Source organism: Pyrus communis, chromosome 5 (genome assembly GCF_963583255.1).
Source record: "Pyrus communis chromosome 5, drPyrComm1.1, whole genome shotgun sequence".
Lineage (NCBI taxonomy): Eukaryota > Viridiplantae > Streptophyta > Magnoliopsida > Rosales > Rosaceae > Pyrus > Pyrus communis.
In genome coordinates, this window is record NC_084807.1 from 17,177,252 (window position 1) to 17,239,530 (window position 62,279).

Below are 62,279 nucleotides of genomic sequence, written 5' to 3' on the forward strand. Positions count from 1 at the left end.
ATATGGTATGCCGGTGAATACTCGAGTGTGCTAGTGTATTCTATTTTCAGGATGTATATTTTTTATTTTTAGGAAATATGCATATGTCCTTCCCTGCAATGCAGTTCAACAATCAAACCGTCTATATTTTAGCTCCTTCTTCAAGACCCTAAACTCTGTGGTCATCTAAAAATGTGCAAAAACAAAAAAAACAAAAAAACAGTCACAATTTGGTAAAATAGAAACGACAGTGCAGATAATTAAACAGCTAAGCTGTTGTTGATAATCCTTGCACAATAAGCTAAAAACTGAATGGTTCCCATCATTGGATTACAACCTAGAAAAGGATGTCCTTATTTTTGCTTATACTGGAAAATGTTTCCTAGTATAATATTTAAACTGGTCTGACTAGTTATACCCAACTAGTTAATTGTGAATTGTTTGTAACATAATAGATATGCAACACTTATAGGGTAAGTGGCTTCTTTTGTATTGACAAATTGTAAGACAATGTTTACCTTCAGATAAAAATAGATATATTGATATAATCTCCATTTATGTTTGATAGTCTTTCTATCTGGTGCCATGGTTGCTATATTCAGATATTGGTTAAACCGATAAACAACATAATTATCTTCATATTTTTTTCCTTTTGACATTAAACCATGTTCCCACTTGTAGAAGAATCAGAGGATGCATCCAAGCATGTACGATGATAGTTTTGGCTCTGCTTACAATCTTAGAGAGAGGCTAAGGTTGGAGAAGAAGCTTCTTTCAGGAGGGAGAACGTCACAATCAGGAGCCTGTTCAGAGTCATCCTCGGCCAGTGACTTGGACAAAAATAGTCCTGGCATGGCAGGGATGGAGGATCAGTTGCGAGGAACCAGTGATTATTCTCCAAGCCATATTCTTCTGGGGTCAAATTATCAAGCTCAGTTGCCAGAATGGACTGGTAAGGCTTCTGAAAGTGAATCAAAGTGGTTGGGGTCCAGGATTTGGCCATTGGAAAAACCAGAGCACAGATATCTCATTGAGAGAGATCCTATTGGAAAGGGAAGACAAGAGTCTTGTGGATGCCAAGTGCCAGGTTCTATAGAATGCGTCAGATTTCACATTTCTGAGAAACGGCTAAGAGTTAAGCGAGAATTGGGGGCAGCTTTCTACCACTGGCAATTCAATCAGATGGGCGAGGAAGTTGGACTCCCTTGGACAGAAGCAGAAGGAAAGAAGTTCGAGGCCATAGTAAAGTCAAATCCTTCATCTCTTGGATTGCGTTTTTGGGATGAGATATATAAGTCTTTTACTAAGAAGAGTAGGAGACAATTGGTTAGCTACTATTTCAATGTCTTTCTCTTGCAGCGTAGAGGATACCAGAACAGGTTTACTCCAAACAACATTGATAGTGATGATGAAGATTTAGAGTCGGAATCAATGACTAACGATTTTGGGAATGAAGAACACATGTCATCAAAATCAATATTAAAATCCCCACATAAGCCACATGCAAAACACAGATAGCTATTGGAAGGGCACTTTTTGGGGAGATTGTGAAGCCTGGTATGTTTGGGGAATGTTTCCTTAATGTGCCAGGAAAGAGGCATCAGGGCCTTTGAAATATAAAATTATGAGGTATAAAGATATCCATTTCCAGAAGTGATTTTGAAGCTTTTTAATGATGAACACGGGCTTGGAAGCGCAGCTGTGGCGATTCAGAGCAGCAATGATGCTCTCTAAGTCTTGTTCGTTTACTCCACCTTCTGAGATGCAGGTTTTTCATATTTTTTTTATGGACGTTTCTTTTAGGTTTTTGACAGCAAAAGCTGATTGAAAAAGAAGCCTTTGGGAATGAATACAGGGAACAGCGAAAGTGGTTAGATGTAGTCTTGTAGATCCTAAACAGTGGTCTCAGTCACAGAACTTGTAATTGCAATTGCGGTGGTCTAAGAAATTGGTTAATTGAATGGATTTTGCTCTCAGGCATTTTTGTTTTGGTTTATGCATTTGTCTGTTGATTGATCTTTTGATTATGTATGTGGTTGTCATTGCCTTCTTGTTGGATAGGCGGATCAATGCTTTTACTTGGTAACCTTGTTGGTACCTGGGTATGCATCTTGGTGCATGCAGGAATGTCTTGTTAAAGATGCTGCGATTTTTGACCTCTGATGCATCGTGATTTGTGAGTTGCACTTGCTCTGTTGATTTCTCTCCGGATCCTTTTTAAAAGGATTCTGGGAATCCATGAATTGTGTTTGTTTATTGTACATTGTGCAGTCAACTTTTGTCGGGTACTGTTTGTGTTTAATTTTAAATAAAAAGATTTAAAATGATTTATGACCGTACGATGAACGGACACGATTCACGGATCTCCGCGTTCCTTACAAAGAGGATCCGGATTCTTCTGTTGCATCCCATCTGTGTGTTTTTAGCACCTTTTCAACTTGTTTATTCAACGAACACCACAACCAAACATCACATAGTCCACATTAGAGGAATAGAAGAAAAAGAAGAAAACAACACACGCAACTTGTCGAGGGCAGCCAGCCATCTTGATTTCATGTATTAATATGGATAATTATTGTCTTATAGATCCAATGAATCAAAGGTTAGGCACCGTTAATTATTTAGTATTATGGTTTGGTAGTATTTTTATTTATTTGTAAGTGAGATGTTTTAGATTCGAATCTCGTGGATGGCGAAATCGATACCAAATTAAGTTGTCTATTGTGTGGCTTAATCGAACTTCTCCTCACTTAACGTAAAATATATCGTTGTAAAAAAATAAAAATGGTTAGGCATTGTTTGTGTACTCCTTGATGTAGAATAGATATTTCATTTTGACATCGAACAGAGAAGTCGAGCAAGCATGAAGATGTTTGCACTCTCGGTTATTTCCCCAAGGCGGAAGACTATTTTTTGCGATGTCGCTATACTAATAGTTAATTGATACTGATCCGAAGTTTGATTTAGGCTTGCATAAAAATCTGAAGCCCTTAAATAAAATAATGAACCTAATTGCTCAATACTATTTTCTTCCATCGTAATGATTGGTCACTATACGCTTTAAGGAGGGATTTGGATCCTCTCCTCGAAGGGTCCGAATCCTGCTAATCAAGGAATACGGACCATTAGATCAAAATCTAACGGTTACAAACAGAGAGATCTTCTAAAAGTTATAATAATTGTAGTCGTTGGATTTTGATTCAACGGTTCGTATTCCTTGGTTAGCAGGATTCAAACCCTCTGCTCAGGAGAGGATCCAAATCCTTTAAAGAGCACTTTGAAATGTAGAAGCAAGCAACTTGAAAGCTGTCCTTATTATGTAGGCGGGTTTATTGGGTAAAGTGGAAACTAAAATTTTAAATTTAATTTGTAAAATAAGTATGGTAATTAATGTTTAAGTAATAATTTAATTATCAACAATTACGTCATTTGGTTGTAAATTTAGTTTAAAAAATTGATCTCTTTAGTATTATCCTGATTTAAATTTAATTATTTATTCATTCTATAAGCTTGTTTTACCATTTATGATACGTCACATTTCACTTGTTGAGCAGTGGCTTGATTGGGACCAGGAGATTGGACCATGTGACAATAACTTGTTCCACTTTATCTTTCATGCTTAGATTTTAAGTTTTAGGACATTGGCGTGCCATGTTCTGTGATTAAGAAATGAACATAAAAGTTTTGCTATGCCATGATCAATTGTTCAAGCAATTATATTGAGTTGTGCGTGTGAGTGTGAGTGCGGATTCTGACGCTCAATTAGTAAGATTTTTGAAAAATCAGCGGTCAGAAATCGCTGACGCGTAAAACGTTGCCAAAACTTGCCCCAGGCAGGGTTTGGTTGGGCAAAGAGGAAAGGGTGAGTTTGGTTCTCTATGTCAAAATCCATCGTTTAATGTAAAGGAAGCCCCGTGAACTCCAAGATTGTGCTTCACCCACTTGCCAAGATATGCTTTAGGTGCCCTTTAAACTTATTTGACCCCACATCATCCTCTTCCCTTGCCTTACGGATCATATCTAAGAAAATGGGTGTTATATTCTGTGTCTAAATAAAATTGTAAATTTCATTTTTAGTAGTTTTTTTTTTCAATAAAAAGGAGACCAGTTTGTGACTTCGTCATGACAGTCAATCATTTTAGGGGCCGAAAAGACTCACAAATGCATTTTAGCCTTCTCCTGGCCACCATCGTGTGATTCACCAGTGCCAGAAATCGAACCTAAGATGTTCCGTGTGAAATACAAGCCTAGAATTAGTCCCCAACCACTAAGCCACCTCGTGGTGGTTTCATTTTTGGCAGTTTGATATATATATATATATATATATATATATATATATATATATATATATATATATGAATCAAATAGGCAAACATTTTGTTCTATGAAATAATGAAATTTCATCATTATAATAAAATAGGCAATTGTTTCGGATTAAATTAAATTTTTACAAGAATAATCTATGAATCAAGATTTTACAAAACAGACGATTCAGATCATTAAAGTCCGTCATGTAATATATATATATATATATATATATATATATATATATATGTTATATAGTTAAAGTGTTCATGTGACCAAGCCAAAATTAGAATTAAAATGTTTAAAAGTAACAATTTTGGTAATATAAAATACATGACAGCAGAAAATTAAACCCTAAGTTAGAGATTTAAGTTAAAAACTCATCATAATGTTAAGGAAAAACAAATCACTCGTCCCAACCATTAAGTTTCTTTGTTCACGTAGAATGTAAGAAGTGCCTCGTATCAAAACATCATCTTTATTTATGATATCAAAGCAGATTAATCAATGCACGATATTAAAGATTAATTGTGACACAATGATCATTCATTTTTCTTTTTTTTTTAAAAGAAAGACAATTGATGACATAATGATCAGTCACGAATAGACATATTTATGATTTGTCATTTTTTTAATTTATAACCTTGAAAAGGACAAGAATTGATGTCATGAGGAATTTGGAAGGACGTGTTGAGTAATGTTTAATTAATCTGTTTGAATTGGCAATTACGTGTGGTTGGGAAGAGTAATTTTATATGAAAACTATTGAAAATTGGTCTGAAATTTTTTAGTTTTAACGATAAGGATAAAATAAATAATAAAGTGAATAGTATTATGATTGACTTTTTGATGTAAAAATGTAATTTTTCGTTAAAATGAACAGTATCATAAGTTTTTCGTTAGAATTCTCAAATTTTATAAGGATGAATAGAATTGTTTGACAAAGAAGGAATCTTTCGAGAAAGTGCAACCAATGTAAAACGATCAGTATAAAAATTTAAAAAGTGGGTCCTGCAAGAAAATTTCAGCCATCATTTTTATTTGATTATCTTCTACTTTTCACTTATTGTTTGTCTAAACCGTTTTCTAGTTCTCTCAGTTTGCAAGAAACTCCTCTCTCTCTCTCTCTCTCTCTCTCTCTCTCTCTCTCTCTCACATAACTCATAGCACAGAAGAACACAGAAATTGACTTGCCCCCAACACCATGTCTTCCCCAAGCAAACGCAGAGAGATGGACTTGATGAAACTGTGAATTTTCTGATTATATAGTTCTTAATCCATAATTTTTTTTAATATTCTGTGTTTTTCTCAGATTAATATTGTTTTGTCTTAATTTTCCATTTTGTCTTCTTTTTCCTGTGTTCTATCAGGATGATGAGTGATTACAAGGTAGAAATGATCAATGATGGAATGCATGAGTTCTATGTGGATTTCCATGGACCCACTGACAGTATACCTTCAAAACCCTTGAGTTCTTTTTTTCTTCTAATTTTTAGAGCTTCTCCATGATTTTTTTTTCTTGTATTTTTGTGCTAATTTTGATTATTTCTTGATTGAGCTAATTTTGAGTTGTAGATTCTTGATTGGAAATCTGGAAGAAATTTCTTCCAGTCACTTAATGATCAAAAAGAAATAAACTTGCTCTATGTTATAAATGTGTTTGATTTGATAACAAGTTTTAATGGAATTGGTTGTTTGGTCATTGCTCTAATTGGATTTGATAATTTCGTGGATATCATGGATTGTGGCAGGTATTTATCAGGGAGGTGTGTGGAGGATAAGAGTTGAGCTACCAGATGCTTATCCCTATAAATCTCCCTCAATAGGCTTTGTCAATAAGATGTACCACCCAAATGTTGATGAGATGTGAGTACTAAACTAACCATCATAAATTCCTACTATTCTGAATTGTGTTGCGCCGTCGATTAAACGACAAGAGGAATCTAATTTCAGGTCTGGCTCAGTTTGTTTAGATGTTATCAATCAGACGTGGAGCCCCATGTTTGGTAAACACATTTAACCAGCCTTACTTTTTATCCAAGTTTTATTGTTGAAATTATTGGTCTTACATCTGCCTGTGTTTCCAGATCTGGTAAACGTTTTTGAAGTGTTCTTGCCACAGCTTCTCCTGTATCCCAATCCGTCTGACCCTTTAAACGGAGAGGCTGCAGCTTTGATGATGCGTGACCGACCTGCTTATGAACAAAGAGTTAAAGGTATTTTTTAGGTTCTTGTCTCGCTAAAGCTTTGACTTCAGTGTATCCTTGTCAAGATTACTAGGTTAGTGCTAATTAGTGTTAAACCTTTTGTTTGCGGGGTATAAACCTCAGAGTCTCTTATTCATACAGTGTCAACTGAAGTGTTATGTTTGAGAAGTAAACTTAAGACAAAAACAGAATAGTTATCAAACGGTCCCTGGATTTCTGCATTTATGTTCTTTGCGTTTTATTTCTTGATCGATTATTCTTTGCGTTTTATTTGACTGGTGAAATATGGATCTTGTGGAATTTGAACAGAAATTTACTTGAATCCTGAAGTGGATTGGATTTGGGCAAGCTAAATCTCAATCGGCTCCGAGTTTAAGTCCAATTCAAATCACATTCTTCTTTTAACTATTGGATTCGGCTATGTCAATGTGCAAGTATCGATACTTCATACGTAGATTAGATCCTGTTGATATATACACAGCTGTTGCATTGAATTCCTGTAACTTTGGACGTGACTGCTATTGCTCAATCATACAGAATTCTGTCTGAAGTATGCCAAGGCTGAGGATATAGGAGCTGCCCCGGAAGAAGAATCAAGCGACGAGGAAATGAGTGATGCTGAATCTGATTCTTGCGACGATCAAGTTGCAGGACAAGCCGATCCATAGGGATTTCAGGTCCCTTGTTTTATAACCGTTTGTATCTCTGTACATGATGTTGTAGCCTTTTCTTAATTCATCCCAACTCCAAACAAGACTGGATATTGGGAAGGGAAAGAAAATTTCCCAGCTTGTATCAGTTTCCTTTGCCCTTGTGAATGTATGTACCATTTGTGTTCATGCATCAATCGTTCGTTTGCTTTATTTATCTGGTGTCTCGAATCAATGTTCTTAAACATGTTAGTCCAGAATCTGCACGCGCATTCTCTAACTTCAGCCGGCGAAATCCGGACGACTTCCAGACTCCATGGCATGGGTACGCTCACTCTAGTGTCCCATGCTTATGATATCATGTCATAATATATCAATTCATTGGCACGAATCGCCACAATGACTGAATCATGAAATCTTCAAGATTTGGTACCAAGGGAATGTCATAATTTACAAAGGTCTGCTCTCCTCTCCTCTATCAGAGGGAGGGTAGGACCTGCGAGCCACGCAAGTTTTAAGAAACAACTACTGAGAATTTTACGAAAAAAAGGTGATGGTAAACCAAGACCTACACTGCATGAACAGTCTGGCTAACTGCGCTTATGCCACTAAATCTATGAACAAGATGGAGAAGAAGAAAAGGAGCGACGTCGTCTTCCAGCACATCATCTGTCAATCCTTATGCGGAGTCATAAATGGCTCGGGCGTCTCTTTCCAGAATCTGTCCTTAACCTCTTCACGGGATTGGCCCAACCGACCGACCCTCCACCCTTGTTCGTCGGCTGACCAGGCTGGTTAGCCCACCCTTGCGAATGGGGGTTCTGTTTTGGAACTGAATTTGGACCTGGACTTCTAATACTGCGACCCACGCTTGGGGGTGAAACAGGGCCAGCAGATCCAGTCCTGGTCTTCACCACGGACTTCTCCCTGTCTTTTCTCTTCTTCTTGCAGATAACCAGATCCCCTGGATGAGCAAGCGGTGGAGAATCATCCTGGTGATAGTGGTCCCGACTGTTACCACTTCCACTCCCAAGTCTTGATTCCTTCTGGAGCATATGGCTTCGCACCCTTGTGTCTTCGCCGTTGAAAATTGGTGCACGTTGTTGTGGCTTCTGTTGGGGGGTTGAGTCAGGCTCCACCTCATTTATCAGTTTGTGTCTCTTGCTTAGGCCAACAGTCGCTGCCCTAGGGGACGGAGCATTGCTGGTTAAAACTGGGCTAGTAAATGAGAGTGCACTTCTGGCTTCTCGAAAATCAGTCTCCGCAAAAGCTATTTTCAAGATATCAAAGAAAAGATCATGTACTTTCCTGGCTTCAGTTCTTACCTGTGCATCATTGTTAAACCCGAGGCTGTCAGTTCAATTTATTGGAAGACTGCAGACCATAAGTACATAAATGCATCTACTAACAGCAAAGTAAGGAAATCTGTCACTTGCACATACAATTGAAAAATACAGGCATTCATAAACTATCAAAAGTTTAGGGTTTTTGTGGCCCTCAACCTTTACACACTTTAACACACTTTGGCTACGACACTATCAACAGGTTACTTTTCTGTAGCCATGTTTTAACCAAATCCAGTTTTCTGGATGTTGTACAAGATGTATGTTTTAGCATACAGAGACGAGTGACAATAGTTAAAAAAAAAAAATAAGGTAATTAAGACAGAATGGAAATGCAGTGAATCAGTATACCAATGAACAAAGGCAGAACATCAAAACTTGAGCAACTTACCTCATAGTTAAACCCATAAAACTGCATTCCATTTTTCAACATAGACTGCACATCGGACACAAGCTCCATTACTCCAGTATACTCCAACCTCTCTATCCGCTGATCAATCTTTCGTAAATCCAAGAGATTATTTCCAGATCCACTTGCGTAACTAGAATTTTCAATGCGCTTCCACAAATCTGTTAGTAAAGGTACTATCTGAGGACCTTCCTTGTCTATTCTCCTTTGGAACTTGCTAATTACATTCTTGCACTGCAAATGTAGCAATATTAGTTAGACTTCAACAAAGAATTGCAAGAGAAAAACCATACCCAAAACAAAATAAACAAAGAATAAAGGCCAACACGTGTTTACATTTACACGCCACACCACATCTACCAGTATAATTATATACTGATGTTTCAGACGTACTGCATAAACAGGAAGCAGGCACCTTATGACATATTATATATCTGTGTGTGCGCGCGTGTGCAAGTACAAGTGCAAGCAGCAGATAAGGGCAGCATTTATCACCTCAAAAATCAGAACACAACAGTAATTTCAAACAGAATATAGGAGACAAGTGCATACCTTTCTCTGGACGATCTCAGACATTTTTGTGCCATAAACAGAAGTTCCACTTGTATTCCCAACTTTTCCATCCCAATTTTCTCTGTGGGGTTCAGCAGCATCTTCCGCAGGATCAGACATGACATTTGATCTGCCAGATTTAGGTGAAACATGCACTTTGGACATATTAGAGCCTCTCCTAGGCAAAATTCGCTTAGTTTTTGAAGATGAATCACTTTGGTCGTGCTTTACAGCATGGGGCTCTCCATATGTTTTGATTTCAGCATCAGCCCTTGACTGTGCTTGAGATTTATGGTCCACATGAAATGGCAACAGAGATGAATCTCCCCGTTGAAGAGATGGCGTCTCACTACCAGACTTCTCCTCTGGCCTCTCTATGGTATGACGAGGGCGAACCCGAAGGCTACGCTTCCTCTTGATCTTGGGTTGCAAAACCTGTTCATCTTCACCTTCATCACGGTCATGATTCGAACTTCCAGATTGTTGGTGGTCCAAATGGTCCACGTGAGAATCACCCGATACGACAATCTCACCTTCCTCTACATCATCTTGCTGGAAAACACCAAGAGACTTTAGTGAAATAGCACACACAAACAACCCAACTATAAAGAATCAATACAGAGAGATAAGACATACCATCCTCTTTGAAGCAGATCCCGGCCTACCATCTAAGGCAGACAGGGACCCAAATTTCTGAGAAGAAACGGGAGACACTGTCTGCATCAATCTCCGACTGTCTGAGGATGATCCTGAGGAACCAGCTTCTTCTAGTATGTGGTTGTTTCTAACTCTTTCTGAATCCTTGGGATATTCGTATCCACCATCACATTCAAGGACATCCTCTTCCACTTGTTCCTTAATAATTGGTGTTGCCTCAACAGCACCACTATATTCATCATCCTCTAACTCTTCAACTTCTCCCTCTTCTTCATTCTCATCAGAACTTGCTTCAAAGTATTCGCCATTGTCATCATCTAACTCCTTGTAGCTAGGATGATTTTTCTTGGGCCGCCCCCTTTTTCTTTCAGTTTTCGGAGATGAACCAGAGCCCATTTCAGTGGACTCCAAACCAGCATTGCCACCCAACAAAGTGGTCTTAGATGGTCTTTTTGATAAACTGGCAATCACAGCATTTACTTCTTTTGTACTGGTTCGAAGCCATTTGGGGAGCTGGTTGTACCTTGTCATTTCTTCAATCCAGTCAAGTTCTTCGTCCATCTGATCAAACAATTCAACTTCTTCTTCACTTCTAGCAATCATGCGATTTACCTCCTGTAATGAGGGAACATCATGAAGAGTTTCTTGGTACCTTTCTTCATCATGCAGTAAGGTTTCCAGAGTCATACGTCTCTCTTCATGAGTTGTTCTCTGGTCAAAACGCCCAGCATTGATAACCTCATCAGCCATGTCAATCTTGTACTGTTGAATATTGTTTCTTATGAGGCTCTCAATCGATCCGATATACCGGTCCTTACCAGCAAGGTCATCCTCTGAATCAACTGTACCTCCACTTCGTAGTTCATCCTCTTTCTGATGGCTAGCCATTTTGTCAACAACTGCTTCCAAATAGATGACCTTGACCTCTCTCTTCTGTCCAATGCGATGGGCTCTAGCAACTGCCTGCTCTTCATTTTTAGGGTTTGGATCAGGATCATATATGACAACTGTATCAGCAGACTGGAGATTAAGACCCCGACCCGCAGCACGAATACTAAGTAAGAAGATAAAGCAGTCTGAACCAGGTCTGTTGAAATCCACTATAGCTGACTCACGGTCTTCTAAACTGGTTGTTCCATCAATCCTTCTGAAGACAAGATGACGCCACTGCAAGTATTCTTCCAAAATATCAAGGAGTTTTGTCATGGTACTGAAAAGAAGTACTCGATGCCCTGTTTTTTGAAGTTTAACAAGGATCCTGTCCAGGATCCATAATTTCCCACAGGATCTTACAAGGAAATCCTTGGAAAAATCATTGAAGAACGGGTAATTGAGCAGCGGATGATTGCAAGTTTTTCGCAGTTCCATACATCTATTATTTAATGTTTTGTACACTTTGGGCTGGTATTGTGGATTTTTTTGAATCCTTAGCTTCTCTTCTTCAGGATCCACTCGAATAGTGCCTGTTGATTTGATCCAGTCATATACAGCACTTTGAATGGCTGACATTCTACACCTCAAAACGATGGAGATCTGCAAACAAGCATCATTGTTAGAAATCAACCACAGTAAGAAATGATTACTAAGGATAATCACTAAAGCATACCTTAGACGGGAGTGCACCTTCCACATCTTCAACACGCCGCCTAAGCATAAAAGGCTCTAAAATTTGATGAAGTCGGTGAATGATGATAACTTTCTTTTCAGTTTCAAGCCAGTCATCTTCTGCATTTGGTGTAGGGGCTTCCTTTTGAAAGGGTTTTGAAAACCAGTCATGAAATGCTTTCCGATTATCAAATACTTCTGGAAGAAGCAGATTTAAAAGTGACCAGAGTTCCTTTAAATCATTCTGTAATTGAAAAGTTATTCCCACATCAGCTCAATTCAAAATAATAAAACAATAAAACAAGGATAAAAACATACACATAAGCAACCAAATGATCAAACAGATCATTAATCTCATTCATGACTGATACTGCTAATTTATTTTGAACAGAATAACATTTCTAAGTTCAATGAATTAGGTTCTCTATTTTAACTTCATAGTATATTGGTTTTTCATACCTTGTTTTTTCAAATAAAATAAGAATAAATCGCATGCTTCCATTTATGAATAGACACATTAATCAAAAAGGCTATCAAATCAAATCAGCAGCTAAATATTTTCAGCCATAACTTAGTTAGGTCTATCTATCAAAATAAAGCACATATTATGTTTGCATGTACAGAAAATTGCATCCTCATCAAGCATTTCTTGACTTCTTAAAAAGGAAGTTAAATAATGTACGTATACGAGTGTTGTGACCTCTCTTAACGAACCTGCAATGGTGTTCCTGTCAAAAGCAAGCGCCTTTGGCAACGATACCTATCAAGATCACGTGCTAGAACCGATTCCCTGTCTTTCATCCTTTGTGCTTCATCAATTATTATATACTTCCAATCAATTTTTGAGAGTTTAGACCGATCATACATAATGAACTCATAAGTTGTCACGAGGACATTAAACTTCAAGGCACAAACCTCCTACATACCAAATAGCAAAAGGAAGGTTAACATGGTTCTAGAATTCAAACATTTAAGTAGATAAAAAAAATTGGTGAATCGTACTTGAGAAAACAATTTTGCCCGTTGATCCTTCCCACCAACATAATAAATGCATGACACGGATGGAAGCCAGGTATGCAACTCACTCTGTACAGGGAACTCAGTTAGGCATCATGGCAAATGGTAAGCAATGTAGATATCTTTGTAGAAGTAGAACAGCAAATAAACTAACCTTCCAATTTACCAAGACAGCATTTGGAACAATTATGAGATGCGGCCCATAGTTCCCCTTGAACTCCATTAAATATGCAATCAATGCCATTACCTGCATGAGGATTATAGATCATTTAGGTAAACTCAGAGACTGCAAATGGAAACATGAGACTCACTCCCCCACATATGGCCAATACAAATATATGATATATCAACCCCAAAAGCTGTGCACCATAATAAGATTTGGCTTTTCATGTCTGAAGCAAGGCACTGAACAGAAGAGAAACTTACCTGTACTGTTTTCCCAAGACCCATTTCATCTGCTAATATTCCATTTAATTTGTTGTTATACAGAGAAAGCATCCATTGCAACCCAACCTGCGGAATCAAACAGACAGTCAAAAAAAGGTCTAGTATGCTACAAAAGCAATGGCGACTCAAGGCAAAACGTAAATAGTAACAATTCTTAATTGCAGAAACCTACAAGTTGATAGTCTCTTAAGTTTCCAGTCCGTAACATCGAGGGTTGCCTTATGACCCTTTCATTCACAGCATGTGCAAGACTATAATACCTGAAAATATTCATGAAGAATGAGAAACAAATAGTAGATATTGATTATACATATGAAAGTACATTCACAACACATAAGAGAGTTCTTTAAAATAAAAGTTTTTGAAACAAATGGATAGTGCAATATGAGTAGTACAAAATTAAGAAATATGAGAGATAGATATGGTAAGTTACTAGGCCACTTTAAAAAGCAAGCACAAGCAAAAAAATACATCTCAAGAGCCACCTGCAATTCAAATTCTCTGTTATCAAGCAAAGCCAACGATAAACTTACTTGTTAACAGATGAACTGTCTCTAGGTGCATTCATCTCAATAAATCGATTTCTAATCATTACTTCCTCTCCTGCACAAGCCGCTGCCGTCCTAACTTCTTCCTCTGAGAGACCCTATTTGTAGACACAGATTCCAACATGGATAAGTAACAGAGAACAGGATCAGCATGGTTTACCACAAGAAGAAAAACTTCGTGGAGAACACTAGCAACCTTTGCACTAACCTTTGCATTTAAACCTTTTCACTTTGACAAATGCCACGTCATTTTTTTTCACAAAAATCAAGATTTTTAATGCTTTTGCTTTTGGCTGGGAATTAAAGATGGAAAACAAGAAATATAATTTCAAAGACATTACATGTCTTCATTACTTGTGTAAAAATGACACCTGGCATTTGTTAATGTGAGAAGATCCAGATGCAAAGGTTAGTGCGAAGGTTGCTATCATTTCTCAAACTTTGTACCCATATAGGAACAGGGTTCTATTAAAAGATCATGTGAAAATAAAAATTCAAGAATGATAAAAATAAAAAGTCCAGTGGGGAGAATGAGGGAGACCAAACCTGTAAACGTGCAGCAGCTGCAGCAGCATTTGCTGCCTCTTCCACTTCTTGCTGATTCTTAGCTGCTGTTATTTTACTTCCAAGTTTATGAAGATATTCCTCAGTCTGACTCAGGAAAGATGATAAAACAGCATATCTCTCTGCTGCATCCCCTGGGATACTAGTCTGCTGTTCCAGCAACATTTCCCTGTACCTTTCAACATCATTATTCTTCAGTGCTTCCATCCTTTTATTCCTATGATCATCCTTTCTCTTCGAAAATTCCCTCAACATTCTCTCATGATACTTGGCAACTCCCCTGTTACGTGCAGTCCGTGCATCGCGAATGGCCCAGTGAGCTTCTAGAAGCTTCTTACGCCATTGGAAAATAGATTTCAGTTGCTTCTCTCTCATTGCTTTCTGAGAGGCCTGCACTTGCCTAGACAGCTCCATCCGCTGACGTTCGCAAAGCCGAATAAACTTCCGATAAGGCCTGTCAGGCATTGCCATTATTTCCTGCTGATGTTGATCAATTTCATCTCTTAAGCGTGCCTGTAAATCTGAAAGTCGAAGCTTTTTTTCTTCAATTTGCAACCGCAAGACAAGATCGGGCCTAATCCGTTTCCTTTCCAAATTTACTGCCAAAAGACCACCAATCTTCTTGATATTTTCTGTCCTCTTCTTGTTAAGAACTTCCACACCTTCCTCAAAAACAAGATCTTTGACGTCATATGCCAATGTTAGATTATTGTTGTTGTTGTTGTTATTGTTTACCATCACCCCTGAACCTAAAGAGTCATGTTTCCTAGTGAAAAAGGGGAAATCAAAAAGAGGTCCATGATACTTTCTAGCAGAGCTAACATCTTTTGGCAGTGGTACAGTGCTTGCTTGTGCAGGCTTTTTAACTTGCATGACATCAGATACAGCGACCTGTGTGACCTGTGATGCAACAGACTTCCCCCTATCAACTTTAATCTCACTTCTAGCAGAAGCTTTTTGAATACCACGTTCAACTTCATGGTCTGACTTTACAGAAGATAAAGTCGAATGCTGCTCTTCTTTTCCAGAAGACACCAAAGGAGTAGGTTCCTTCACCACAGCAAGCGCTCCTTGCACATGGACTGTTGATACAATTGCTTTCTCTTCTCCGGCAAAAGCTTCCTCTTTTGCACCGTTCTGTGCATTCATTGATGCCACAGCCTGTGAATCTTTCTCATTGGACTCCATATGACGCACATGATCTTCTAAAGTTTTCCCAGAAGATTTATCATGAATATTTCCTCCTCCAGGAAGCAATTGCTGCTGTGGCTGCATCTCAAGAGGTGGTGGAGCAATAGCCCGTAGAAGTTCTTGAGGGAGTGTGCCTTCACCTTTCTATCAATCAATGGGAAATGGAAGTAAGCAACACATTCATTAATCAACTCTAAAGCATCTGGAGACAAACTAAACATACAATTGAAAATGCAAAAAGGAAGGGAGAAAAACAGAGAATAATGCACCTTGAGTCGCCTAAATGCTAGTATTTGTGCTTTAAGAACATGCAGCTGCTGTTTAGTGAACCCATGGCGTTGCTGTCCCATCTGAGTAGCCAGTCCACCTTGTGACTGGCTCTTGTTGCCAGAAACCCCATCATTAGGAACTACAGCTTGTGGAGAAGATCCACTCAACTGTCGATGGTATTGCATCTGCAAAGTTTCTGGATTGTTTTGTGAATTTTTTACATGAAAAGAGTGATCCACCCCCTGGCTTGTGTTTGCAGATGACACTGTGGGATGGGTAGAAGTCATTCCATTTCCAATAGGATTTGACTGCCTAGGTGGCATCTGGTTTTCTCTGCCATGAACAGAAAACTGCTGCATAGGGCCGTTACTATTGTTAAATATGCTACTATTTGAACCTGAACCAAACGGGTTAGCCGCAACTGTCTGCTTTGCTTTTGCAGAGCTAGACTGTCCAGATACATCACTTGATGTATTAGCACGAGGAGAACTCTCAATTGCTACTGGAGGAGAAGTAACCTGTTGCTTTGACACTGGAACAGGTGAGGATTGTGCCCCCATGTTGCTTTCATTAGCTTTTTGTTGAGCAGAAATCCTCGACTGCAACAGTGGAATGAGCTGTGACATTATGTTGGCATTTCCAGGCTGTGAAAGATCAATGTTGTGCTCAAGTGCAAATGCTTGCAACTGATTAACCAACGCAATCTGGTTATTTGGCATGGTTTGGCCACTTGGCTGAGACTGTGGTGCCAACATTGGCCTTAACATGTTTCCGGGCATGAATTGACCCATGCCTGATGGTTGGGCTGAAGGCTTCGAGTCACTCCTTTGGTCAGAGACTGATGGCTGTCCTTGGCCCACCTGCTTTTCTCCACGAATAAAGTGTTCCGTCAAATTCTTAGAAGACGATGCTAGTGCCTGACTAGGTGCCTGATTAGACATGACTTCCTGCATTTTCATATTTCCCAATCGCATGTCCTGATCCTTTCCAGATGGCGGCCCCAACAATCCCAATTTAGCTTGCTGCTGAGGTTGCATTGTCAAACCTGACTTCTGCTGGGCAGCCTGAAAAGCATACTGAAGATATGCTTGATGAACTGGATTTACCGCTTGCTGGTCAACACCTTGACTACGACTCTGTCCATCCTGGGAGCCATGTTGTTGAGCCAAATCAATGAACTTCCTAGATTGTTGAGGCATTTGACTGGAGCCGCCCCCTCCCAAAACTCCTTGCAGACCAGCAGCTTGATATGCTAAAAGAGCTTCATTCCCTTCAGGTTTTCTTAAAAATTGTTGTTGGTGTAATGGCTGCATGAACAATAAATTATGCAAACCTTAGTCACATTATCAGTTCATACAAGAACCTGCTTACAGTAGTGACAGGGCCAAAAATCGAAATAACAAATATCCCCCAATACCGTTCACATAACTTCAATTCAATGATAAAGAACTAGGCAAGTCTAGCAGATGATTGATATCTTTTAAGTTAAAACAAAGACTTGAACAAATTCCCGGAACCTGAAAAGATTTCCATTACAAATGTGATCCTACCAATGCACCAGAACAATGACTGTACATATCAGATTCAAAGTTCTGGAAGCCATGCCATTTGTACTTAGTGCTAGCTGTACCCGCCATAGAGCTAGTCATGTAAAACTAATAACCAAAAAGTTAAAATAAAGGAAAATGTCCACCATAACAACATAACATGACCAAAAGAACCCAAGGCTCATCCTAAAAGAAAGATATAGGAAAAAAGGCTTCTCTTAGCTTAGTTAAAAAGGTGGACTAAGCAAATTAAACCACATGGTTCCTCTTTTAAACATAAAAATCAAACTTATCATAAACTTTAAGAGCAGTAAAGCAGATGAAACAAATACGAGCTGGACAGGGTCATCCATAATTGAACACCATATATAAGGAATGGATGACAGTAAAACAAAACCAGAAGCAGACGCCACCTCGTCGTCATTAAACTCTTCTGAATTTAATGGAAGCAAAAGTCCATTTCAAGTTACAGTTAAGCAGCTAAAAGTGCAAAGCCGCAATCAGTTCCCATTACAACCTACCTAGTTTGACTCCTCGAAACCCTAAACAGCTCTAATTTAAGAAATCATGTAAGCAAACCAGCTAACTTACCATACCCACAACACACAGATGCATCAAAAACAACATTTCACTGCCTCCCATTTGGAACAACACTCCCAATTAGAAACCCAAATAATGCAACAATCATTAACCAGGCCAAAAATGACAAAATTAATAATGACCCATCTGCAGAAACACTCCAAACTCCAAAACCCACATTCCAATTCAACTAAATTCTCACCAAAAAAAACAAAATTTCCAGCCACACATATCAATCGTTACCTGTCTAGACCCCAATTGCTGCTGCTGCTGTTGTTGCTGCTGCTGATGTTGTTGATGCTGCACCGAATCAAAACCCAGTTGCGGCGTCGACACGGCCGAGGACGATGAAGACGGTGAAGCAGCCGATGACGTCGATCCGGCACGGCCAGCCGGGCCCACTCCCCGGCCGGGCCCGCCTCCTCCTCCGCCACCAGATTGCATGCAGCTCAACCCAAATTCACACGCATCCAACAAAAACCCAAATCACCAAAAATAAGAAATTGGAAAAAAATGAAAAACCCAAAAAGGCTCAAAACCCAAGAAAATCAAATCCCTCCAAAATAAAATTCCAACTGAAACCCTATCAGGGCCCTCGGATCCCAACGTTCAAAAAAACCCCCCGAGCTCAAAGCTCTCTCTCTAGAAAACTCTCTCCCTACAAAAACCCAAAAAATTAACGCGAAATTTTCTCAGTGGGGGCTACAGACCGACGGATCCTAGAGAATCGAAGTTGACGGGTGGAATCGGCGACTCACCTCACTCCTCTTCCAATTTTTGGCGTCAAACCCTAGCGATTTTATTTTCCTTTTTTTTTTGAAAGTTTTATTTAAAACTCATTTTTCTTTGTTTTTTGGATTTAATTCTTTACTATTTCACTCCTCTCTCTTATTTCGTGCTCATAGCTTTTGGTGGTGGAAGCACTTCTCTGCTTTATATGGGTCTTTTCTAACTGTGCGGGGTTTCGTCCGGTTGACTGCCGTTAGGTATTTCCGTAGAGGGGTAGAACTCGCAATTGACCCCTGTTTGGGTTGTTATTACGGAAGTGCCACAATGGGCGCATGAATTTATTACTCTCTGATTTTATTTCTATCATGCTGATAAAATAATAGAAAACTTCATTTTAATTCTTAGTAATATGATTTTTAGATTAAAATTATAAGTAAATCAAAATTTAATTTTAGTCTCTTGATACATTAATAACCTTATTTATTAATTATATTTTGATTTTTTTAATTATTTCTCTTTTTCTTCCTAATTTTTAATATATTAATTTTATTTAATTATAATTTTCATTTCATTTATCGTAATATATTTTGTTGTAAACATTTAGATAAACTAATTTTTGTTATACAATATATTTCGATGTACTTTGTTTTCTTTATTTAGATACGTTAAATTCATTATAATAGATTCTCGTGTATACATTTAAGTACACATATTTCGGTACATACATTTCGATACAAACATTTAGATACATTAATTCAATATAATACATTTCGGTACTAACATTTCGGTGCATACATTTCGGTACACACATTTAGGTACATTAATTTAATATAATACATTTCAGTGCATATATTTCGATACATACATTTCGGTTCTAACATTTAAATAAATTAGTTCAATATAATATATTTCGGTATACACATTTCAGTACATGAAAAAGATGCACAAACTCAACTATTTGCTAAATAATAAACAATTATGAGCAAGCCCAAGAACTGGGGTTCTGTCGGCCATAGGCTATTTAACAGTCAAGTTAGTGAATTGTTTTAGACTCAAGCAATGGGCAAAAGAATTAGAGAATCGAGATTGCGTTACCAGAGACGAACCCTATACGAGTGTATTTATACAGTGGGGAAAGAGACCTTTTTAAAATATAATTATTGTTCTACGCTGAGAGAATCCTAGAGGATATCTAGAAGTAGAAATTGCATCATTTTAGTAGTTGTGATTACTTGCGACGCATGGTAATTCCTAGATTGTAAGAACTTCAAGACTTTATAAAGATCTGATTGAAACCATATCTGGATCATATCGCGTATCTTGCAGAACCAATGTGGTCGTCTTAGCAAAGTCACTCGGACTTCGCCTATTGCCCCAAAACAGGGTCATTGTCTGATCCAACTCCACTCGAAACTGTCGAATGCATGACCAGACTTCTGAGGTATTCATATTTGAATCAGCCTTACTTCAGCCCTCTAAAATCATGGTCCCACAATGTTCTTAGTTTTATTTATCTTATTGTTTTCCCAAAAAAATATGAATAAAAATTTTATGTGCATTTTCAAAATTCATTAAAAGATAATACGTACAAATTCATCAACTATGGAAAATGACAAATTTATAGTTCCGAGGCATGCACCAATGTATAGAAAACATGAGCGTTGAGCGTTTTCATTGTTTAAGAGTTTTTTTATATAACTTAATAAATTCTCATTGGTCACAATAATAATTATGAGATGTACAGTTTGTTCTTTATTGTAGTATGACAACCATGAAGGATAGTTTTGATAATTTCAGCATTACAGTTTGATTTCAGTTGAGTTCACATTGTAAACTCCGTCAGAGTCACGTGTGAGGGCTTTTTTGTCTCCGTAAATTGTTTTCAATCAACCTAAAACATAACTCCGTCTATCTTTCTTAACAATGTTAAGCTTGTAGGACTTGATTTCTAATTAAACAAAATTACAAGACTAAACTGCCAAAATTAAACAGACAAGGATCAAAGTGAAAAGTAAAGCAAACTATGACCACAGAAAAGCAAATGTAATTTTTACCCAAATAAATGCGAATTCAATTCTTTTTATAAAAATAAAGTAGTTCAATGTAATTTTAACCCAAATAAATACAAATTACTTTTAAGAAAATAAAGTGGTTCAATGTTATTTTTATCCAAATAAATGCAAAATTCAATTTACTTTTTACGAAAATAAAGTATTACAACAACTACAAGGAGAAACCCTTTACAACAAGAGCCTATACAAGACAAAATAACATTCAAACGACGAGATAGTGTTCTAATATTATTATAGCAAAATTCCCCTATCAAAGTGTCTCAAAAAAACATGAGCATTTACATAATTTGAGTAAAGAACAAGAAAATTAGTTTCGTATTAACCGAGAAAAAAAAATCTCAAATTTGTATATTGACACACCCTAACCCAGAATGTTCATTTGGAATCTGAATCGAGCAGTGCTAGCCGACATCATGAGCATGACGAAGCCATAAAGTGTAGTTATATGGAAAATGTGAGTAAATTTAAACTTAAAAGTGTCTAAATGCAAGAGTACGCAAGTGAGCAGGATTAAACTCAATTCACACATAATGTCAGAGCATAAGTACAGTAAAAATAGGATAAGAATTATACCATCAAAGGTACTCTCATATAACAACATTTGCCAAGAATCATTGTCGACACGAAAACTCAGCCACTAAAACCTGGAGGGCGAAAAACAAGGGTCAGTGAGCCTAAAAATAAAACTTTATAAAACCTTTTCAAAAACGTAATAACCCAACGTCATAAAATAAGTGTAGTTTCTAAATATAACATATTACGTATAGTATGAAATTACTTACCGTAGCCATCAATATCCCAAGAATGCAATACTTTACAATAATTCATAAATAAACACATAACGTCTGGTAGTCACAATATATTATATAAACAAACATATCATATTGAATGCTCATCAAAATATACTGACACACGAGTTCATGCAGAGGTATTCTGACATGAAACACTCTAGTACTACAATCACGTGAAAACTAGCGCTATGTGCATCACATACGAGTCCTAATTGCCTATTGCAATATAGGACAGGACTGTCACCTACAATAAATCCAAAGTGAGTGTACGGTGCGATGTGAACATACACATGAAGGCTGGCCTTGACCCAGGCGAATACTAACACCAATGTAGCACATGATGAGCGAATAACATAATTATGATCATGTAACAGTAAATCGATAATTCTAGTCAACACAACACTATTGATGCCCGCAAATATAATTAAGACATCCCATAATAGTACACATACATGTTTATCCCACATGATTTAGAACAATTTCATAATTCTCAACATTTCGACCTTTCTTATAAACGCTAATTTAATTATGGCAATCACGTAGAAAATTCATTATTAAATATATATATATATATATATATATATATATATATATATGTGGAAACTAAACAACTATAAATACTATATAAAAGAAAAGAGCCACTCATATATTCTTGTGAGGTCGCAGCCGTTCGAACTAGGAAAGTTGGAGTCTTCGATGGTAATCGCACCTAAGCATAATATTGGGACCCATTAGTAGAACTTAACTAAAATGATTAAATTTGGGAAAGGGACTACAAATTTGGAATCAGGGTGTTGAAATACAGTAAGAAGTATTTTGAGCAAATTCCGTAAAAAGTCAACAATCTCACTTCAATAGGCATTTTGGTCAATTCACACTTCTAAAATTAATGAAGTTGTAAAATTAGGGACGGATTGTTACATATATACTACATATTTTTATTTTGTGAAATTTCATGTCAAACTAATATATATTTACACACACATATGTGGATTTTATTATTTTCAAAGTTTAGAAAAAGAAAAGAAAAAAAGTCGAAATGTTGCAAATTTCATAATAATTTTAGAACAAAGCATTGCTATATTCAAGGGCAAGAAAGGTATTCTATTTTGTGCACCCGAAATTCGATCGTAGCAAAAAGACAAACCTCCAATCACTAAAGAAAAAAAATGTAAAAGAATTTAAGCCAATGAACTTCATGAGTCCATATGATTTGGCAGTTTATATAAAATTTTATTTTATGATTTATTTTCTTTAAATAAAAACTAACCATAACAAATGTTGTAACAAATTAAACTATGTTCCTGAGTCCTTGACAACCTTTCTCGATCCGCCACGTACCCCAACATTGTAACACCTTCGGTTAGCACGCATGTGGATGACAAAGTTTTCTTCGGTTAAAATTAAGTATTTACAGTGCCATATCTTCCTATTCCTTTATTTCACTTTAAGTAAAAATAGTGGGTTGTTTCATGATGTGCAAAGTATAGTTGCACATTTTGAAGATTTTGGTGTTTTTGTATACACCTTGTTGTTGTAATCAAACGATATACTGACAACTAAACGAATAACATCTTATTATTTATTGTAAGGATGCTAAACGGTGGAATAATATTAAGCCTAAGTGACTTTCTTTTTTTTAATACTTGCATCGAGAATGCAAGCACTAATTTTTGAACTGTCCCCTAGGAAGAGGGACACCCGAGGGCCGAATAGAGTTGAAGAGATTTGTGTTGTGACCTTTACTTGCAAAGAGAAAATTTGATTCAACAACATCTTGAACGCGTTTAATCCCCTTATATTACTTCAATTTTGAGACGAACTATCTTTGCCTGGACAAAAATGTTGAAGGAAAATTTGTATAGCGACGGTAGAGAGAGGGAAGAGAGGGACGGATCGGGATAGGGTGTCGTGGTAAAATCCAAAATTCCCAAAATATTAAAAACAAAAAAGAATCCGACCTGCCGGATTCGAACCAGCGACCTAAGGATTATCTGCTACTTGCAACTACAGTCCTCCGCTCTACCAACTGAGCTAAGGTCGGATGATGACATGCGGCCAATTTAATTTATATAATCTTTTCTTCTCTATCATAAATTAATCATTTCAGTCTGCTTTTCATACGTCCTAGTCCTAGGTTGTCGCTGTCTTTTTCCAAATAGCTGAGCTGACATTAATATTTAAATTTGCTAAAATTGTAATTTAATATGTGATTAACTCATTTTTATCTGGATTATAAGAACTTTGCATAAAAGTAATGTTAGAGAAATCAAAATTTTTAAATTAAATTTGCAAATTTAATGATGTGATTGTATATGATTGGATTATTAATTAAGTGTCGATTAACTTGTTTATTTCTTATTAGTGACACATCATTTGGTTTAAAATTTTTAATCTCCGTAACATTACTCTTTGCGTAAATACCACTCAAACAAATATTCAAGAGCAAATTTGTAACTTAATAGATCTCCTAGACGATTTAGATTCGTAATTTATTTGATTAAAGCTCAGAAAACATATGTTCCACTTTGTTGAAGACAAGTTGTAAGCAACACATTTTTTTTACCCCCAAGTCGTTTATGGGCGGAGTGTCAATAATAAACATGAAAAAGTGCATGTGTGCGCAATACATAATGCATTTTGATGAATTTTAAAAGAGTGACAAAAGGTAGGTACATACACAATAAAAGTGAAATGTGTGGTAAATTAGCTAGTTTTAATTCGAATGATATTTGTGCACATTGCGTTTGAGCAAAGTTTGTTGTCTGCAATGTTGTTCATCCTCGATGCGTTACAGTTGCATGGATTTGTCTTGAATTTGTGTTTTTCTTTTTTTTTTTCTTTTTTTTTTCCATTCATAAATTAAGATTTAAACTTGAAATCTCTTTCAACGTCAAGAAAATAAATACTATCAAACTTATAATTAGTTAAGGGAAAATAATTACTATTAGACTAATAACTAGTTTGTAGACTAATTTTGTGTCTTAGACTGCGCAAAGTCGACAAAATTCATATTTAAGTCATGGTAATTAGAAGTAGGTGTGGATGTAATAGCTGATGAACTGAGAAACCCAAAGATGGACCAAAAAAGGGGTCAAACCCGAACCAAACTGTAAGTGAGAGATATTAGTACTACAGTCCAGTGGTATTCCTCTACACTTGCAAGTAAGAGGTCTTATGTTCGATTATGGCCAAAGGTAAAGTTGAACCACATTATTACTAACCTATTATGAGGTTAAGCTCACCTGCTCTCTCTTAGTATAGATAATATCGTTTGTTAAAAAAAATAAAAATAAAAAAAATAAAAAAGAAGAAGATAAATTCCCAAGGTTATCTGTGTACATATACGCTCTGCAGAACCAAAAATGAACTGGATTACATTACACCATCACAGATTCACAACACAAGTTTCACAAGAAATGTAAATTCCTTATTGCAGACAATGTTCTAAGCACAAAAACTTATTTTAAGGTACACGGCCTCATATCACTGCAACAGACGTCAACGCGTCCATTGATGGTTTTGCATGTCACAGAGAGCCTTAGAGTACTTAAGGATAGTCGACGGCAACTGGTTGCATGTTTTCGGCTTCCTGCCTCAGCTCTTGAAATAGAACGGATGACAAGTATCGCTCCCCAAAGCTCGGGTGAACAGTCTGGAAAACAAACAGAAGCAAATGATCACAAAGAGCCAAGATGTTTCGTATATCAGATCGCATGTCAAGAATTCAAAATGTACGTGAGGAACCACGACAACATAGAAAGGCTAATCCTTGCTATTTATTTTCGTGATCAATCCGTCTCTTAAAATGTTAGCAGGATATTTTATTAACTTTGATCTTGCATAAAGGAAAAACCGAAAGATAAGTCGCTCTTACCACAATGAGTTTGCCTTTGTTTTCTGGCTTTTTAGCAAGCTCCATTGCTGCCACAGTGTTGGCTCCAGACGATATTCCGACCTGCATGAATCGGAAGGATGACATAAGTGAATATGTTTCAATCTGTACAACGTGATTTTTAGTCATTGAATGTTTACCATAAGCCCTTCTTTCAATGCCAATTGTCTTGCCATGTTTACTGCATCTTCACTAGTAACCTACAAAATAAGAAATGAAACTTAGTAAAAACGACGACTCAAAATACAAACACAAAAACTTCCGTCTTTTTTAACAAGTTCGATTCCTCATAACAAAAAATCGTCAAATTTGGTACTTGCCTCAATAACTCTTTCCAACATATCCAAGTCCAATATATCTGGTTTGAACCCAACCCCATTGCCCATGATTGAATGAGGACCTATTACCAAGGACTGTTTTATAAACTTCCAAAAATACAATGACGGACGTGATTTTCTTCACGAGATGTCTAGGCTGGTAATCATCAAGGTTAACTTCGGAACCATAAAGGTTGAGCGATACTATACCTGGTTTACCGCCATTCAGCACATTACTTTCAGCAGGCTCCACTCCATATATCTACCATGATTGCAAGAGATTCAACATTACTATGGGAATAAACACAAAATATAACAGCATGTCACAAAACGCATGAACATATTGGCAAGATAATAGCTTATATGTCATTACCTGAACATTAGGATTTTTAGATTTGAGATACTGCCCGACCCCAGAGACAGTGCCTCCGCTACCGATTCCCATTACAAAGATGTCAACCTGTCCGTTGGTATCCTCCCATATCTCAGGGCCTGTAGTTTCAAAATGTACCTGTTTTTTTCCGATTTTAGTCTTATATCCACCATCAATTTTGTGATCATACATAGCATAATGATAGACTGGTGCAACATTTGATCAAGTTAAGTCAAAGCACACAGCATAAGCAAATGCAAGACAAACTTGAAAGTCAAAACAAATAAAATAAATCCAGAACTAAAAAAAGATTGATACCTTAGTATTGGCGGGATTTGAGAATTGTTGCAGCATATAGGCATTGGGTGTGGATTCCAGAAGATCATACGCCTTCTTAACAGTTCCTCCCATCCCCTTGGTTGGATCAGTGAGAATCAAATCAGCTCCAAAGCATCTCATACACACCCTTCTCTCCAAGCTTGTGTAAGATGGCATAGTTAAAACCATTTTATACCCTCTCATGGCTGCCATAAACGCCATGCTGATTCCCATATTTCCTGATGTTGGTTCAATCAGTGTTGTCTGATGCAAAATTTACACAATAGTAATTAGGAAAATCTGAAACTGTAATGCAAGACAAACACATGCTGTTAACCGGAAAATGATAGCAAAGAGAAATCTTCAGCTAACCTCCCCAGGAGTTATCAAGCCCTTCTCTTCTGCGTCGTTGATCATAGAAAGTGCTGGTCTGCACCAAAATTAAGCAAACAAATTTCCATTGATCTGTACTCGGCAATTAATGTGTATATACAAAAAACAGCATTAAGCAGTAAGGATTTATATTTCTCGTGCTGGTGATTCTCTGAAGTAACAATTTACCTGTCCTTGATGCTAGAGGTGGGTTGGAACATCTCTTGCTTGACGGCAATATAAGCTCCACATCCCTCAGTGACTTTGTTAAGATAAACAATGGGAGTTCTACCAATGAGCTGAAATATGGCAAAAATATTATCAATGAAAAGGCAAGAAGAAGAACGAACACAGGCTAAGACAAGTTTTTAGTCCCTATAGTTTTTAAAGTTCCATTTCCGTTGCTATATTTTCAGCTGCGTGGAATTTGGTCCGTATGGTTTGCAGATTTATCCAATCCAAGAACATTCATCAACTTCTGTTAACTTCTCGTACTTAATACATCAAATTTACCTTTCCCAGTCCAGCGTGTCACGCAAGTGACAATTTTGTACAAGAAATTAATGGGAGTTGACGAATGTCCTAGGATAGGACACCTCTTCTTTGATTTCTTTTCCACTGATTACAGTGCCTAAATTCATGGCTATCTGCATAAGTACATACCGATGTATAAACTACATGATCATTTTACCTCAGCTAGTAACTTGCACACCCCAAATCATTTAAATTAAACACAAATCAGTTACACAGATCTATACAGTCAAGTCTCTTTCATTGGAAAAAGAAACAATACATGGGTTTTTTGAACAAACGATATTATCTACGACAAGGGGGTGGGGTGTGGGCTAAGCCTTGCAATAGGCTAGCAATAATATGGTTCAAGTTCGCATTTGATGAGAATCAAACCTAAAACGTCTCACTTACGTATATGTTTCGATCTTTTCATTTAAAATACAGAAAAAAGTTTTGCCTAAAAAAATGCACTTTTACAAGAGACATTTTTATTAAAAGAACATCGAATTTTTTGATAAAATCAAAGCTTTTTGAAAGAGCACTCGATGCTGAAATATTCATAGTTACTCACTATTACACTTGATATCAAGAGTTAAGATTAAAACGCTAGAAACATATATAATTACACTCCATCTTGATGATTTAAGTCACCTGGTGACCAAAAGAACATTTCTACGTAAACATATAAATAATGAACTGGATTGATTATTACCAAATACTACCAAAAACGGAATCTGAAAATATTAACAAATCATGCAATTAAACATTTCCAGTCTACCAAAAAATTAATGAAATTTCTAGAAGAGAGAGAGAGAGAGAGAGAGAGAGAGAGAGAGAAAGGTACTTGGGAAACTTGGGTTTTGATTTGGGTGCCAGGAAGATCCTTGGGGAGATTTCTGATTCTCTGAGCAAAAGATGGAGAATCAGTGAGGGGTTGCGACACCTCGGTGGAGAACAGTTTCCGTCTCAAGGCTCCATTGCAGAGCACAGAGGACCTTTTCTTCAGAAAGCTCCTTAAAGCCGCCATTGGTGGTAGCTAGTACTACTGTGCTGCCAAGTACTGATGGATATATATATATATATATATATATGTATATGTATATAGATATAAACTCAAGTCAAGTAGAAATTAAGTTTTTTTTGTTGGGTGGGGTGTGGGTTTTGATTTGTAAAGAAGAGAGAGAGGAGCCGTTTTATAAAGTTTTTGGGAGGAAGAGACAATGGTTGGATAATAGGAGTTTTAAAGAAAGGCGCGTACTGTTATTTTAACGAAAAATTATATTTTTACATTAAAAAGTTAAATTTGGTGTTATTTATTTTACCTTTTATTTTATCCTTATTATTAAAACTCAAAATTTTCAAGATATTTTCATTAGTTTCAAATTGAACGAAGATGATGACATTATATATGGATATAAAATGATACGAATCTCTATGAGTGCAGTGGAGAGTGGCGCCCACATGACTGTTGGCTTTAATTGGTTTGGTTTTGATTGGATTATAATTCTCTCCCATCTTCTTTCCATCCTCTTTCATCTCTGTATCTCACATTTTCTATTTTATCTTTCTCTTTTTATAAAAAATTAATATAAGATATTAATGTGATTTAACCGTGACCATTCAAATAGGAGGGAAGGAAATGAGAAGGAAAAAAAGAGGGGAGAAAATCCTACTCCGTTTTGGTTATCTCATGAAAATCGCATTTTTCATTTTTCATTTTTCATGCAATAATGTTATTTTTACCATATTTTTGTATCACAATTGTATATCACCTTAGGTAACATCTAATCTGGACAGTCACATCATCTAAATTAATTAACATTTAATTTCAAAATGTTAATCAATAATTAATAAAAAGATTGTTAATTAAATGATGATTGTGGTATACGAGGAGTCTTATTGTGCCACCTAAGATTATTTAAGTGTTTTAATTAATAAAAAGATTGAAATTAAATAATGTAACTTATCTAACTTATCTGTCACATGGTAAAGAAATTTGATATAAAATTGTGTTAATAATATCAATACTCTTTTTCATGCGGCACTTGTACTTTGTAGTGTTTGTTTATGGTTTAGTACATTTTTCTTCAAAAAAGGGTATTAAACAAGAGAGGTGGATTGCATGCCCTCCCATTTCCATACTCTCCTCATGCCCTCCTGTGATGTGTGGTCACGGTTAAGCCACGTCGACATTTTGTATTAATTTTTTTATAGAAATAATAAAACAAAAAGTAATAGGAATATAAAATGTTGACGTAACTTAACCGTGACAACACAAACAAGAGGGCATAGGGAGAGTATGGAAATGGGAGGGCAGACAATCCACCTCCATTAAACAAGAAATAGAAACCTCTAATACAACTGTTTCTAATACAATTAACATTAAATCATTGAGTCGGAATACAATGCTCCTAAATGGAAAAACAAATTAAGGAGAGACCTTAGTGTGCTATAGCACAACAAAAAATTTCGCTTCCCAACAAACATAGTTCCAGCTAATAGTAAACTTGGTATCAAGCCACTGGATATCTTCAATGATTCATTTCAAGCTCTAGGAAACATCACATACGCCTTGCACCGATTGAATGACCAACCTATAATCACCTTTCACCATAATATGTGAAAATCCTTTTTGTCTTACATACTTCAAACACCCTCAATGTCATAGGCTCAGGGACAAAAATAGTTTCTCCTTCTAGATTTATCGCACCAACGCGAATAATTAATATAACTTAATCACTTTTTTTATATAGATTTAATAACGCTTCTAATTAAGTTGTTTTTGCATTAAATTATTTATGTGTATGATTTTAAGATTAGTTGAATTCTTTAAATTATTTCATTTCTTCAAAATATGAATGTATGAAGTTAAAATTCTATTAATGCAGAGTCCTTTTTGACTCCTATAAATCGTACAGGCATGAGAGGTCCAGTAAAGGCACAAAGGAAGAAATGAAGACTAAGGCTCAAAGGAAGAAAGGAAGACTCAGGCCTAACAAAAGAAAGAAAGAAAAACCAAGACCCAACGGGATTAAAAAGAGCCACTATGAGCGTTACGGATGACCGCTCAACGTTCTGGTTTGCTTGGTAGCAAAAAAGCCGAGCACTTCCTGACCGTTGGCGACAAGTTGCCATACTGACAAATTTATAGCACCAAGTTCCAGAAGCAGACTTACTCAAACAGCAACCTCAGGCCACGTGTTGCCATCAACGTGAGCAGAAGCCTAAAGGCTATTAGATCAGGCACTCGGGCATGGGGTTCCTCAAACCTCAAGGTCGAGCAAGGCGCTCGATACACGTTGGCCCAAAAAACATGCATTTAGATTGAACAAACGTCACTTCACTACCATATGTCAACTAGAGGATGGATGAGTAGCTAGCAAGTCATGTCTATTTACTTGGTTCATTAAATGCGAAACCGGTGAAGTTACTTAAGCCTAGAGACTTTTGGGCTCATTGAAGGCCTATATAAGAGGGATGAGTACCTCTTATAATGAGTGGGGCACAACAAAAAAAATGAAGATTAGACTATACCAAACACTTCTTGTAACCTCTATTCAATATATTTGAGCACCTCAGTGAATGTAGCACAATTTTAGGGGTTAATCACTTAAACCTTATTGTCAAAGTTATTATTTCTACTCCGAGCCCACCAAGGGCCGACCACACTTATCTTTGTTAACCTCCCAAATTTGAGCATTAGTAGTTTGGTGCCTTCTGTGGGAAACACATACAATTTGTTGTGTTTCCTACCAAGCAAGCCTAAGTATATCCTATGCTAAGTTGTCATACACACTCCTCCAAGTATTATGACAAGCAAAACAATGAAAGACAAGGCCTTGTTTGATGGCCCCGATGGGCTAGCAGACGGAGAAGGCGTAAAGAGAATAAAAGAATGCAAGAGTAATTAGCAAGTCATGTCAACGTACTTGATTAGTTAAATGTGAGAACTATGGAGTAATTCGAGCCAAAAGAATTTTGAGGCTCATTGATGGCCTATAAAAGAGGGAATAATACCTTTTATAATGGGTCAGACACAAGAGAAAAATGGAAGTTTTGACTATATTGGGCACTTCTTGTAACCTTTATTCAATATATTTGAGCATCTCAATGAATGTATCCCAGTTTTTAGGGGTGGACCACTTGAACTTTGTTGTCAAAGATTTTATTGTTTCAAACCCGAGCCTACCAAGTGCTGACCACACTAGTCTTTATTAACCTCCCAAATTTGAATGTTAACAATTATCTTTACAGTTCACTGGCCATGAACAATGTAGCTTTATTTCTGTTTTATCCACATTTGCACATTTTCGAAGCAGTTCACAATGGCTTACAAGCATAGGAAGCTACGTTGGCCATGAATAATGTAGCTTCTATTACTGGTCATGAACAATGAGGTGAAGTGCAGTTCACAGGTTCAAAAATAGTTCAGTAGAAGATCGTATTTGTATAATTTGTTAAGTAAATTGAATTTGATGTGCCTAATATTGATGAAACACCTATTACTGGTATTAAATTAAACATATTTTAATTTTTGCATTGCAGTTTGGTTTCAGATGTTCAAAACCGAAACCAAACTGTTTATGCAGACTACAATTCGGTTGCAAAACGAAACTGTTTTAAAATCACAAAATTTGAACCGTTCGGTGAAGTTCGATTTGATCTATGTTTTCGGTTCTAAGTGTCCACCCCTACATTTTGTCATTTGCGAGTGCTTCTGCAGGTTTGGTCAAGCATGATAAACACCCCCAAATAGCATTGGAGATGTATTTGGTGAAGAAGGCGAATAGGTTGAGCAAAGGTTTCATGGCTGATTGCCAGTTTGCCACCAGTGGTGACCGGTGAGAAAATGGATAGTGATTCATGCGGTGTGGGAGAGAATTATTTTATTTTATTTTTGAAAAATATATGTTAACTATTAGTTTGGTTATCACATTTACTAAGGGCAACGGGAAAAAAGCAAATATAAGTTTTCAAGATATTAAGGGCTTTGGGCTAAATTGTTGAAAAGTATACATTGCAAACAATGAATGAGAAAGGTAAAAAGAAGAAGACAAATAAAAAAGGTAGCTAGCATTTTCTTTATTTTTAATATTTTGAAATATACCACATAATGTAGATTAAGGAGTCGAATCAAGTAGCATATCACGATGCTCAATTTAATGTGGTAAGTGATGCATACAACTAATATCTAATGAGATAAATTCATTAATTGGCATGACATATACACATTATTGTCATCAATTGATACCATATGGTACTTGTAACATCCCACATCGTCCCACGAAGTGGATCCTGTAAGCCTTATGTGTATATTCCCATCTCTATTTAGCACAAGGCCTTTTGGGAACTCACTGGCTTCGGGTTCCATCGAAACTTCGAAGTTAAGAAAGTTCGCGCGAGAGCAATCCCAGGATGGGTGACCCACTGGGAAGTTCTATTTTGAGTTCCCAGAAACAAAACCGTGATGGCATGATCGAGGCCCAAAGCGGACGATATCGTGCTATGGTGGAGTCGAGCCCGGGATGTGGTGGGGGCCAGGGCTGAGATGTGTTAATTTGGTATCAGAGCCAATATACTGACCGGAAGTGTGCCGACGAAGACATTGAGCTCCTAAGGGGAATGGATTGTAACATCCCACATCGCCTAAGGGAGTGGATCCTGTAAGCCTTATATGTATATTCTCATCTCTACCTAGCACGAGGCATTTTGGGAACTCATTGGTTTCATGTTCCATCGGAACCCCGAAGTTAAGCAAATTTGCGCGAGAGCAATCCTAAGATGGGTGACCCACTGGGAAGTTCTCGTGTGAGTTCCTAGAAACAAAACCGTGAGGGCATGATCGGGGCCTAAAGCGGACAATATCGTGCTATAGTGGAGTCGAGCTCGGGATGTGGTGGGGGCCCGGGCCAGGATGTGTCAATTTGGTATCAGAGCCAATATGCTGACTGGATGTGTGCCAACGAGGACGTTGGGCCCCTAAGCGGGGTAGATTATAACATCCCACATCGCCCAGGGGAGTGGATCCTGTAAGCTTTATATGTATATTCCCATCTCTATCTAGCATGAGGCTTTTTGGGAACTCACTGGCTTCGGGTTCCATCGGAACCCCGAAGTTAAGTGAGTTCGCGTAAGAGCAATACTAGGATAGGTGATCCACTGGGAAGTTCTCGTGTAAGTTCCCATAAACAAAACCATGAGGGAGTGGTCGGGGCTCAAAGCGGACAATATCGTGCTACAGCGAAGTCGAGCCCGGAAAGTTCTCGTGTGACTTCCTAGCATTTTTATATTTTACCTATAAGCGAGATATGAAACCTAACTACAAAATACAAAAATATTATACCTACAAGTAAGATACATTAAGCAGTGATACATGTTAATTATAAATATGAATCTTTCATATAGGTAAGTAAATACAATTAACCTATGATATAAGTTGATTATAAAAAGATTTATAAATATGGTTTGGAACAGAAGAACAAAAAATAACAACAAAAAAAAAGAAATAATTATAACGAAATTCATTTTTATAATAAATCTTATTTAATAAAATAATCCTCAATTTAAGGGATTGAAATTATTTTAAGGAGCTGGACTATTCCTCATATTGATTAAAAAAAAATGGACTTATAGAAAAGTTTCCCCTTTTATTTATAATTATTTTGATAACCATTTCATTTCAATTTTTTTTATTTGTTATATTTTGTTTTTGGTGCTCAAAATCAAAGTGACAACATTGCCTACCATTGTAAAATGACTCTTTTAAAAGCATCTCTAAAGGAAATATCAAAATCCTAGGTGGAATGTCATTGTGTATATTTGACATAAAAATAATTTCAACTAAAGTGTTATTTGTTGACTGGATTTTAAGGTTTTGTGATTAGGAGTCAAATTTGACATCAATGTCAAATTTATTTTTAATTAATTTTAATGGTGGGTCTCTTATTTCACTAACATTTCAACCAATAAAAATTTTGTTGCAACATTTCTTTTAATAATTACAACCATTTAAAGCTCTATTTTAATAAGACAATAAATTTGACTATTCGGTTAGAGAAGTACAAAATATGACATCAAATTATCACATCAACCATCAATTATAATTTAACATTTCTTTTGAAGATGGTCTAACATGTCAAATACAGTTTGACTATCCTTTTTCTTTAACCTTTCTTTTCATTCTTTCAACTAAAAATAGCTTTCTTTTCATTTGCAATCGACATACCAAACGAACTTCCTTCCTTGCCTGCGACTGGTCTTTCGGGTCTAAGGTCAACCAGTGGAACGGTGAATTTCATAGTGTCACACACGGGTACGGAGATGTGCGATTTAGTTTGGGTTCAACGCCCCCATCTTTGTTTGTTGGTGTTTTGAACAAGGATGGACTTCGTTGTCCTCCAAACTAATAGGTAGTTTTAGGAGGTTGTAGAGGGGAACGCGGAGGTGTGCTCTGCGTCTTGTTTGCTTTCCTTTTTCTCTGTAATTTGGTCCGTTGTTGTTAGACCCTTGTGGCTCTTTGTTCCCCTTTAACTTCAGCCATGGTAATGATATTTCCAGTTCTCTCAAAAAAAAAAAAAAAAAAAAAACATTTGGACTTTAAAGCGACCTACTACAAATGCAATGCACCACAATTCAAACACGTAAACCTAAAAGCACTCTTGAAGATTTGAGGAGCCAAAAGGAAATGGCTCTTCCCGACAAATGGAGCCAGTATGTGGCAAACTGCCTTTGTCTTCTTCTCTCTCTTCTGTGGCTACTGAGTTTAAATGCCGAATTGCCGATGAGTCATTGTTTTTAAGATGCTATTTCGCATGTGGTGTGATAGTGTTTTGTATAATGTATATAAAAGTGACTTTGGTTAGACAAGCAATTATATGTGCATCGCGCAGAAGAACAAAGCATGTTATAACTTATAAAGCTACATCAACATTCAAAAAGGATTTTTTTTAGGTATTTACCAACTATTTTTTGCTCACATTTGAATTAGTTCTTATCATTTTCATGAATTATTAATTTCATCGTTAAAATAAAAAAAGAAAAATAAAACTAAGCAAAGAGAAATGTTTGTTTTGTTTTTGGAGGTTGACGTAAAAAAAAAAAGGACATGTTCTGTTGAGAGTGTGAATCTCTCACATTGATAATTAAAATTTATTTCTCTCTTTCTTTCTGATTTAGTACCAAGTTAGATGCTTACGTTATAATATGTTATTTGTTGATGCTATCCATGTACTTCCACAACCAATGTGTTTTACGTGTTGAACTTAAATAACCCTACACATGAGAGAAAACATGTCGAGTGTGATTCCCAAACAAGGGAACTAAACCCTTACCTAATAGCTTAAATGATCTTTGACCTATTCATGCATTATCAATTGGTTTTGAGTTGGATTTGAGGATGTAAAAGGTTGCCCCATACGAAAATTTTAGGCAACTTTATTGGGGGCTTACAACGAGTTGGCAACTTCTTATATATGTGTTAGGGTGAAATTTTAATTTCTTTCGTAGTATTATAGCATGTTAATTAATATAATAGGGTTTTGTAAAGCTGTGTTTCACGTCATCCGTGTTTTACGTCACCTAATATGTATTGTCCGTATGTTAAGTTAGAAAAATCAGCTTACATATAATAGGGATTGTAAAGATGTGAAAAATTGTGCTACATCAAAAAGCCAAATTGCTTCTCCTTTTTCACACGTGAAATGACGTGATTTAAGCAAAATGATTAATTAATATAGTGAATTTGATAACCATTGTACTTAATCAAACCTAGTATTATGTAATTGACAAATTGTCTCCAACTTTCGTTAGGTGTCATGTCATGATCATTTCCCAAGTTTTCGAACGTGCAAAAATAATTTTGCAAAGTTGATACGGCTGCTATGATCAAGCCAATCAAATTTGTTTTGACCCGTAAGCCAATACTGTCAAGTTTCTGATGGATGATTAAAATTTAGAGAAATGCAATTCCTTAGTACAACGGTGAAGTAATATTCTTCTTTATTGATAAGTGATATGTCTTAGATTCGTTTTTCGTCAAAGAAAATTGAATCACATTATTGCTAACCTATTGTGAGACTTAGTCCACTCTCCCACCCTTCAGTGTAGATAATATCGTTTGTTCAAATTTGTTTTTAGAGAAATGTTAAGGAGACTCTCTTAAACTAGGACTCTATATAGATTTTCTGCTACGTCGTAACTTAACGTTAATTTTCATATTAATATTATAAAATATTATCTTAAAAATACGACGTAACAGAGCGTTCATAAAAAAAACTCACTTTTGAGAGATTCTTTGAACATTTCTCTAAAAATTTATTAGCACTTGCTCATTCACTCAATGATTATGTATCTAATTCTATTTTGAATGATTTTGATGAATTCAATGAATCTATTTCCACAACCAACTTTGAAATTTTATTTTACTTTTTGAAATTTCAGTTCCACCTGAAATAAAAAGTAAAAAAAAAGAGAGAGAAAGAAGAAGTACAATTTCTTGTCACACCCGGCAGGTATATTTTCCATGGCTGCCACGTTGCAATCTGTAACCCCAAAACCTTATAGCAACTTCGAGTAGTCGGAAGCATCATAACCCCTTCCGTGACTGTCCCATTCGGACACGCCCGTACAACATGAAGCCAATGTGAACGGAGAAAATCCTGCCTGATATTCCCTTACCGAAACCCGAAAGAAAAAAAAAAATAATAATAATAATGTTAAGGAGACTAAATTTAAAATTACTTAAGTTGATTAGTATGCTTACTTTCTATACCACATTATTTTTTTTACAAATTTAGTTTAAAAGTTTAGTCTTCCTAGCATTATCTTTCTTAAAATCTTAATTTGACTACTCTCTGATTTCAAATAGGGGTGGACACTTGTAATCGAAAACCGAAACTGAAACATGAGCCAAATTGGACCGCATTGAACGATTCGGTTTTGCAATTCTGAAACGGTTGTGGTTTTGAAACCGAACCGCAGTATATAAAACAGTTTGGTTTCGATTTTGATTTTTGAAAACCACACCAAAACTAAAAACCACACCATGTCATGTTTAAGTTGTTTGTTAGAGTCCATACATTTAGTATGGCCTCAACCACACTAAAATGTTATCCCCTTCCACCCCTATTTGACATACTGTCAAATTATCTCTCAATCCTCATCCGTCTCTTTCTCTCTCTCAAGCTCATCTGAGAATTCTTGCTGTGATCAAAATGCAAATGAACCTCTGATAAAATAATAAGCCATATCACTCCATTTGGATGCTTCTTCCTGCTCACGAAGTCTATCATTTGTGCAATTAGCTAGCTAGGCTAAGCTAGTTGATTATATCTCATTCTCCTGTACCATTTTGTTGATGTGATCAAATGTACATGAGAGAGTGGGGAAAGCAATAAAGAAAAGAATTCTCATGTGGGTTGGTTAATTATAATGTATTATGTGGAAAAATGAGATCGTTTTATACATAGATAGGTGTATATTTTAAATTGCGTACATTTTTTCTTAAAAACCGAACCGAAACTGTTTGAAATCACACCAAGCCGAACCAAACAGTTTGGTTTCATTTTGATTTTGGCTTCGAAACCACACCGAATAGCATCGCAAAAAGTTTGGATTTCGGTTTCACTTAAAACCTTACCGAACCAAACTGTGTCCACCCCTAATTTCAAAGGAGTTTGAAATCCTCTTTAAAATCATAATTTACTACACTTTGATTTTAAATATTAAAATACTATCAAATCCTAATTTAACTACACCTTTTGATTGGTTTGTAAAGATTTCATATAAAATTTTGATTTAATTGTCTCGAAATCTCAAAGGGAGATATGAGATTTGTGAATGCTTAAATTACAATAAAGAGTTTAAATTCTTTAAATCAAATTTTAATTGGATAGACCTGAAATGTCATAAACTTATTTAAAATCATAATTAAATACATTTGGATTTATAAGGATTTTAATAAACTATGTTAAAATCTTGATTGAATACCCTTTAAATTTCAAAGAATCATTTAAAATTCCGATTGAATATACTCAGGGTGCGTTTGTTTGCACTCACTAGCATTCGCTAAACTATATTGGACTAAGTGGCAGTCTAGTCCCGTGTTTGATACAAACCGGGACAAGTTTTAATAAGACTCGCCCCGACTAAACGAGACTAAGCACTTCGCTAAAGGGTTTTAGCGAGACCACCCGAAATTGGCCGGACTGCTAAGCCAACTCCTCCCTGCTTCGTCCCTCCTTGCTTCGCCCCTCCCATCTATTTTTTCCTCACAAGATTCGGAAACCAAGTCCTATATACAAACTATGCCCTGCTTCGCCCTTCTCATCTACCACTTCCAACCCAGATCTTGCAAAATTCAAAACAAAAAGACAAAAAACTATGCAGTATTTCCATTTTCAAAACTAGATCCAAATCTAAAATTCTAAACCAAAAAAAAAAAAAAAATTTACAAAAATCGTTATCTTCTGAAATGCACAGTAGTCGCTCTAATCATAGTGCACCTAGTCCAAACTCCTTGATCGCATACCTTCGCCATTGATGACACACCCCGATCGAGATCAGGGCATGCTGGCCGTCACGTGGAAGTGACGTAACCATGTGTACAGTGCGGAAGCTAATAAAATAATAATGGAAATAGTAATACGAATAAATAAAAACTGGTTTTACATAAAGTAATAACAAGTGCAAGCGTAAGTGTGACGCTAAGTTAAGAGCATATAAGCCTAATGCAGTCCAGGAGAAAACGACGCAACAAAAGTACACCCGAAGGTGGTCCTACGCTGGTGATGGTCTGTCAGATATGCCGGGAAAATCCTCTGGGAAACCACCAAACGTGATAGCCAACTAGAACCTGGAGGGGCGCAAAACAAAAGCGTGAGTGGGCAAAAACAAAGCTTTTCGAAAACCATTTAATAAATAAGTCTAACCCCTCGACGTAAAACCTGTATACTTCCCAGAAAATACATATATAGATATATATACCAATGCTCAAGAATATGCTATGCCAAAACCTCAAAATGAAATGCAAGTGCTCAGGTAATATCACATCAATAACATATAGCTGTCAGCCGGAGTCACCTAACGTGACCTGTACGGCTGAATCTAGAGCTTAAATCTCAATCTCACTAACTAGACCTGCACACGAGTCAGAACCACCTAAAGTGGTCTGTACGACAGGCCTGGGTGTAACATATATATACGCTCAAATGCTACGATCACGTGAAGGCTGGGCGAATAATCGCAGGTCACTTACGAGTCGGAACCACCTAAAGTGGTCTGTACGACAGGACTATGCACCTAACTTGGATCCAAGCTGAGCGTGTGGTGCGGGAGGTGAACATCACGTGAAGGACTGTGCCCAACTATGGGCGGGAGCACTAACACCGGGGGTGTAGGTTATGAGCTCTCAATGCATCACATCACTACTGAATGTAAACATAAATTACACTTACCTGTGCGTCCGCAGCACCAATACACACACATATATAAATGCAACTAACCATGCCTAACAATGGCAATATAATATATGGCATATAACTAATAAACGTTTAAATCACTTTCTGGGAAAAATATAAGTATATATGTATATACGGAAAACCAAAAGCCCACTCACTGGTATGTGGAAGGGTCGTAACCCCCCTGCCTCGAGTGACCACGCTCGTCCTCGGGATAGGATTCACCTATATGCGAAACAACTATAAAAACGTTAATTTTAAAGCACATAACCAAACTTAAGAAATAACTTCTCATAAAATGCTCAAATGGGGTGTATGAATACACCAACGTGATCTACTCAACCTCAGGATCAGCCCCATATTTTTAAAATAATTTTTCACCGTCGCACGCGCCCCCACGCGCCGGCCAAGGCACGGCCACGCGCAGGCACGTGCCTGGCACGCTGACGGCGTCAGTTAACGCCGTCAGGAATATTCCGTTAACTTTAACGGATTCCGTCAACGGCGTTAGAAATATTCCGTCCAAACTGACGAAATATTCCATCGTCTTCTCCAACGAGGCTCCGGCGTCGCGACGGCGCCGGAAAATCGGGAAAACTTTAAATCGTCCTATCTTCTTCGTTTTTCAACCAAATTTCACAAAATTGGTACCAAATTGAAGCTTACAACGAGGGGAACAAGATCATACCACTTTTAAGTGCTAAAATCCACGAAATCTTGCCTGGAAAATACCCCCAACTCCGGCCAACCTCGAAACTTGTGATCCCGACGTCCAAAACCTTCAAACGAACCACCCCGAGCCTCCTAAGGACCTCACCAAGCTTCCTACAAGCTTGAAATTCCCAAAAACATGAGAAATTACGTGTGCATGAACAGTACCCAAAATCGGGTATCCCGAGTTCGACGTGAAAACGAAGGTATTCTTACCTGAAATGGGTATGGTTAGACTTCAGTGAACCTCACGAGCATGGATATGTACTTTGTTTCTTCGATCTGTGAAGATTTGATGGGTTTTGGGTGTGTGTCCGTACGTTTGAATGGAAAATGGGAAGGAAAAGGAACTCAGGACAGGGTGCAGGGATAGGGGAAAGGGTGTGGGGTGTGGGGTGTGGGAGAGTGTGTGTGTGGCCCAAAACATGCCAACAAAAACCCAAAAACAACCATAAAACGTAAAGAAATCGCACTAGGGGCAAAATCGTCTTTTCACGCGTACGCTTTTAAAATTTTCGGTACGGGCTGTTACAATTGACGCCAGATAAGCAAACCCATTAATACCCAGGTGACCCAGACTCTGATTTGGGTTCTAATTTGTTGATTGGGTCCCAGAAAAATTAGGAAGAAAATAGGGTGATGAATGTAGAGAAATAGGAAGAAAGAGATGGAGATGAAGAGGGAGAGGGACGAAGAGAAAAAGGGAGAGGGGCAAAGAAAAATTAGAAGAGAGAGAGAGAGAGAGAGAGAGAGAGAGAGAGAGAGAGAGAGAGAGAGAGAGAGAGAGAGAGAGACAGAGCAAAATTAGGAAGAAAAAGGGGGATTAGTGGAAAAGAATTGGGAATGGAAATGGGAGGTTTCTAGAATGAAAAAAAAAAAGATAGTAGTAGTAATAAAATATTACTAAATATGTATCAAACGCTTCACTAAGTTAGTCTAAGTAGTCCAGGTTAGTCCCTAAAGTTAGTCCAGTCCGAGATATGTCGGTACAACAAATGCACCATTGGATTCATTAAAAGAATTAAAATCCCTCAAAATATTGATTGAAAACACCCCTTACTAAGGAATTTTAAAATGACGGAAATTGAAATTATGAAATTTTCTTATTTTAGAATTTGTCAAATTCCTGTTTGGTTAACCTAAAAAAACAATGGCGTCTGAATACATACATTTGTTATTTTTAAACTCTCACTCATAAAAATTTATAAAAATATCACCTATTTATATAGAATCTAAATTTGGGAATTGGAGATCCCAAATTCCAAGTTTATTTTCTAGCATAAATTCTAAATATTATGAATAAAAACAATGGGTAACCTAATTTGGTATCAAATTCGTTATCTACGAAATTCGAACTTAAGACCTTTCACTTCCAAGTGAAAAGGAATATCACCAGACCGTAGTACTGAATGACTATTTGCCTCATCTAAACATAATGTAAATGTGTAGTGGAAGTTTGATTAGAAAACTCTTATTTAACACTATTAAACTCACCATTTACAAGATTTAAACCTACAAGCTCTTACTTACGAATGAAAATGAATATCACTCATTCGTTTAAGAAAAGGATCTGGTGATTGTGACCGTTCATCATACATCGTGCGGTCAGTTTCGTTAGGTACTATTTATATTTAATTTAAATTTTAAATTTTGAAATGATTTCTAATCGCATGATGGACAATGAACGGTCACGATCATAGGATCCTTACGCTATCTCTAACAGAAGGTTGGCTAGATGACTTGTTTTAGCCCTTTGACCCTTCAAGATATTAGGCCATCTCCAACTGAGGGCTGGCTAGAGAGCTCGTTTTAGTCCTCTAGCCTTCCAAGATATTAATATTTTAATGAACAGTACATGACCGTATTTGGCTCCATGTCCAACCGAGGGCCAAAGAGCCATAAGGCTCGTTTTAGCCCTGTCACAAAAAACCATCTCCAACCGAGGGCCAAACATAATTTATTATTTAAAACTTATGACTTAAATTCAAATCCAACGGCTAAGTGACGCCAGAAAAAATTAGAAGTCATAGGAAAAAAATAGAATTTAAAAAAAGAGTAAATTGTCGATTTACCCCCTGAACTTTCACCTAGCCTTCGATTTCCCCCCTGAACTTTTCTATTGGAAAATTAAGGACTCAAACTAATTTTGTTAGCTGATTTACCCTCTACCGTTAGTTTTTCATATGTTCTATCCATATTTCTATTAAGTGAGACCATGTGCACAACATGTGAGGGTAGTTAAGTCATTTCACTCTTAAAAATGATTAAAAAACTGAAAATAGATAATAAAAAAACAAAATTTTCCCTCTATATTTTCCCGCTAATTTCTATCCTCAATTTTATTTTTTCCTCTCATTCCTATGCATGATAAAATGACATATGATGTTATTGTCTTCATAAGTAACTAAGTTAGTCTTTTTCTTGAAGTATGTACTACCATTTTTATTTTCTCTAACAAATTAATAATTTGACAAATGCTCATGGTGTTATTGTCTCCAAAGTAGTGCATTAATATAAGAAACATGCTCATAATACTCATAAAAAATACTCAAGATAATTACATACTTTTCATAATGTCATAATAATCCCAATACAATTTCACAAAATGATCCTTAAGAAGTTGGAAAACGTAAGAGATTTTACCATCCATAAGGTATATAACCCATAGAATCTCAATTACAAAATATGGGCATTCCACTTAACCAAACACAAGCAAAATAAGGTTTTAGTTATCAAAACAAGAGCACAAACATTTTGCTCGAAACGCACATGACACGTGGAGATCAACTACACTTTCCATGGCCTTCCTTGTTTAGTTGGAATCTTGTAACTAAACCTATTTTCATTTCTGATGGCTAAGTAAGGTTGAGGGTGTTATGTTTTCCAACTTCTTAGGGATCATTTTGTGGAATTATATTGGGATTATTATGACATTATGAAAAGTATGTAATTATCTTGAACATTTTTTTATGAGTATTATGAACATGTTTCTTATATTAATGCATTGCTTTGGAGACAACACCATGAGCATTTCTCAAATTATTAATTTGTTAGAGAAAATAAAAATGGTAGTACATGCTTCAAGAAAAAGACTAACTTAGCTACTTATGAAGAGAATAACACCATATATCATTTCTCATGCATAAGAATGAGAGGGAAAAATAAAATTGAGGATTGGAATCAGCGGGAAAAAATAGAGGGAAAGTTTTGTTTTTATTTATTTATTTTTAGTTATTTAATCATTTTTAAGAGTGAAATGACTTAACTACCCTCATATGTTGTGCACATGGTCTCACTTAACAGAAATATGGATGGAATATATGAAAAACTAACGGTAGAGGGCAAATTGGCAAAAAAAAATTAGTTTGAGTCCTTAATTTTCCAATAGAAAAGTTCAGGGGGTAAATCGACAATTTACTCTTAAAAAACATATGAAACAAATTTTGTAAAATAGAAGTTATAGGAAGTTATGGAAAAAAAATTGAAGTTATAAGAAAAAAAATTGTAAATAAAAAAAAAATAATAAAACTGTAAAAAAAAAAAAAATTTCAAAAATAACGGCTCCCTGACGTCAGCTAACCGTTGCACTTGAAAATTTGGCCTAGCATTCCTGTCGGATATAACCAAAAGGTATATGTATATTCTTGTCGGTTATATCTGACAGGAATATGTATATTCTTATTGGTTATATCCGACAAGAATGCTCACATTTCTGGCCAGCTCGAGGCTGGTTGGCTGGCTGGATTGGGCCAACCCTTTGGCCATTTGGCCCTTTCAGATTTTGTGGAGCTCATGAGCCATCTGGCATAGCCCTCGGTTGGAGACGGTTTTCAGAAATTTTTCGGCCCTCTGGCCCTATAGACCCTTCGGTTGGAGATAGCCTTAATATTTTAATGAACAGTACATGGCCATATTTGCCTCCATCTCCAACTGAGGGCCAAAGGGCCATAGGGCTTGTTTTAGCCCTGTCACAAAAAACCGTCTCCAACCGAGGGCCAAAGGGCCATAGGGCCAAACATAATTTATTATTTAAATTTAAAAACTACAACAACTTAAATTTAAAAAACTACAACTTATGTTGAAAAACTACAACTTAAATTTAAAAACTACAAATTAAATTTAAAAACTACAACTTGGTTAATGTTATTTAATGTTGTTTCATATTGTTTAATGTTACTTAATCTCTACTAATTAATGAAACCCTCTTTGTCAACCAAAAAAGAGGGAAAAGACAAATTAATTTTCTATCACACAAAAAAAATGATAGGCAATAATGTAATTTTACAGGTCCAAATTTTACTATTTTTTTATTGAAGTCTCATTTATAGGTGATGTAAAAATACCTCCAATATTAAAAAAAATTAAAAAAAAAAAAAAACACCTCTCACTCCCCCACGTTCTCTCTTTCTCTCTCTCTCTCTCCTTCTCATTTTCTAAAAAAATGTGTTCATACACACAAAGTGTGTAGACAAATACTAGTTTAATTTAATGTTGTATAATAGCTTAAGAAGTTATAGGAAAAAAATAGAATTTTAAAAAAATATGAAACAAATTTTGTAAAATAGAAGTTATAGGAAAAAAAATTTTGTAAAAAAAAAAAAAAAAAAAAAACGAGTAGCTAACGTCAGCTAGTCGTTGTATTTAAATTTTTAACCTAGCATTCTTGTCGGATATAATCGACAAGAATCTATTATATTGCTGTCGGTTATATCCGACAGAAATGCTCAAATTTCTAGTCCAGTCCGAGGCTGGTTGGATTAGGCCAGTCGGTTGGCCCTTTGACCTTTTTAGATTCCATATGGCCCACGAGCACTTTGGCCTAACTCTCGGTTGGAGACAGTTTTCAAACTTTTTTCGACCCTCTTGCCCTTTAGACCATTCGACTGGAGATGGCCTTAGGATCCTAGGAAAAGAACCGATCCTTTTCCATTTGTATATGTGATCAACACATTATATATATATATATATATATATATATATATATATATTTTTTTTTTTTTGGGGGTCAAATTTAAAGATGTTCATCAAATCATGCTCTTTATATTTCCCCCCAAAAAATATGCAAACAATTAAAAAAAAAAGAAAAAAAGAAGACGTAGATCCGAAGTTCTGTTTCCCTCTCCAAATCTTCACACAAAGCATGGCAAACCCGACACCTCCAGTCCCCATTCTCCTCGCCCTTCTCCTCCTCCTCATTCTACCCTTCATCTTTTCCTCAAATGGCGAATTCGTCCGGTTCGCCGAGGCGGGAAAGCGGAGAGTCCACATCACCGACGACCTGGACGACGTAGTCGACGAGGAGGAGGACGACACCTGGAAAGAATGGGGCAAGAAATCGAAACCCTCTTCCGATTTCGATCCGCCTCCTGATCTGTCGAAGATGGACATGTCGCAGATCCAGGCGGAGATGATGAAGCGGCAGACCGGGCCGGCTTTCGGGTTCGTGAAGCTCCGGGTGGGCGAGAAACGGACTCGGGTAATTCGAAATCGCTCTGCATTTTTGCTATTGGTTTTCTAGCTGAATGTGAGCTGTATGTGGATTTTGCTATTGGGTTTTGTCTCTGATCGAATGATTTGTCCTTGGGAAATTAAATTTGGTAATTTTAGTTTAATCAGTAAGATGAATGTTTAAGCATGGATGTGGATCAAATGGGATTGAGAAGTTAAATGAAAGTTCTGATTTGGATTTGGACTGTGGGACTTTTGTGAATTGATTCTGAATTAGAACAGGGTGTATGTAATACTTAAAGTGATGTTCTAAACTACTCTAATCTACGGGACGGAGATTTGGATTTGGGACCCTGACCAATTGGCGTAACCCCCATTTGCACAAGCACACTATCTTTAACCAATTGGGACGAATGTGTGAAAAGTACTGATAATGCTGAACACGCCCTGCTGCTCAGAATTCAGTACTGAAATTTTCGGGTTGATTAGAAACCATGAATTGCACACTAGTTATATTCTATGTTTCTAGTTCTTGTTTCAGTCCTTTTTTCGTACGCATCTGTACTCTGCAGTTGCGTTATAGTGTAAACTGAGTTGATGTAATGGACTTCTAGGTGATAGAAATGACTTCTGTTTATATTTTCTTTTCAACTTCTGATGGTTTCCATGTGATTGAATGATTTTTGATACGGCTTGAAATGAATGGCAAAGTTGATAAGTGCTTCTTTTCCCCCTCCCAGGATACGGTGGCTGAGCTTGCTATGAAATGGACTCAAGTTCTGAGGACCGGAGCGATTGGGGCAAGGTTCATGGGTGTTGATCTAAACACGATCATGTTCACCATGGAAAGAGGCCAAGACACGACAGAGGTACAGTTTCCTCCCACCCTGGCTTTTTTATCCTTTAGACCAAAAAGTATTAATTTCCCTTGCATCCGGCTGAAGAAAGTTTTCTTTAGATGTGTTTGGGTTCTTAAGAATATTTTTCACAATAAAGAGAAACATTTGATGTCTTGAGGATAGCTTAGCTGTTCCATTAGAGCCCGGTTCTGCATGCCAATTATGCTCATGAATTCTGTATTTGAGCTATCGAGTTGATTATTGCATGTCATGAGCTTCTGTGTTTGTTTGTTTGTTCTTGATAATGTTACATCGTTCATTCTTTTCTCAATTCTCCAGTTGAAGGATTTTGCATTGAACCAACCAGAGGCCTATGAGATAAAGATTGGCGATCAAATTTTTCGGAGACCTGGAGATCCTCCTTTAGAGGAACTCGTTGAGAAGCTCCAGAATGAGAAAAAGAGAAAGGAGAGTGATAGTCCACCAGAGAGCGATACACATTCGAAGGAGGAATTGTAGTTCTACCGGTAAGTTTTCTCTTCTGACATGAAAATATAATAACCCCTGTTGTAACACCATAGCAACCACCAATCCTAATGATGTTGGAACTGGTAAGTGTAGATGAGCTTTATTTATCGGAATTCTGTTTTCATTTATGAATTTGTTGATTGCAAATAGACAAGATACATAAAAATTTCCGACTTAACATTCTAAGTCTCCAACAACGAAGATATTGCCATTTGCAGTTTAAATGAATTGATACATTCACAACCGAATAGGGAAGAAGATTCTCATGAACAGAAGCTACTTCAACTTCTTACTGAAGTCAGAAAGCTCGACAATCTGAATCCTAGGAATTGTCTGTGCTTCCTTCCTCTCTTTCTGTGTATTGTACCCCCAATTCCCCAATCCAATTCCCAATTAGCAACTGAAGCTCAGACGAGTTTATGTGCAATGTTTGATAAGGCTCAGGGGAGAAGAATATGAACGGAGAAATTTTACCTAGATACAAATTCCAACCATCCAATTCAGGTTCTTTGATGACATTCTTTAGGGTTGCCAACCGGTCCTCTACAAAGCTGGTCAACGTCAAGCATTATTGATCTTGTTCACTTAAGCTCGGTTAGAACATGTTAGATTAAATTAAATATTAAGCAGGGAAGTATCTTACTGCAGTTTCAGCCCCTGATGCTCTGGTTTCTTTTGAAGTTGCTTCAGTACTTCTACCTTGGGACTGTAAAGTACCGTTCGGTACGTGGGACGGGACGGAACAGAGTGGGACAAGGTGTTCCGTCCCACGTTTGCTGCGTCTAAAACGGGTGGAACGAGCTGTTTCACGGGACGAGTTTTGGGTGAATTTTCGTTCCATCTCACCCCCTGGAACGACTCGTTCCACATCCGTGGAACACAAAATTATAACCTCTCCGTCTCCTTCTTCTTCCTCCTTGTTTCCATCCAAGGGCATCTTTGCTTCCGTTCTGTCCTGTCCCGTCCCGTCCCGTCCCGTCCCATCCCGTTCCGTTCCGTCCCGTCCCGTCTGCATACCAAACGATACCTAAGAGAACACAAATTCAATACTTCATATAAGAGTGCATATTCGTACTTAAAGTTTCACATTATGGAAGGCAAACAGCAGGCATTGGTTCCAAATGCAAAACACAGATTAACATTGACTTAATATACACTAACTCACTTCCAAGACCGAATATCTTTTCGGGCGGTATTGTAACTCCTGCAAGTTCTCGCAGCAAAGCATCAGCAAGTCTGGCCTGTGCAAAAGAAGAATGGGGAAATAAGGAGGCGAGAGAATGACGGGCGAAACAGAGAACTGTACTCTCCAAGAAGTAAGTATGTAAAACGCTCGTTTATTATGTTTTGACCAACATAAAATTTTCAGCAGTCTCAACATTTCAAAGTCTTAAATTGAATTGTATGCCTCCAGATTTTCTTTCTCTTCCGGGAGAAGGAAAACCCGAAATTTCTGATGCCATAGATGATGCGTATGTAAGGGCCACACCTGTTTTGTGGTGACTGTACATGCTTGAGCTTGCAAATCTTAGAGCATCAGGAACACCTGGATATAATCTGCAGTCAAATTATTTCCTACTCAGTTATGCATTGAGCTCTCCCCGTCCCAACAAGTGTGCGACGGGACTTGAATATATGCTAAACAAAAACTGATCACAACGAGATAAGTCCGAAATTCGGGTACCTATTTGCACCAATCCAAGTTGTCAAGTCTTCATCCATCCATTCATCCCTGACCTTCCCAAAAAGATGAATAAGAGCATCCCCTTCTTCCCCCCATTCTGCCATAATCATCGGCTTCAGTTCCGACCACTTCTCCAGTATCCCCTCCACGGTGAGCCCTTCCGCAACCGAGGACTCCCTTATTGAAGGCATCCTCATTTCCAGTAGCAACCTCACCAGTTGCAGGTTCTCACACCCAGTTTCCACCACAGGTCTCACCTGCCATATACCATAATTGATTATGTTCCTCCTTCATTTAAACACGGGTTCATATTCTCTTGTTTGACAGTCTAGCATGTTATGTCTTAGATGTCGGTTAATGTTAGGGAACATAATTGTTTTGCTGTCACAAAATCAAGCATGTACGTTTTATAATTAATAAACGTGGATTAATGTTCTCTTGTTCGATAGTCAAGCATTTATGTTGCCAGACAATTAACGACGACTCCATGAACATAACTCGATCTAATCAATATGAACTCTGATGTCCCACAATGTAACATGTTAAGTTATCATACTGTCAATTTTGACCATACATAAATGATTCTATTAAATTAGAAAATGGGAACATGGAGGACTTACTGTGTACATCTGCTCAAGAACCTAATCCTCCAAAGCTGAATCCACACCGTTGAAGAGAGTTGGCCGTCTGACTTTAGTGGCCTACAGGTTTCACAACCACCATTCAAAAAAATCAATCAAATTAATTAAGTAAACATTTTTAAGCTTTTATATAAAATAAAAAAAATACAAACACAATACCCCCATCTCTCTCTCCCTCTCCTCTCAGTCTCTGGTCGGAGCCTCGGAGGACTAAAGGTAGCTGGTGATTGTTCTTCTCGGCATTTTCTAGATGGGCTTTTACTGGGCTGGGCCCCATTAGGCCTTCCAATATAGGTCCATTTAGATTGAAGCGTGGCCGACCTTTGAGGCTTTGAGTACCCAACTCCGAACGACATGCCGTTTGCACTGGGATGTATCACACTATGAAACGACTAGGAAAGGTGGAGGTCAGGAGGTGTCACCACCGAGGAGCAATGATTGAGTATGGTGGGGTATTGAGGATAGATTCATCATACAAACCACTTAAGATTATATGGAAAAGTAAAATGGAAAAAGAAAAATATAAACGAATTAGGGAAGCAATCATTCAGATGCGCCTAGCCCCACGAAGTTGAGACTAACGTAAAATCTTTTCTTATATTCTAAAACGAATTAGTATTGCGATCTAATAATATTTTTTTATATTTATAAGTGAGATATCTTAAATTCGATAATCGTCAAAAGTGAATATGAATCACATTATTACTATCCTATTGAGATGTCTTAAATTCGATAATCGTCAAAAGCGAGTATATAACATCGTTTGTTAATTAAAAAATCTCAAATTCAGATGACTCATATTTTTCAGTTTAATTTTAATTTTTTTTTTCCGTTAAATGCAGGGATAAACATGTACTTTGATGAAAAAAATTACTTTTGAACTAAATGTGCTAACGGACTACGCTAATCCTTAATTTTTACCATGGGAATTATATTCGGATTACCTTATTAGCTAGGAGACAGTTTATCCGATTATGGTTTTTTTTGTCTTTTTTTGAGAATTTGTCAAATAACGTTATTATTTTTAAAATATCAATGAATTTTGTAAATCTTTGATTTCTTGTCCTATATTAGCTTTCATTTCAAGATTTTTTTTTTCTTTTTCAAGATTTCAAGATTTTACTTGATAGGGTAATATCCAACATTAAAGTGGATACTAAAAATCTTTCTGAAAAAATAGATATGGTGAGTAAATTTCAGATGTAAAGATCATGACACGTGAAATGGATAAAATTTAGGAAAGAAACTGACAATGACGTCACTCCACAACAACCAAAACACTGGCGTGACGCAGTAAGTTCTTCGCTCTGCGCACACGCAAACGCAAACCCCCCCACGCCCACCTTCTATCACCGGTCACCCTCAGATCTCTCCCGCAAACGCACTCTCAGCCAAATCTTAATCCCACCTCCTACAGCTGGTCACCCGACGTGTCTGGTTCCATCTTTACCGCTACCGCCGGTTTTCTTCTTCATCTCCCTCTCTTTTATTCCTCGAGAAATCTCTGCATATAAATTCCCCACGCCACTTCTCGACAGTTTTCAATCTTCAACCTTGGACCATATCAGAACGTCTTCGTTCCGATCCCCGATCGGACCTTTTAGATCGAATCACTTTACGCTTTCCTGTGAGTCTTCGAATCGATATTAATCCGATTTTTTGTTTCGGGAATTATTTTGTCCGTTGATTGTTGTTTTTTTGCTCGTTTCTTGATCTCTACGTGTTTGATTAGTGTTCTACTTGCTAGTTTTGATTGAACTGAATCATGTTTTGCTTTAATTTGATTGTTTGGTTGCTAATTATATTCAATTGTGCACGCTCAAATTGTTCAGTTTCTTGTTTTATTGAGTGAAGATTTTGATTAAACTCTTGAGGAATTGCGATTAAGTGTTAGTTGTTGGTGTCTATTGTTAGGAATTGTTGCATTTGTTTGGAATTGGGGGAAAAAAGTATAAGTCACTTTAGTATTGTTGTATTTGCAAATATGTATTTGTATTTGTCATTTGATATCCTCGATTCGGGTTTTCGAATGCACATCAGAACTTTGTTTTGTGAAGTATTATGTTCGTTTGGATTGTATCGATAGAAATGAAATAAATAATGTTTAGAGGTCAAAAGAGGTTCTGTACGAACTACGAAGTTTTTATTTTATTCAGTTGTTGGTTTAATTCATTTTAGTTAATCGTGGTGATTCAAACGAAACGTGTGTTTTGTTGCAAAAGTGTGTTGTGACCTGGACATTTTTGTGTCGGAGAAATAAGAATTAGATTTAATTTGTATCTCGTTTTACTGAGTTCTGATTGTTTTTTGTTTTTTGTTGGTTAATCTGTTTGTAATTTTGCCCTGGACATGGGAAATAGGAAGCTTCGAGTCCTTTAAGATGGCAGATAATGACGAGGGAGAGGAAAGTACTGTTCATGGTAAGATGGCGGATAATGAGGAGGGGGAGGAAAGTACTGCTCGTGGGAATGAATGGGAAGTTGTACAACTGACAGCGTCAACGTATGCTGCTGCTCCTTGTCCAGGAGGAATTGAGTTGAGCAATGAGGAGAAGAGTGATATCTATGGTGAGCATGCGGAAACTTCTTGTGCTCTTTTCATGTCTGGTCACTTTGCTTTTCCACCCAGTCAGCATGAGAATTTGCCTTTGAAGTCTGATAGAAGCGAACGTGTGGACAAGGATGTCTTAGCTGAGATAGGTATTGAAGAAGAAGGTAGGTCCAGTGGAAAGGAGGAAGAAGCTTTGACTTTGAAAGGGTTGAATGCTCCAGATGAGTTTGTGGGGAAACAGTCTGTAACTGATAAGGATAACATGCAGTTGATTGGTGATACAGTGTTTGAAGAAGGGTTAACTTCGGCTGACAAAGACCAGACTATAATGGATGCTGCTATATATCATTTTGACGGTGAAACAGATCTGAGCGGCTTAGCTGATTATGGTGAGAGCCCCGCTATTCCTGGACTTAATGAACCTTCAGAGCAAGGTTTAGGTTTCTCTGAGGATAGCCCGCAATCCCCAAGGTCTCTTAAAGATGATGAATTTGGTGTTTCTCGCCTGCCATGTGGAGCTTGGTGGAAAAGAAGAGCTGCTTCCTTGTATTCTCATGCAAAAGAAGCTAATGCAGTTTGGTCTATTTTCATAGCAGCGGCTGTGATGGGGCTTGTGTTACTTGGGCAGCGGTGGCAAAATGAAAGGTGGCTGGCTCTACAACAGAAGTGGCTGTTGAGCGTCAATGATCAGGTCTGCTGATTTCCATTGTTTTCTCTTATGAGTATGTTTCCGTTTAATTATTAACTTTGTCTTTCCCTGGTCAAGGAATTGATATCTCATGTTTGGTAGTTTTTCTTTTTGGTTTGATCTTACACAATGCCATAAATTTCATAACGTAAGAGCATGAAGCAATTTCAGTGATGTATGCTTTGAAGAGTGTTGAGTAGTCGATTCTTTTGATATTTCGCCTTCTCTCTTTTTCTTTGTGTAAGATTTGTTGGGATGTCTATACATTATTCGGTTAGTTCCTTAGTTCTTGATGTAATACGCATGGGGTTGCAATTTATCTCTTAGTGATTTTAAGTAGAGAATTGGGTTATGGCTTTAATTATATTTTAAAATTTGATACCAGTTCTTTATCGAAAGATTAATTACATCGGAAACACCACACTATTCAATGCATTCATCTGACCCTATCATGAACTCGTGGCCTGCACATCATACTAGGGATTATAAGTAACTTTGTTGCTGTTAATCTATAGAATGCACTGACACGCAATACGAACAAGCATTCTTAAGATATGAACATGAGATAACTTGCTTATGCGATTGAGTTTACTTCCATTAAGAGGAAAGTCCAGTTGAATGACACTGACATTATGTTATCATGTTGACAGAAAACAGGAAGGATGATTGGTCCCATATCTCGTCTTAAAGACGTTATAGTGAGCAGCCACCGCCGGGGATCCTTTATCAGGAGCAGCTCCTCAAGTGAGGTTTAAGATGATGACGAAAAATACCACAGGGAGAGGAAGAGAGAAGTGATGGAGGGGGGAGATGGATATTAGTTTGTTTCCAACTGTGGTTGGTATATATTCCGTTTCTGGATAGTGTTACTTGTGTAGGTGCTAAAAGATAGATATGGCCGTCTTATGATCTTTTTCGATCAGCATGAATATGCCGATGTACAGAGCTCTTGGCTTTAAGCGAGCCATGTTACTTGTTTCTATTTCTATGATGATGTTTGTGTTTGTGTTTTCGCTGGAGACAGGACCAATTCTTGTGATTGTTGTGAAGTGGTGCAGTCAGAATTAAAGTTTTGTCATGCTAAAGCTTTTTATTTGCGCTCATTATTATGCCTATATCAACATTCAGCCAAAATTTTAAGAACGACCCATCTGATTCATCCTACCCCTTTCGATGATTTGACAGACTGATTTTGATTTTTTTATTAATAAACAATATTATTTACGTTAAGATGGGTGTGGAGTGAGCTTAGTCTCGTAATAAGTTAGCAATAATGTGATTTACGCCCTTAATTTGAATCGAACCTAAGACCTTATTTTAGTACTCAGTGGCTACTGATTTGGATTCTTAAAAATTCCAAAATTAATATGATTGGATCATTTGCACGGATTTGGCTACTATAATTATAATACACTTAATTAATTAACACGTGTCAATTTAACTAATTCTAGTTCACTTTCGCATTAGATGTTTTTTTAGTACATCGATACATTGTTGGCAGGAGGAGTTCGCCTAAGCTACACAATGGACAACCTAATTTGATATCGAATTCGTCATCCACGAGATTCGAACCTAAATCTAAGACCTCTCACTTCCAAGTGAAGATGATTACCATGTACTAAATGACCTTTCACATTAAACGTTACTTTTTCAATTTTGAAAAAGATTAACTAAAATTAAGTGAAGGGACAAGTGTCAATTGGTTAAGTGTGTAGCAAACATACATCAAGATTGATGGTGGTGAGTAAAAATGCTCCCGGAGAAAGTGGAGTGGGGATTTTTTTGTGTGTGTGGGCCGTATGACCATCTGGTCTGTTGTCCGGACCGATGAATTCCTCCTCTGAGGAGCACCTCTAAACATCGTGGGCCCATTAGAACCTCTAGCTCACTGTAACTCACGGTGGGCCTCCCAACACCCAAACACTATATAATTGGCGGGAATTAAGTTTCCCGGGTTTTTACTCTCTTTTATCTCAACGAACCTTATTAGGGTTTCGATTCAAATCAGATGTCACTGTCGCGAAACACTACTGCCATTCGTCTGCTTTTCTCTCATCGTTCCGGCAGACTTTCCGGTGGGTTTTCCGATCAGGTAATCCTCAACCCCCGATCTACTCTTTAATTTCTAACTCGCAGCGTTTTATGAATACCGTTGCCATACTTTCCCCCTTGGTCCTTAAAAAACTCAAATTCGTGAGGGTGATTTATTTATTTGGTAATTGTTTTGGGGGATTTTTCTTTAAAAGTTGATTAGGGGAGTGTTTGGACATTAAATGATGATTTTAAGATGTGGGTATTGTAATACATTGTTTTATTTGCCAAGTATTTGGTTTTTCGGGTTCTTTTACTTGTATATGGATGTAGATAAGTCGAATATAGCTCCATTAAGATTTTATTGGTGTATGCGAAAGTTTCGAAGAAATTGAGTTAAGACTGTAATTGGAGAGGGATATGTTGTTTTTAATTTTAATTTTAATTTTCAATATTTATTTCCTTGATTTGTTTGGTTGGTTGTAAGTTTATGTGTGCAACTTCCTTGCAAATTTGTTTAAGTGTTTGAAAGGCTGATTTCCGTTGCAGTTCGATACTTCTTTATGTATCCACTTTTTTCTGCTGGTTTGCGGTGTATCCACTTTTTTCGTGTTGGTTTGCAGTGTGATTACCAAGTTGTTTGTTATCAATGTTGTCTACTAAAATTCTCGCCTTTATTCTAGATGTTTCTTTTGGCTAGAATTCAGACATGGGTAAAGAGGAAAGCCCAAAAACCACAAGGAGAAAAACCAGATCCTCTGTTTTGGCTACCCCTTCAAAGAATGTAGTTGACGAAACTAAGGCAAGTAGTTTGCACCCACCAACTCTCAGTGACCTTGTGTTGGGTGAACAAGGAGAATCCTTGAGTGCCAATGATCTTTCGTCTGTTTTTCCTGGGAGACGTAGTCAAATCCTGGAGCTTCTACGCCTTTTGGGTCTGCCAAACTCTCCCATGCTACCTATATTTGTATATGGAGGCACTTCTACCGGGAAAACCAGTATTGTTGTAGAGACCTTTAGGCATCTGAAGCACCCTTTTGTTTATTCAAGCTGCCTTACCAGTTATAGTCCTCGAATCTTGTTTGAATCGGTTCTGAACCAACTCTTTCTTCACCCAGAGAATGCAGCGAATGGTTATTCAAGTGCCAAGTGCTGTGAAAGCCCATCTGATTTTATTCATTTTCTTCGGGAAGCCTTGGTCAGCATTCTTGGTAATACAAAGGGACTTTCGGGGAAAGTAACCTCCAAAAGGTCTGGAAAGGCTAATGGAAATATGATCCGCTTGGTATTTGACAATTTGGAGCGTCTTAGAGGATGGGATAAAGGTTCCATTATATTACCTTTACTGTTTAATCTCTATGACATTTTGAAAATGCCTGAGGTCGGTCTTATCTTTATCAGCAGTGCCTCGCCGGATACGTATTACTCAAATATGGGCTATGTGGAGCCTATCCCTATGTATCTTCCTGATTATACACAAGATGATCTGCAGAAAATCTTCATGAGAAACCAGGCAAACAAAAAGCTTTTCGCCTTTTTCTCAGGTACAAAAATAGTTGTTTTCTTCTCTGCACTCATCATTTGCCTTTTGTGTTTCTACTGATGAACACTTTTTCGTTTCGGTTAGTGTCGTGCTAAGGCCTTTCTGTAGAATTACCAGACGGGTGGATGAATTATCTCCTGCCTTTTCACCATTATTCACAAAGTATTGTGAACCTATCACTGATCTGAATTTTGTTCCCAATAAAGAGACGAACCAAAGGCTGTATAATTTTTTTTGCTCCCATATTGTTCCTGCACTGAATGAGACATTTAAGGTTTCATTGCAGAAATCCCCTGAAGTTGAAGTTGAAGTTAAGGAGAGAAAAGGAAAGGGCGGCACAAGGAAATTCGGAGATTGTGAAGTTGAACAATTAGATTTCCATATGCCTACTTCTGCCAAGTATCTTCTTATTTCAGCATTTCTTGCTTCAAGAAATCCAGCTACCCTTGATTCATCACTGTTCGAATCTACAGGAGATTCTAGTAGTCGAAAACGAAAGAGGAAGCAAGTCTATTTCAAGAATAATTCTTGCTTTTACTGTAGTTTATATATACTCTATAGGTTTAGTTGATTAACATCAGCAACACTGGTACAAATTTTAGTTTTGTTTTTGATGCTATCATAAAAGTTAATGTAGGTCTGACATTCCCGAATCCTGCAGACAACTAAGCTATAATATAAGTTTTTTCTTAAGCATGTAGATAACAACCACCTGCTTCCATTTTACCATAGCCTCACTATAGTAACAGCGAATATTTTGAGTTTTTCTGGTTATTGTGTGCAGAACAACCTCTAGATAAAATTTCCGATATCTTTTTACCGCACTTATTCAGTCGAGGAAACAAAAATTTCTGCGACGTGCAGATTGGCTATTTTTGCACCTTTTGTTTTGGCATTTTGCAATGCAGCTCTTGTAAACACTGAATTCTTCTAAATAATGCTTCTTGATTGATGGTTAGGCTTTCGGACAAGTCAATGGAACAGAAGGAAACTGCAGAACAGGAATTACTTTTGAATCCTGGCTCATTCCCAATGGAAAGAATATTAGCCATATTTCAGTGCATTACATCTATAGGGGAAGGTCCTCTTCACGATGAGGAACAAGAATATGGTGGGTTAGGGATTCAAGATGGGAATGACGTGCTCATGTCTGATGTTCTTTTACTACTGTCCAGTCTCTGCAGTGCTAATTTTATTGTCACTGGTGGAAGCTGCCCACTGGAGGGCTCAACTCGATATCGATCTACAGTGAGTGAAGATATGGCTCTTAAGGTAACTTAACATATTTCCCAAATTGACATTAGACCAAAATTTTGTGCTGTAAGGTTGATAAATTCTGTTGAATTACATAACATCTTGTTTATATTTGGATTACAGGTAGCAAGGAGCATTAAGTTCCCTCTCTCAAAGTATATGTACAGATGATGCTTTTCAGGTGAGGTATCTGTGATACGGTTGCCAGTTTATTCTCGAGGATGAAGAAACTTACCTGGTTTTCAACTAAGTTACCCTCCTACTCTGTTGAATCATTGAACTATCCAAATTCTCTAATCCTCATCTTTGTTGAGAAACATGAAATGACTGGTGTTGAGCGGATATACCGATTGTCGTGGTCTTTCTGATAGCTGGGGGTTAGCACCATTGAACATGAGTTTCAGACAGTACCTTGGCCCATGTTTCTGCAGGATTGCCATCTAACAATTGTATTTAACCAACCAAACCTTGTTACATCCTTGTAAGTTGCGGGGCATGTAACTTCTTGTAAATGTTGTTTCCTATACAAATTCGATCACAATTCTGGAATTGTTTTTCGATTGTAGCTTCCTTCTGCCAAATTTCAACGAGTTTATTCTTTCGTTAAGTGCTGTTTAACCTCTCCGAATCCAAATCAATAGAAGAACAATAAGATTTATGACCCTGCAGAGGAAATTTTATATCACATTCACATGGCTCTGCAGTGGGAATTTGACTTGTATTAGAAAAGAAAAGTACCACCAGGCCGATGAGATTTTAACATTTTGCTTAAGAACTCGAGAGTTGTGGGTCACTAATAGGGCTTGGTATAAAAACAATAGAGATATTCGTTTGAAGCTGACGACACATATTCATTGTAAGCACATGGTCTTTCACTATAAGAAAAAGGGCTTTGGTGACCCTCGCCAACCGTCACAAAACACTGAAAATTCATCATGTAATAGTATATGTGACGAATTTAGAGTGTCACGTGCACATCACCTATACAGTGTCACAGAAAGTCTGTGTGACGACTGTTAATTAAGAGAAGGGATGACATGCTTGAAAAACATTATATACATGGTCTTCCTACCCTAAACTTGAGCAGAGCTCATAGCTTTGCAAGCCACCCAACCTATATGATGTTGTACCTAAGTTATCTTGTTTTGTTAAACTAGTTAATTCTACGTCATTGGGGGCCAAAATCTCTATCTAAACAAATGGGGGAAGTGTAGGTTTTTCATGCAAGCTTTAACTTTCCTACAAATTTGTGAAATTGGTTTTGATTTGGCTGATTCGAACAAATTTACTTGCTTTTTACCCACCGTTAATATTACTCCAAACTAATTCCTAAGTTGTTGAATATATGCTTACCCATCCAACTCCAAACTATATAGTACTGCAAGCTCTTCATTAGATAAGGAGTGAATGGGTTAATGCTATACATGCATTAGCGGAGCCAGGAATTTACAACGATGGGATCAGGAGTATACTGTCGTGGCTTAGGCTCTAGAATTCGTGTCCGGTATCACGAGCTGTCGACCGATTCAACGCCTGAGACAGGGGAGGATGAAGATGTGGGTCTGACGATCTGGAGGTTGCTAGGCGGCAGATTTACGACGGTGGGGAGATTTAGCGGGGAGAGAAGAGACGATGAGAGAGAGCTGCTAATGATGTATACGGAGATGGACGGCGGGTTTGTTGCGCTAAAACAACATCAAAACCAATTGGAAACCAACTCAAACAAACCCACAAGAAATATACCAAATAAAATACCAAAAAAAGAAGAAAAAAGACACCACAATTTTAATGAGGTTTCGCTACAATCAGTGTAACTCAAAGCTAGTACAACTGCAACTTTGATGGAGTGATAGCTGACAAATGGAGCAGCAGCTCCGTGTTGTTTGGGGTTCTCGGCAGCTCTCTCTGCTTCTCTAACAACAAAAGGCCACTTACCTTTTTCACACCAAAGAATGGTGCTATCACCGAAGCTAACCCTTATTCTCTCCGCCTTTGAAAATACCAAAAAAGGCTACTTCCTAGCCTTTACTTTTCTTCCCCTAAACAAGGAACCAACAACATCTTGCTGCCCTTTTTTTTTTAGGAAATTTTAACAAAACATTTTCGATACTATTCATTTTCAACGAAAATAACATTTTTATTCTTAAAAATCACTCATAGTACTATTTACTTACAATAAATTTTTGTCATTTTGATTAAAACTCAAAATTTTAAAACCATTTTCATTAATTTTTTTTTTTCTTACTCTATTTTAGGCACCGAAAAGGCTCCTGGCCTTTCAATTTTTCTTTGCCCTTTACTATTAGCCAAAAAGAGCATACAATTTGACCACAAGGTTATTGGGGTCAAGGATTGTGTTAATGTATACATGTGAAGAAAGTGAAGGGTTGTGTTAATGTCGATAGCGCATGCCCTGTTTTGTGTACAATCTATGGGTGCGAAAAAACATTATCCCCATGATTTTCTTCGCATGCAATGTGCACCATGAGGTGAGGTGATGAGGAAAACCGCAGTACGTAATTTGTGCACAAACTATCGGTGTCTATAAACTTTCGAATTACATGCAAGTATATATATAAATATATTTTGAAAAGAAAAAAGTTATGATTTCTCAATTTAAATTTATTACCTTTGTCTTTTTCTTTGGCCCTATTGCAAAAAAAATGTCAATAATAAAAAAAATATAAACTTGTGTTCCCTCATAGGAGATTGGACAAAGTTCAATTTTCGTGAGTAACGTATTTTTATCGTATAAACTCTATTATTTAATTTTTTAATCTTCATTTGAAGATTATTTCTAAAAAAAATATTGGAACTGGATCTCGTTTAGTATAAATTGATGGTTTAACATGAATGTGTTACTTGATAGTCATACTATCGATTTGTTCTATACATTTAGTTGATGAAATCATCTCCGATTCGAATGTTTTTTTTTTCTTGTGGGAATGATCTTTAAATGATGATTAAGAAATAGAACGGTTCCGATTATACGGTGAATAAACGTTATTCTTAAGGAGTGAAATACGTGCATTCCCCATTGAGAAAACAAGTATCTAAACTACCTATTAACAAAACTCTCTTTGTCAACCAAAAGAGGGTGAAAATACATACAATTTGGTCTTCTATCACAAAATAAAATTATGAGTAATAATGTAATTTCACAAAAATTAAATTTTGCTGTTTTTTCCTCACCCACATTTCATCATTGCATATATCTAATTTTATTTTTAAAAATAAAAATTTAAACCGTCATCTTCTCTCTCCCTCTCTCTTTCACATTTCTTTCAAACTCTCTCTCTTCTATATATATTTTTGGGTAAAGTACAAAAAAACTACCTCAACTATTGGTGTCACGACACTTTCATACCTCATATTTTAAAATTGACAATGTCATACCTCATCTTACTAAATTGTGTCAATGTTATATCTTCTGTTAACCTGCCGTTAATTTGTCAGTTAAATGCTGACATGGCTTGATCCAGACCTCACTTTATATTAAAAAATTAAAAAAAAATTAAAAAAAAAAAAATCATTTAATATTTTTAAATATTAAAATAATAAAGAAAAGTTAAAACAAAAAAAAAAAAAAAAAAAATCAAAACCTTTCGTCCCATCCACCCCCTTCCCTTTTCTCTCTCTTTCTCTCTCTCCTCATCTTCTTCTTCCCTGCGTGATTCAACCAAAAAAAAAAAAAAAAAATTTGAAAACCCATCAACTCCCAACACCCCCCCCCCCCGAAGAAGAAGAAAGGAAAAAAAAAAAAAAAAAAAAACCCCAACCCAGTTCGTCCCCCCCCGCCCCCCCCCCCCCGCGAAAAACAAATCCAACCCCTTGCCAAACTAGAAAGCAAAAGAAGAAGAAGAAGAAGAAGAAGAAAATCCAGAAAAAAAACCTAGATCCCGTTTGTCGATTCTGCGAGGGGTGGGTGCGGAAGGTGGATGCGAGGGGAAGACGAACTGGGATTTTATTTTATTTTATTTTTTTCCTTTTTCTGGGTTGCAGGTAGGGGCTCGGGTGGGGGAGAAGAGGGGGTGAGGGGGGTGGGGGGGGGATGGGGGAGAAGAAAGAAGGACCCGGGGGGAGGGTGGGAAGGAATAAAGTTTTTTTCTTTTTCTTCTTTTGTTTTCTGGGTTGCAGGCTTGCAGCAAGGGGTGGGTGGGGGGGGGATGGGGGAGAAGAAAGAAGGACGCCGGGGGGGGGGGGGGGGGGAAGGTGGGAATGGATGAAGTTTTTTTTTTTTTTTCTTTCTTTTTCTTCTTTTGTTTTCTGGGTTGCAAGCTCGCAACAGGGGGAGGGATGGAGAGAGGGAAAGGGGTTGTTTTTTTTATTTTTTATTTTTAAACTTTTCTTTATTATTTTAATATTTAAAAAATATTAAATGATTTTTTTTTTAGTTTTTAATAGTATTTTATTAATTTTTTTTAATAGAAAGTGGGCCCTGAATCAAGTCACGTCAGCATTTAACTGAGAAATTCACGCCAAGCTAACGGAAGGTATAACATTAGCACAAATTTGAAGATGAGGTATGACATTGTCAATTTTAAAATATGAGGTATGAAAGTGTCGTGACACCAATAGTTGAGGTAGTTTTTTGTACTTTACCCTATATTTTTTCATCTAGTTATCCATAGTGTTTAAGATATTGGTATCAGTGGAA

The 62,279-nt window shown here is 37.0% G+C and overlaps 7 protein-coding genes, 1 long non-coding RNA gene and 1 other non-coding gene across 12 annotated transcripts in view; 5 read left to right on the plus strand and 4 right to left on the minus strand.

Moving 5' to 3' along the window:
* The window catches only part of LOC137734151 (AT-rich interactive domain-containing protein 1-like), a 4,178-nt gene extending 2,209 nt beyond the window's left edge, over window positions 1-1,969 (plus strand). For all 3 annotated transcript variants that reach the window (XM_068473445.1, XM_068473447.1, XM_068473446.1), the window contains one exon: window positions 661-1,969. In XM_068473445.1, the coding sequence (XP_068329546.1) occupies window positions 661-1,497 (837 nt within the window). In that variant the 3' untranslated portion in view covers window positions 1,498-1,969. The remainder of the gene's footprint in view (window positions 1-660) is intronic.
* A 3,393-nt stretch (window positions 1,970-5,362) lies between these two features.
* On the plus strand, window positions 5,363-7,330 carry LOC137733866 (ubiquitin-conjugating enzyme E2-23 kDa-like). The gene is made up of 6 exons (XM_068473063.1): window positions 5,363-5,532; window positions 5,655-5,734; window positions 6,036-6,150; window positions 6,238-6,290; window positions 6,372-6,500; window positions 7,029-7,330. Exons 1-6 carry the CDS (start codon window positions 5,489-5,491, stop codon window positions 7,157-7,159), a joined length of 552 nt encoding a protein of 183 aa, XP_068329164.1. The 5' UTR covers window positions 5,363-5,488; the 3' UTR covers window positions 7,160-7,330.
* Window positions 7,331-7,514: 184 nt separating this feature from the next.
* On the minus strand, window positions 7,515-18,789 carry LOC137733865 (ATP-dependent helicase BRM-like). The gene is made up of 14 exons (XM_068473062.1): window positions 18,114-18,789; window positions 15,744-17,051; window positions 14,266-15,618; window positions 13,705-13,817; window positions 13,344-13,431; window positions 13,151-13,237; window positions 12,879-12,971; window positions 12,710-12,793; window positions 12,422-12,625; window positions 11,709-11,951; window positions 10,082-11,635; window positions 9,446-9,997; window positions 8,876-9,127; window positions 7,515-8,466 (listed from the first exon to the last, which is right to left on the minus strand). Exons 1-14 carry the CDS (start codon window positions 18,312-18,314, stop codon window positions 7,831-7,833), a joined length of 6,768 nt encoding a protein of 2,255 aa, XP_068329163.1. The 5' UTR covers window positions 18,315-18,789; the 3' UTR covers window positions 7,515-7,830.
* Window positions 18,790-23,417: 4,628 nt separating this feature from the next.
* TRNAY-GUA (transfer RNA tyrosine (anticodon GUA)) lies at window positions 23,418-23,506 on the minus strand. Its single transcript is given in 2 exon segments — window positions 23,418-23,453; window positions 23,470-23,506. It is a non-coding gene; the product is annotated as a tRNA-Tyr (tRNA).
* A 1,258-nt stretch (window positions 23,507-24,764) lies between these two features.
* Window positions 24,765-28,372, minus strand: LOC137734919 (L-3-cyanoalanine synthase 1, mitochondrial). The gene is made up of 10 exons (XM_068474246.1): window positions 28,095-28,372; window positions 26,927-27,036; window positions 26,738-26,795; window positions 26,366-26,629; window positions 26,048-26,185; window positions 25,885-25,936; window positions 25,678-25,757; window positions 25,498-25,557; window positions 25,340-25,420; window positions 24,765-25,117 (listed from the first exon to the last, which is right to left on the minus strand). Exons 1-10 carry the CDS (start codon window positions 28,275-28,277, stop codon window positions 25,013-25,015), a joined length of 1,131 nt encoding a protein of 376 aa, XP_068330347.1. The 5' UTR covers window positions 28,278-28,372; the 3' UTR covers window positions 24,765-25,012.
* A 17,091-nt stretch (window positions 28,373-45,463) lies between these two features.
* Window positions 45,464-47,411, plus strand: LOC137735447 (uncharacterized). Its single transcript, XM_068474871.1, has 3 exons — window positions 45,464-45,892; window positions 46,605-46,733; window positions 47,043-47,411. Exons 1-3 carry the CDS (start codon window positions 45,476-45,478, stop codon window positions 47,220-47,222), a joined length of 726 nt encoding a protein of 241 aa, XP_068330972.1. The 5' UTR covers window positions 45,464-45,475; the 3' UTR covers window positions 47,223-47,411.
* A 125-nt stretch (window positions 47,412-47,536) lies between these two features.
* On the minus strand, window positions 47,537-49,234 carry LOC137735448 (uncharacterized). The gene is made up of 4 exons (XR_011068653.1): window positions 48,721-49,234; window positions 48,397-48,472; window positions 47,875-47,937; window positions 47,537-47,782 (listed from the first exon to the last, which is right to left on the minus strand). It is a non-coding gene; the product is annotated as an uncharacterized lncRNA (long non-coding RNA).
* A 1,778-nt stretch (window positions 49,235-51,012) lies between these two features.
* On the plus strand, window positions 51,013-53,804 carry LOC137734945 (ATG8-interacting protein 1-like). 2 transcript variants are annotated; one of them, XM_068474285.1, is made up of 3 exons: window positions 51,013-51,183; window positions 51,921-52,797; window positions 53,445-53,804. In XM_068474285.1, exons 2-3 carry the CDS (start codon window positions 51,937-51,939, stop codon window positions 53,547-53,549), a joined length of 966 nt encoding a protein of 321 aa, XP_068330386.1. In that variant the 5' UTR covers window positions 51,013-51,183; window positions 51,921-51,936; the 3' UTR covers window positions 53,550-53,804. The 2 variants fall into 2 exon arrangements, with proteins under 2 accessions (XP_068330386.1, XP_068330385.1); XM_068474284.1 differs by having other exon boundaries at window positions 51,016-51,183; window positions 51,917-52,797.
* A 1,608-nt stretch (window positions 53,805-55,412) lies between these two features.
* On the plus strand, window positions 55,413-58,001 carry LOC137733211 (origin of replication complex subunit 5-like). Its single transcript, XM_068472367.1, has 4 exons — window positions 55,413-56,365; window positions 56,448-56,872; window positions 57,328-57,640; window positions 57,746-58,001. Exons 1-4 carry the CDS (start codon window positions 55,535-55,537, stop codon window positions 57,791-57,793), a joined length of 1,617 nt encoding a protein of 538 aa, XP_068328468.1. The 5' UTR covers window positions 55,413-55,534; the 3' UTR covers window positions 57,794-58,001.
* The last annotated feature ends 4,278 nt before the right edge of the window (window positions 58,002-62,279 follow it).

Bases quoted from the DNA above. Each gene is read 5' to 3' on its own strand.
- LOC137734919 (XM_068474246.1), bottom strand. From the start codon at position 28,277: ATGGCGGCTTTAAGGAGCTTTCTGAAGAAAAGGTCCTCTGTGCTCTGC. The intron at 27,037-28,094 runs GTACCTTTCTCT...GCCATATTTCAG, and splicing joins TCAAAACCCAAGTTTCCCAA to CTCATTGGTAGAACTCCCAT. The intron at 25,118-25,339 runs GTAAGAGCGACT...TTTGTTTTCCAG, and splicing joins ACAAAGGCAAACTCATTGTG to ACTGTTCACCCGAGCTTTGG.
- LOC137735447 (XM_068474871.1), top strand. From the start codon at position 45,476: ATGCAAACAATTAAAAAAAAAAGAAAAAAAGAAGACGTAGATCCGAAG. The intron at 45,893-46,604 runs GTAATTCGAAAT...TCCCCCTCCCAG, and splicing joins TGGGCGAGAAACGGACTCGG to GATACGGTGGCTGAGCTTGC. The intron at 46,734-47,042 runs GTACAGTTTCCT...TCAATTCTCCAG, and splicing joins GAGGCCAAGACACGACAGAG to TTGAAGGATTTTGCATTGAA.
- LOC137734945 (XM_068474285.1), top strand. From the start codon at position 51,937: ATGGCAGATAATGACGAGGGAGAGGAAAGTACTGTTCATGGTAAGATG. The intron at 52,798-53,444 runs GTCTGCTGATTT...TCATGTTGACAG, and splicing joins TGTTGAGCGTCAATGATCAG to AAAACAGGAAGGATGATTGG.
- LOC137733866 (XM_068473063.1), top strand. From the start codon at position 5,489: ATGTCTTCCCCAAGCAAACGCAGAGAGATGGACTTGATGAAACT. The intron at 6,151-6,237 runs GTGAGTACTAAA...ATCTAATTTCAG, and splicing joins CACCCAAATGTTGATGAGAT to GTCTGGCTCAGTTTGTTTAG. The intron at 6,501-7,028 runs GTATTTTTTAGG...TCAATCATACAG, and splicing joins TTATGAACAAAGAGTTAAAG to AATTCTGTCTGAAGTATGCC.
- LOC137733865 (XM_068473062.1), bottom strand. From the start codon at position 18,314: ATGCAATCTGGTGGCGGAGGAGGAGGCGGGCCCGGCCGGGGAGTGGGC. The intron at 13,238-13,343 runs GTAGGTTTCTGC...TTGATTCCGCAG, and splicing joins ACTTAAGAGACTATCAACTT to GTTGGGTTGCAATGGATGCT. The intron at 9,998-10,081 runs GTATGTCTTATC...GGTGTTTTCCAG, and splicing joins GATCTGCTTCAAAGAGGATG to CAAGATGATGTAGAGGAAGG.
- LOC137733211 (XM_068472367.1), top strand. From the start codon at position 55,535: ATGGGTAAAGAGGAAAGCCCAAAAACCACAAGGAGAAAAACCAGATCC. The intron at 56,873-57,327 runs GCAAGTCTATTT...ATTGATGGTTAG, and splicing joins AGTCGAAAACGAAAGAGGAA to GCTTTCGGACAAGTCAATGG. The intron at 57,641-57,745 runs GTAACTTAACAT...TTTGGATTACAG, and splicing joins GTGAAGATATGGCTCTTAAG to GTAGCAAGGAGCATTAAGTT.